The sequence below is a fragment of the Lacerta agilis genome, chromosome 9, assembly GCF_009819535.1.
Source record: "Lacerta agilis isolate rLacAgi1 chromosome 9, rLacAgi1.pri, whole genome shotgun sequence".
NCBI lineage: Eukaryota > Metazoa > Chordata > Lepidosauria > Squamata > Lacertidae > Lacerta > Lacerta agilis.
In genome coordinates this window covers 15,306,506-15,365,081 of record NC_046320.1, presented here as the reverse complement: position 1 = coordinate 15,365,081, position 58,576 = coordinate 15,306,506, and the positions used below count along the sequence as shown (strand labels likewise).

General features: G+C 43.7%; 1 protein-coding gene across 1 annotated transcript; it reads left to right on the top strand.

Moving 5' to 3' along the window:
* The first annotated feature begins 30,070 nt into the window (after positions 1-30,070).
* Positions 30,071-58,292, top strand: LGI2 (leucine rich repeat LGI family member 2). The gene is made up of 8 exons (XM_033160584.1): positions 30,071-30,252; positions 31,281-31,352; positions 34,991-35,062; positions 38,497-38,568; positions 40,381-40,452; positions 43,940-44,109; positions 48,528-48,692; positions 56,045-58,292. Exons 1-8 carry the CDS (start codon positions 30,071-30,073, stop codon positions 56,860-56,862), a joined length of 1,623 nt encoding a protein of 540 aa, XP_033016475.1. The 3' UTR covers positions 56,863-58,292.
* The last annotated feature ends 284 nt before the right edge of the window (positions 58,293-58,576 follow it).

The following is a 58,576-nucleotide window of genomic DNA, read 5'->3' as shown; positions in this document are numbered from 1 at the left end:
GTGGCCAAAGTACTGGAGCCTCAACTTCAGGATCTGTCCTTCTAGTGAGCACTCAGGGCTGATTTCTTTGAGAATGGATAGGTTTGATCTTCTTGCAGTCCATGGGACTCGCAGCTCCCATTAGCCCTGGTTTTTAGCTGGTCCTGATGGGAACTGGAGGGTTATAAAAACGATGACTGGTGTGGAGAGCTGGAACAACTTCTGGAAAACGTTGGTTCACCCACCGAAGCTGATAAATGGTTGGGTTAAATTCATGGAGGTTAGTTGTATCTATAACTAATAGTCAAATTGCCAGATGTTTTATTCTTCATGCTGTGCTTGGGAGCTTTCCGGAGACATCCGATGGCTAGCCGTAGTTGGAAATGAGTGAGTTGGATAGATCTCAATCTGCTCAAGCAAGGTGATTCTTATTGTCCCTAACCTACTGCACCGTTCCCAACCCCAGGCCACCTGAACTGTGTCAGATTGCCAGGGCTGGCTCCAGCAGTAGCAGGTGGTTGCCTGTGTTGTTGCTGTATACTGGGAGGTAGAAGTAGAAATGCGAAGTCAGAAAAGTGCAAATGCACAAGCCTTTCTGGATAGGTCCTAAATTTTATTTATTTTTATTCATTTCATAAAATTTATACACCACTTGGTTGTAAACAAAAACTCAGAGTGGTTTACAAAAGATAAAACGGTTATTGGGGAAAATTTACAACCCTACTTTGAAATATACAAAAGTTAAAATACAAACAAACAGCTCAACTTTCTAAGCATGTGGGTAGGCTTGTCTACACAGGAAACTTTTATTAGGTGCCTAAAAGGGACGCGGGTGGCGCTGTGGCCTAAACCACAGAGCCTAGGGCTTGCCGATCAGAAGGTCGGTGGTTCAAATCCCTGCGACGGGATGAGCTCCTGTTGCTCGGTCCTAGCTCCTGCCCATCTAGTGAAAACACGTCAAAGTGCAAGTAGATAAATAGGTACCACTCCGGCGGGAAGGTAAACGGCATTTCCGTGCACTGCTCTGGTTCGCCAGAAGTGGCTTAGTCATGCTGGCCACATGACCTGGAAGCTGTACACATGCTCCCTCGGCCTGTAAAGCAAGATGAACGCTGCAACCCTAGAGTCGTCCGCGACTGGACCAGTCAGGGGTCCCTTTACCTTTTTTAAAGGCTACAGTTTGGTCTCAAGAGTCAAGGAGTTCCAAAGTGGAGGTGCTGCCACACGAAACAATCAAATTCTTACAAATGCCCAAGTAGGACTAATTTAACCAGCTAGCCCTGGTGACTATATAATGTTTATTGGATGGATTTTCCCCAAATTGATTTTTTTAACTTTAATTCTATTGTTATTCATGCTTTTATAATGTCTTTTATGCTGCTTTTATGTTGTATTACAATTAAGTGTTTTAAATTTGTTGTTAGCTGCCCTGAGCCCGGGTTTCTGAACTGGGAAGGGTGGGGTATAAATAAAAATCTGTTATTTATTATAAATGCAGAACGAGTATTATGTGGCACTTGTCGGAGTGCCAGTTCTGCCAATAAAAGTGGCCAAGTAGCTATGCGTAGGTCAAGGCGATCTTGTAGGTAAACTGGTCCCAGCTTGCTAAGGGCTTTATATACTAATAGTAACATCTTGAACTTGGCCCAATAGCAAATCGGCAACCGGTGCAGATCTCTGAGCACAGATGTTATATGTTGGCAAGCCCTTACCCTTGTCAGCAATTGTGCTGCAGCATTCTGCACTAACTGCAGCTTCCGGATTAGGTGTGAGGGAAGCCCCACATAGAGTGCATTGCAGTAATCTAGTTTTGATCTACTGTGGCAAGGCTTTCCTGGCCCAGGAATGGCCATAGCTGTCAAACCAGCCTCAGTTGGTAAAAGGCATTAATGTCCCTATAATGCTATATTCACAAATGTGAGTCCTCATAGTCCCAAGGATTATTGGTCATAAGGAGGGTGTTGACTGGTGTAACTCCTCCTAGTTAGGGTGGTGTATGTGATGTGATTCCTGGGAGTTTGGGGAGGAGTAGCACCTGAAAACCTCGACTTCCATCTTTATAAAACAGGTTTCTAGTCCTTTATAGCTATGTAAAGTTTAGCATTTATAAATAATGTATAAAGTGAGTGCCTTAAGCCAGTTAAGCTCTGTTAGGAGGTCAAGCAACAAAGGCGGTTCCTGGCTGCAGTTTTGCAATCTAAAAGGTATGGCACAAAAGAAATGAGAATGGAAAGCAAGCAAATTTAAGCCCCCATTCCTAAAGTTACATTAATTGTGTATGTGGGGTGCTTTTAGTTGGGATCACAGTATGGGAGGAAAGGGTTAAGTGTGCTGCAGTTCTAATGAAAACAGTGTCCCCTTCATGCCTGATGAAGACATATTCAGTGTTCCGTCTACTTTTGTCCTTATACCGAATAGAAAACCTGGGAATGCAAGAGAATCCCTTTATTCAATGCAAAAAAATAAAAAAAAAATGTGCAAACATCTTTCTGGTTTGGGGAAGTTGCTGCAGCACAGAACACTGAGAAGGGATAAAAACCTACCGAATGCAGCAAGCAGCCTTGTGTCAAGGGAGCGAAAAAGGCTGCAAATGTAAGAAGGTTGGCACTGCACCTTAACATATGCAAGCCAAGAGATCTATACTGTGCAATCATCAGTTTTCACAGAAAGGGATAAAGCCCAGAAGCTTACCAAATGCTCCCGTCTTACATCAGCATTTGCAGTTGGTTGGATTGCTGTGTATTTCTTGAATTTCTACCCTGCTTTCCAGACGAGCAAATTCCAAAACAAAAATAATTCTAATGGGGGTAATCGGGAGAACATGTTTTTTGTTTTTTTTAAATGAACTATTTATTCAGAAGATATAAATACCTCTTAACAAAAATCTGCAGCTGATTTACAGAAAAAAGAATCATCGTACAATAAGATATGCACAAAGTTCAGAATACAATTAATACATTTCGAATGTGTCATTTAAAACAGCCACTAAACAAGGTAGCACTCTCAAGCATCTCCAATAGACCCTTTTTTTCCCCCTCCCCCTCCCCTCCCACCCTCCCCTCTGGACAGACCTTCGTTCTTCAGATCTTTATCCATGTACACAGTCTGTTCATTCGAGCTTGTATGTTTGGGTTGGCTTCACCCCTTTCTATCCAATTCCTATAAATTGCCCATTTATTTGTAATTCTTTGGCATTTATTTTCCCAACTATCCTCTGCCGCTATCTGTGCAAATATTTCAGATTGTACGTATTCAAAAACATAATCATTCCATTTTCCCATTTCCCATTTAGCCTTTTCTTTCCATCCCAGTGCAATAACTGCCATTCCGGCTAGAATCATAATCTTATACAGCTCTTGCATATTACTTTTTACTTTGTTATTTCCCAGTATTCCCGAAAATAGTAAATCCCTATTCACTTCTATATTTATTTGAAATAATCCAGAAATTACCTTTGTACATGGGAGAACATGTTTGTTTTATTTATAAAAGTTTATACTGCCTATTAAACTCTGTCTTGAAGCAGTGTACAAGTTAAAATGATAAAATAAAATCTCAGGAATATAAATGTAAAATTCTACTGATATCCCCAGGGCCACCATTAATTAATTCCTGGAAAAGTGAACAGAGATGCTTTTCTCAAACCCTAAAATCATCATCATCAACCTTTTATTGGCATCAAACATACATACATACATACATACATACATACAAAACAGTAGCGAAATAATACTTTCGCAGTGGGGCAAACTATATTAGAAGAGAAAAGAGACAAGACTCCGCTGTCCACGATCACATCTCTGGGACTCCTGATAATTCAGATGACTGCAGAATATTACGACGAGAAAAGAGCAAATGTAGGTATTGAGCTACCAATTTGGTGAGCTCCTGGTCAGTCCCCTTTAGTAGGAAATGCAAGACTTCCCGCTCTGGTCTCCTCCTAGGGATACAGAGCTGGTCCAGGAATTGCTGACAGAGATCGACGTAAAGTTTGCAGTGAAAAACCATATGAACAAGGCTTTCCACCTGATGGTCATCGCATGGACAAATCCTCTCGCCCTCCACCCTGCCTGAGAACCTTCCCCATAGGAGGTTCGATGGATTTGCGTTGAACCTGGCCAACGAAAAAGCCCTTCTTTCTGGGGGGTTCAGTAGAAAATCAAGATAATTACAATTTGTTTCGTGTGCCCACGGAAGATGAAAATAGAGAGGGGAACAAGTTTTGCCTGCTGCCTCTATGAGTTCTTGGTGCTCGATGTCCCACAACCTAGTTTTTATTGTGGCCTTGGCAGCAAACCATAAAATATCATCAGTATCGGTGTTTGGAAGGATTCTAAAGGGAAGTGACTCCATAGGAAGGGGGCTGCCTGCAAACAGGTTCTTCCCCTTCTAACCAGCGTAACCTTAAATAGCCTCTGCAACCAAGCGCAATGTTTGGGTGATGCATCTTCCCCCAACCTTGGGTCTCTGGATGTTGCTGTTCTCCCAAATCCAGCCAATATGGCCAACAATCAACTCCAACTCCCACTCCCCTTGCCCCTTGTAGCATCTTTAGATGATTAAGTACAAAAAGGTGAACAAGTTATCCAACAACAAACTGGGGAGGAGGCCTAGGCAGGCCCCAATTTATCTCAAGTGACATCTGTTGGCCAGTTGGACTGTCCCTTGGGGGATGCTTGCACCTAAGTCTGCCTACAACTGGCCGATCTGCAGGTAGGCTGCAATTCTCCCCAGCAGAGTGCCAGATCGCGGACATGGACTTAGCCAGGCCATGCCACCTGACCATTGAAGGTAAGTGGACTTCTCTTATTCTGCCTTCCAGAGATGAACGAGCTTAATAAAAGAATTCAGCATGAAATGAAAGCAAAGTGAATCAAGGGCCCATAATTATCCTGGAACTCTCCCTGCATTTTTTAATCTCGTATCAGTCTTTTGGGTCCATAAGCAAACCAGAGAATGGTACATGTTAAGGATGGTTTGTTAACTTAGGACAATCGATGCAGACCCTATGAAGGAAAAAAGGAGACGAGAATTAGGGATGCCAGCCTTTTTACCTAGGAGAGCTTCTGTGTCTTAACAAGCAGGATTTCAACAGATTCATCTGTAAGAAGTGGGAAGCTTCACCTGCTGAATTCAGCCTTTCAAGATATAGGAGGTCTATCAGATCAAAGTCTTGGCCACTTTCAGAACTCTTTTGATTAATGACAAATCTGGCCTCCCCTTCCCAAAATATTTATTTCACAGTCTCTTGTGTATGCACAGCCATTATCTTCGAACTCTCAGGAATGCATAGTTGGCTTCCTCAATGTTTGTAGGATTGACAGATAGATGAATATGAGAGCAACAAAATGACATCTGGAAAGCCAATTGATGGCCAGTTAAACTGTTCCGTTTCAGTAATTGAGAAAGAAAGTGCTCTAAGATTGTTTCCTCCCTCCTCCTCTTCGTGATATATCCCATTTGGCTCTTTACTGCAAGTCAACCTCCCCCCCCCCCCGCCCCCCGCTCCTTGTCAAGAAATACAGGTCAGCATTCCAAACAGCCGAATCCTAGGCAGTATTTAGGAGAATTTGCTTACTCTAGACAGAAATACTGCAGCAAAGAAGGCAATATATATAAAAAACGATCTTATCAGGGGAAAACAGGTGCTGTGGTCACCATATCAAGGTCACTAGCATTTTTAAAAAACTGCTCTGAAATGTTTAGCAGACATTCGCTCCTACCAAATGATTGGAGATTTGCCCACAGAATGCATTCAGGCCACAATCCTGCATACAATTGCTTTGGAAGTAAGCCCCATGTTAAGTCTCCCAGGGACAGAGCCACAGCATGTTTTATAGCCCCAAATATATTTGTTTAACTGTGGAGTATTGAGAATTGAGCCCCGAGGTGTTCCTGAATGGGAAGGCTAAACAGAAATCAAAATTCGCAACTGGTCTGGCAAGCACCACCTGCCGCCAGAATTTTTCCTGGGAAAAACTAGACTGCAAAAACTAGACTTGTCAGCTTGATCTCTTGGGTGGGATTAAAGTGGAGGTACTGAGCCTCTTGGGCTTGCCGATCGTAAAGTTGGCAACTCGAATCCCCGCGGCGGGGTGAGCTCCCGTTGCTCTGCCCCAGCTCCTGCCAACCTAGCAGTTCGAAAGCACACCAGTGCAAGTAGATAAATAGGTACCGCCACGGTGGGAAGGCACTCATCATGGTGTTTCGTTGCACCAGAAGCGATTTAGTCATACTGGCCACATGACCCAGAAAAGCTGTCTGCGGACAAACGCTGGCTCTCTTCACCTGAAAGCAGAGATGAGCACCACACCCTACAGTCAAAATCGACTGTACTTAACCGTCCAGGGGTCCTTTACCTTTTTACCTTACCTAAAGATGCAAACATTTAAAGCACTCCCCCCAAAGAATCCTGGCAACTGTAGTTTATTCCTCCCAGCTCCCTTAACAAACTAGTTCCCACAATTATTTTTTGGGAGAAGGGATATGCTTTAAATGTATGGGGTGTTTGCAGCCTCTGTCTGCAATCCTAATTCTTTTTACGTGGAAATAAACCCCATTGATCTGAGTAGACGCAGTTAGGATTACAATGATGGCAGATAAAGGAAGTGGCAATGACAGAACTGTTAAATATTACAAGTCATGGACTGCAGGTGGGACCTGGCAACTCTGGGATACCTTTTTTGGGGGGTTGGTTTTGAACTTCACTATTTCCACAGCCTGATACTGACTGCCTTACAAGAATGCAGTTTTGCTGTTAATACCTGTAAAACTACACAGGGTCATCAGTCTTAAATTACAATAGCGGTGTGTGATCTCCACATTCTAGATGTATACATGATGCCAAAAGTGATGCAAGGCCAGGAAATTTTGCTACTTAAAAATGTAGACAAAGGGAACCAAATACAAATGATACCAAGTCGGTAGATTTCTTATTTAATGTATGCTGGGGAAAACAGTTACACAATATCAAAAGAGATGGCAACTCCCGTTTCTAATTGCCAAAACTGAGTGCACAGGTGACGGTGTTCCATAGATCATATTGAGTGGCCTCTTCCCACCTTGTTACTCACATCATACACATTCTGAGAGGAATCATGGGTTGGCTGGAAGGTCTGCTACTTGGCATTGCTCATTGGCACCAGTGGACCCCACCCCAAAAAACCCTGCCAGTTTGTGTCACCCCCCCCTTGCTTCTTCCTCCTGGTAACAGCCTTCCTAACTTAACCCCTTATCTGTCTGTCTTTCTATTGATCTCTCTGCTTGCTTGCTTGCTTGCTTGCTTGCTTGCTTGCATGCTTATTAATAACAGTCATAGAAGAGTTACAGGTAGGTAGCCGTGTTGGTCTGCCATAGTCAAAACAATTCCCATTGTTCATTGATCACCCATTCCCACCACCCTTCTGAGTAATACCCCTCCCCACTCCCTCACTATATTTAAGGGCCTGGTGACTTCCGTTTCATTGTATCTGAAGAAGTGTGCATGCACATGAAAGCTCATACCAAGAACTTGTTTAGTCATAGAAGAGGAACCAGATGTTGTGATATTATTACAAGCCGAGCTGCGAACGCTGCAGCAGCGAGGTCAGCATGACTATTGTGTCTGTTTTCATCCTGTGGGAAAGTTACCAGTCCTACCAGCTTTCCACACATACGTGATGTTTTTACTGTACTGTTGTATCTTCCTTTCAGTTCTGGCTCGAGAGATGCTGGACATATTATGCACAGCTCTGAAATCATGAGCTGGCTAGCAGAAACATACTCTGCATTTTAACTGCAATAAAGTAGTTTTAGCTTTACTGGCTTGTGTGTGTTGTTCTTCAAGCTGGGGAACAATCATATATTACTAATGTGCCCCTGGACTCGAGTAGCCAGGAGGGCACGCAAGCTTCGTTCCTGCCTGGGGGTCAGTCTAACAACTTGCCCCCCCCCCCCCGGGACGTTTCATAACACCATAAAGGCATCTGTTATGTGGCTTCCTTTTGCAAAGGTTGCTGGGGCTCTGAAACCAATTAGGTCACTCAGAGCAGTCCTAGATGTGTCTCATTTCTGGTCAACAGTGTACAGATGAGAATCAACTTCAGAATATGTGATTCCGTCACCTTTAGATCCGTTTCAGCTCCCAGTATGTGCCAAAGCTCTGTTCAGAGTGTTGGCCAACACCTCTAAACCATAATCATTTTAGGAGCAGGATAGGAGCATGATTTAGGACCACCTGCTTCCACACTATCCTTTTCTTCTGGAATAGGTGTAGAGAACCACTGGGCCGCTAAATGTTGCTAAACTACAACTCCCATCAACCCCAGGCAACTTGGCTAAAGGCCAAGAATGATGGAACTTGTCGTTCTGCAGCATCTGGAGGGCCAAGATTCCCTCCACCTGCCCATGTGAGATCTGCTAGGGAGGTTGTGCTCAGTATCCCAGAACCATCTAAACTCTGGGTGGCAGGTAAGTGGGGCAGATCTTTGCTGTTGTGACCCTTAGATTCTGGAAATAGATCCCTTGAGAGGCAGGTCTAACCACTTTGCCACTAACCTTTTCAAGACTGGTGGGCCTTTAGTCTAAATCAGTGCTTTTAAAAAAATGTTTAGGGGTACTCTCATTTTCCTACTCATACTGAAATACTGCCCCTCAATGAGGCCAAACATAGATTTACAAAATCGTAGAGAATCTGCCCTGAGGATCATCTAGTCCAACCTCCTGCAATACAGGAATATGCAGCTCTCCCATACAGGGATTGAACCTGCAACCTTGGAATTATCGGCACCATGCTCTAACCAACTGAGCTGTATGCATACCCCTGCATCACCCTAGAAAAGAAAGCACTGGTCTAAATTAACTTGTTTTCTCTGCATGGTTGCGTGTCGTGTGGCTTTTCTGCCGATTGCAGTTTCATTGTGCTGATCCTTTTAATTATGGTGCGCTTGTTCCATTTTTAAATATACCGGTAATTCTATATTGCTTTATGGGGCCTGACATACGTTTTAATACAGAAGAAGCTTCTGGAACAGTGCTGTTTGGCCTGTGCTTGATTTGTGTGAATGGAAGTTCCCAGTGTGCAGACAAAGCCCCAGACACGTGAGGTTTTCTTTTTCTTTCATCTGTAATCATTCACTTGAGCTTAATAGTGGACATGGTTATACATCAAATTCTATGGAAATGAGCGAAACGACTACCTGGATGGAAGGAGGTACATTCGTCGTGATCAATCCTGAGCAAAATTTTCAGAAAAGCAATTACAGGACACGTAGATTTATAGGACAGCAACAGAGAAGATCAGCCTTGTGAAGCAAATTTGATTTCATGTTTTTATTTTAGTCGATAAACAATAAATTGCAAAACCCCAGGACTTCAGCCTGCGCACTGTTTAACAAAGTAGAAGTCGATAAGGAGTTCAGTAGATTCAGAACTAGTTATGCTGGGGATGGCTAACTTCTTCTGCTTGGGGTGCCACAGACTCCCAGGGTCAATAGGAGAAAAACGATGCCAGATGGAGATCAAATGCCTTCCCACAATCTGTTCCGACGTACCCCTTTCCGTTCCCTACCACTGATGGAGCACTGATGGCACAGCTTTCCACAGCCACAAGGCAGAGGTCTCCAGTGGCAGGTCTCCTCTTTTGAACACAGGGTTAGGCATTCTGCAGGATCCAATGGCCCCTTGGAGCTAACTTTCCCAGAGCTTATGGTTTGTGCCTTAAGCACCGGAAAGCATTTTCAACCTGGGTGAAAGCATTTCTGGCTATTGTCTCAGAGGCTGCCACACAGACGCTTCCAGGGCATGCTTTCATTTGTTTTGGGAGGGATTCTGGAAGTCCAAAAAGTGGTGCTCTTACATGAAAGATTTCAGCTAACAGCCTAAACCCAGAAAAATGTGGTTGGTGGCTTAAGGGCAGTCAGTAAGGATGAGGAAGTAGGGGTGGGAATAAATACATGTAGTCCAACCTGTTTGAAGCTTCTCAACTCTGCCTTAAGATATCTAAGTGTATTCAATTATTTAAGAAATGTGTATATACATTTAAATCTCATCCTTTGATATTTGTGCTCGATAGTCCAAATGCTTGATGGAAATAACTGGTTTGCTTCTTGCACCAGGTGTACATGGACCTTTATCTCTGCTAGGCAGAAGACCTGTGTTTTTAAAGCTGAGAATTCAGGCAAGGGGACTGGAACATCCCCAAAGGGACTAAGCCTCCAGAGAGGCAGCCAGTCCCACAAAATGCTTCAAGAAAGGGAGAAAACACCAAAAATTGGGTCAAGGCACATTGCACAAGCGGAGCTCTATTCTCTCTGGAGTTCTTGTCATCCAAGGTATCACTGCACAATTTGGAATGATTATCCTCATCTTTCAGTAGCTCTTGAACAACAGCCCACACTGTTCATGAGAGTCCCATCACGAGCGGGAGAGACTTTGTCCGGTTTACAGTGGATCCAGCACCATGGGAATGGTGTGTGTCTTATCATTTGGTGTAAGCCACCCTAGAAGTTCTACTGAAGGGAAGCATGCAACTATTAGAAATAAATAAACCACAACCAACCAAGTAATACCAAGAAGAGTTAAGCTGAAAGTGTTTGGTGATGGCGTGCACTCCAATGGGTGCTATATTTCTTTCGTTTTTGACATTTCTGGGTTGCAACTTAATTTGAGTCGCTGAACCCATAGGTGTTTTCTACTTAATATATTCATTTCATAGGAAGAATGCGTCACTGGTCTTAATTCCTTCTGACAGAAGCTAGAATAGAAACACACTTGTGGAGACAGCAAAATGAGAACTGAGCAGAGGCTGCAGCCGTTGACTTTGGAGCCGGTCTCGCCCAATTCATTGTGGTTTATTTCCAATTAAACAGGCACAGGATAGGCCAAGAGATGCTCCAGAAGATTCATCTTCTCAAGTCAGATACTTCTAAGCACTGCTGCTTTCCAACAACTCTAGTTGTGCGGATTGCATACTGACTTCAGCAACCTCTTCCTTGTAGTTTTGAGTGCCAGGAAAGCTATTATTATTCCTGAGAAGCTAGGCAGATAAGTCATAAGTAAAGAACGAAATGTGCAGTCAGATTATGAAGAGTGCTTCCTAGAAGCTGTGCTTAAAAATCCAAACAATAGATCCAGCATCCTGGTGGCGGTGGTATTATTTTATTGTTATTCCTGTTGTTTATATATAATAATCTGCATGCGTGGTGTTTCGCAGAGTCGAAAAGGGCAGGCGCAAGTCACAAAGAGCTTAATCTTCTGTTTCAACCATTTTTCATCGTCTATAATTTTGTCCAATTATAAGCCATTTGTGGCACTTTCTAGCTGACGTTTTCCAAAGACACCTTTCAATTCTATGCTTGTTTGACAGCAAGAAGTGCAGAAAAGCATTGTAGTGTACAATATGCAGAGCAAAAAGATGAAAGTATTGCTCAGGATTCCTTCTAGAACAGGGCACACAGGATTTGTGACCCACCAAGCAGAATCTACCCAGTGGCTCCCATTTACTATGTTTTGTTTGGTGGGTCGCAAATTCTTCAAATCTTCCTTGGAATAACTAAGAGTGCAATCCTGTACATTTGTACCCCAAAGTAATTCCTGTTAACGAGGAGGGTGCAAGAATCGTGAATCTTGGCTAGGCACAGTTGCACCTGCAACCTTACTGCTCACAGGTGAGTCGGGTATGCACGATGCCATCCTGGAGCTGCTGTAACAGTACAACTCCCGAAAACCCTGCCAAGTTCTTCATTTGACCAGTAAAATATGAGACAAGCAAGAATTGTGCAAAATGTTGATTTGCTAGAAAAGTAACCACAAACTAAAAAGTTTATGTTGGTGACAAAAAGCATAGCTGCATACTGTTTATAGCAGGGGTCAGCAAACTTTTTCAGCAGGGGGCCGGTCCACTGTCCCTCAGACCTTGTGGGGGGCCGGACAATATTTTGAAAAAAAAAATGAACAAATTCCTATGCCCCACAAATAACCCAGAGATGCATTTTAAATAAAAGCACACATTCTACTCATGTAAAAACACCAGGCAGGCCCCACAAATCACCCAGAGATGCATTTTAAATAAAGGACACATTCTACTCATGTAAAAACACGCTGATTCACGAACCATCCGCGGGCCGCATTTAGAAGGCGGTTGGGCCGCATCCAGGCCTTAGTTGGGGGACCCCTGGTTTATAGCAACCAAAACAGCTTGAAGAAGAAAGATGCAGTTACATATAAAAGCGGGGGGGGGGGGAACGGGGACGACCCTGCTAAAAACTAAAACGTCAGTTAGACGTTAACTCAAAAATACAGGTAAATGAAAACTGTTCTTTTAAATAACAGACTGCACAATAAAAGTATCTGAAGAAGTGTGCATGCACACGAAAGCTCATACCAAGAACAAACTCAGTTGGTCTCTAAGGTGCTACTGGAAAGAATTTTCTATTTTGTTTGCACAATAAAAGCTAACTGAAATTTAAAGAAAAATGTTTTCAGATGTTTAAACAGAGAACTAAAGGGAGCCTCTAGTGGGAAAATATTGCCCCTCCCCTAGATCAAGTAAATAAAATAAAATTAAATTAAAATACTTAACTAACTGAGGTTCTGAACATGAATCCTGGGTATGCCCATGTTTCTATCTTAGAATAGGAAGTTTTGCTCCTGGTGCTAGCGGAGATGGGAGGAGGAAGAAAACCTAATCCTGCCTTGCTAAATAGACAATACACAAGAAAGCACTTTGTGGGGGGTCAAGGAGAACATAAGGAGAGAGGGTGTGTTCACATTACTGCCTCAGAGTGCAGTGGAGTTTTTATTTATTTTGTTTTAAGTTAAGAATATAAGACCCTGCTGGAGTAGGTCAATTGCCTTTCTAATCCGGCATCCTTTTCTTACAGTGACCAACCAGAAACGTGTGAGAAACTTCCAAGCCCAAGAGCACTCTTGCCTGCTGCAGTTCCCAGTAACTGGTACAGTGTTACCTTGGTTCTCAAACTTAATCCGTTCCAGAAGTCCGTTCCAAAACCAAAGCGTTCCAAAACCAAGGCGCGGTTTCCCATAGAAAGTAATGCGAAATGGATTGATCCGTTCCAGGCTTTTAAAAACCACCCCTAAAACAGCAGTTTAACATGAATTTTACCGTCCAATGATCCATAAAACGAAAGCAATAAACAATGTACTGCAGTCACACAATCGATCGATCAGTAGCTGAACTGGGTTCCACACAGTCACAAAAACAAAAGAGCCGCAAAAACACAAAATAAATAGCAAAAACCGACAGACCTCAGCGTAACACTCAAAACGGAAGCGTAACCCTCAAAACGGAGCATGTTCGGCTTTCAAAAAAAGTTTGCAAAGAGGAACACTTGCTTCCAGGTTTGTGGTGTTTGGGTTCCAAGTTGTTTGAGTACCAAGGTGTTTGAGAACCAAAGTACCACTGTATTCAGAAGGAATCATCTTTCAACCCCATCCAAGTTGGTGGCTATCACTGTCTCCTCTGGGAGCGAGTTCCCTGGTTTAACTTTGTGCCACATGAAGTTGTTCCCCACCACCACCACCACCACCACCACCACCAGCTAGCTCTTTCCTGTTAGCTGCTCACAACACCAAGACTCCCATTAATTTATTGTTGTGTACACACACCAATTGATGCTTTTGAATTATGGTGCTGGAGGAGACTCTTGAGAGTCCCATGGACTGCAAGAAGATCAAACCTATCCATTCTTAAAGAAATCAGCCCTGAGTGCTCACTAGAAGGACAGATCCTGAAGTTGAGGCTCCAGTACTTTGGCCACCTCATGAGAAGAGAAGACTCCCTGGAAAAGACCCTGATGTTGGGAAAGATGGAGGGCACAAGGAGAAGGGGACGACAGAGGATGAGATGGTTGGACAGTGTTCTCGAAGCTACTAACATGAGTTTGGCCAAACTGTGAGAGGCAGTGAAGGATAGGTGTGCCTGGCGTGCTCTGGTCCATGGGGTCACGAAGAGTCGGACACGACTGGACGACTGAACAACAACAACACACACCAGGGGCATTGACAGGGTAGGGATGTCTTCAGCCTATGTGCAAAGGTATCCACACCTTGACTGCAGATAAATTAGAAATGAGTCAGTGTGGAGCAGATTTGAGAAACAATGCATTAAACAGCAGCGTCTTATGACAAAGTATGGAATACTTTTGCATAATGTGTGAACACTGATTAAAAACCCAGCCCTGGAAATGCAGTGAGTGCACAGCAAACGGGAGTTCATCTACTTTGAGGATTTTCATGCACTGCCTGCGTTCCTTGAATCTTTTGCCAAGCCTCCCTTTTCCCTTGTCTACGGATTATGAAGTAATCAAATACATGAACAATTCCTTGCCCTCATCCGCAAACTAGTTTTGCCCCACCTTAATAAACTTATCAAACCTTTATTAGGCATTTACATGTAAAATCACGAAAGAAAGAATCACATACAGTAACTTTAAAATATATATACACAAAGAAACAACAATTAAACTCATAGGCTGATTGTATGTGTGTATTAGTAAAATCTAGAATTTCGTCCTGTTAAAGTATTCCTTGAAGCACTGCTGCCAAAAACTCGGCTACCCCCGCAGTCACCCCTTTGTCAATGTCAGAGAGACAGAATCCAGCACTTCCACCATGCTGCGGTTTCAAACCGTCCAAAAGGGGGGACAACACGCATTCACGCAGCGTACTGTGTAGTAGACAATAAAAGAGAATATGCTCTACAGTGTCCGGGACATTCAGGGAACATCTGCAGTATCTCTTGTTTCTGGGAATATTCTGATATCTACCCCTGACAAATGCCGAGGGAAAGATATTCAGTCGGGCCAACATAAATGCCCTACGTTGGGCTGGTATTATTAGTTTGGTAACATAGTTGACCCTGCTATCTAGAATACACCTTAATAAACAGGCAGCCAACAGGGATGTTTTACCAAATGCAAGAGCCAATCAGAGGGCAAGCAGGCACTTCCACGCCTTCTACTGCCAAGTGACAGACAGGGAAGGGAAGCCTACATCGGAGCCAGAGTTGTGAGAATGAGTCTTATCAGCCAAGCCACCTAGGAGACTTGGGTGAAGTATGTGTACTGTGATGCCAAATGTGTTTAAAGAATTGCAAACGGGAAGCGTGCAGAAATGCAACAGGCTGCTTTAAAATACCTTGAGTCAGATTCACAGGTGTCATTGGGAATATGCAGCCAGGAAATTATAGCTAGGGCAAGAATAAGCAAAAACAAATAAGAATTTGCCAGGCAAAATACGTTGAGGATTTGGAGGCACATTAGGGATAAACACAGTTTATGTGACCTGGACTTGTTGGATCTCCCTGTCACCCCCCTGTGAACAAAGAGTATGTCCCCTTGGACAAACTTCACATTTTCCTGTGGCTGTGTTATGACAGGAAAGATTGGTAGCAATGGGCAAGATCTCATTTTGAAGAAGAAGAAGAAGAAGAAGAGTTTGGATTTGATATCCCGCTTTATCACTACCCTAGGGAGTCTCAAAGCGGCTAGCATTCTCCTTTCCCTTCCTCCCCCACAACAAACACTCTGTGAGGTGAGTGGGGCTGAGAGACTTCAGAGAAGTGTGACTAGCCCAAGGTCACCCAGCAGCTGCATGTGGAGGAGCGGAGACACGAACCCGGTTCCCCAGATTACGAGTCTACCACTCTTAACCACTACACCACACTGGCTCTCAAAACCACTGTCTTACGTAATTGAAGCAGAGACCCAAGGAATGCCACAGCTGAAGCTGCTTTCTGCTCTGTATGCTGAATGACGCTTTCAAAGTAAACCCATTTCCTAGCAAGTGCTTCATCATTTCACCCCTGTAACCCTGTTTGTTGTCTGAAAGAGGGCGTTTTTATTACAAAGGCATCTCAGGAGTGGAAATATGGCGGCCTCTTGTCATGTGCCGCCATTGATCTTTAATCTGCAGTGGCCATTCCTGGAGCGCTCTTCCACAATGGGGCCTCTCCGGCAGAAATGTGTGGCTACAGGGGGAAACAAGCGAGCCGAGTGCCAGCGTTGCTCTTTTTCTCCTCATGAAAAGCCTGAAATTGCTTTGTGTAAATGTGTGGAAAATGCTGATATTTTGTTTCTATAAATATCTCGCCTCCCGCGTGCCATATTTCATTTGTGCTGTTTCCTAGGAGTATTTGGCTTCTTATCATCGGGGCTCAGGGTATGGAATACAAATGAGCTCCCCCCGCTAAGAGTTTACCCGGCAACCAGCTCTTGGAACATTGAGGAAGGCTTGTGTGTGTTCGCTGAGTGAAATGAACTATTGACTGAATCAAATTTCACTGAAACACAGGAGATTAGTAAACATACAGTTCTGGTATAAACAGCCAAGATTATATTCAAGCCCCTTTTTTCTCAGCCCGCCAAGAAACATGTGAGCAGGTTTTTGCTCCTATCCAATTACTGCTCTTACCCTTTTACTTTTGCCATAAATTCCTCCTCGTGTGAAGGTTCGCGAATGAGCCCAATCTAGTACTTTACAAACCATATTCCTGCAAATTCCTCAGCAGCTTATCAGGGATTTTCCCTGATGAGAAGGTCAGTAGCAGCAAACAGACTGTCCTGGAAGACAACTTGCCTGCTGCTACCAATCTTTCTGCTCCATGCAAGAATGCTGAATCCTTGGAACCTGATATGCAGAACTGCGTCCCAAATGCCCATACCATATTTCAGGCTCGTAACTCGACAATCAATTGAGATAGTATATAACAAGCAAACATACGCCCCAGTGCTGAATAAAGAGAAATATTATCTGGTTGGAAATGGAGATATCAGGATGAAAGTTGATGTGTAGGCTTAAGTCACAATTATGCATTTGATGTTCAAACACCAGCTCAGTCTACACGCCTGTTTTCAAGAGGCCCAGGAAAGATGATATGAAACACACTGCAATGTGATATTTCCCTGCAGCACTGAGAGATCCAGGCTCACAACCACCATCACATCTTGTGGAGGGGAATTCCACAGGTTAATTATGTATTGTGCGAAAGACTTCCTTCTCTCTGCCCACTGTAGTGACAGAACTTATGGCCTTGGTTAGGCTCGTAGAAATGCTCTGCTCTCTGTGCAAAATTGGGAACCATGTGAAGTGCTCTTTCATAACTTGGATTCGTCCAATAATTATTATTTTTCTGCAGTGACAAATCTTTTGACAGACTAAGTGAAAATACTTATATGCACATTTTTAAAAAGTTTTAAGACGGATATCTTTTCTTGAACAAGGATTGCCTGTACTATGTACACAAATCTTCCAAGTATTTGCGTTGCTAAATCCATATTATTCCTTACCACTGCTTAGTGCTGCATCATAGAGCTTAAACTCCCGTCCCAAGCCAATTGATCTAAGCAAGCATTAACCTTCAAACAAGTTAGAAGAAAATACATCATTTAAATCCATTTTCATGCCAAACTGAGGCTGCAACCTAGCTCTGTGGGAATGGGTGTTCAACAGTTCTACAGGATACATTGCTCCTTTCTAAATAGCCTTCTAGTTTTAATTGTGCCTTCCGGCATTGCCTACTCGAGGTCGCTGGTCACAGTATCTGCCTCCCAATTCAATTCCTGAGTAGCTCGTGAATGCAACATAGGATCCAACTCCTAGGGACTGAGGTCCCTTCACCTCCCCTCCAATAAAATATTTGAGGGGCCTTGAACCCCCCAAAGTTGGTGGGCATTGCCATTCAAATGGTGTGTGTGCCGTGTCATGTGATCAATTTTGCAGAACGGGGCTTACTTGCCCCCCCCCCCTTTCCAAATCGGCACTCATGGCAGGCAACTACTTATAGTTAGTTCTGAACCCAGCCCTGGTTCTATGCCTTTCCACCCTCAACCATATGACTTTCTTCTCAGGGTTGGGGGAATCTTGCCCCCTTTCCCTTTGGGTGCTGTTGAGAAGATAATTGCGAGGATGTACCAAAGTGGGCATGGTGATAGGCTAAGCAGCACCGTTTGTCACTGAAAACGAAGAAGAAGAAGGAGGAGGAGGAGGAGGAGTTTGGATTTGATATCCCGCTTTATCACTACCCTAAGGAGTCTCAAAGCGGCTAATATTCTCCTTTCCCTTCCTCCCGCACAACAAACACTCTGTGAGTTGAGTGGGGCTGAGAGACTTCAAAGAAGTGTGACTAGCCCAAGGTCACCCAGCAGCTGCATGTGGAGGAGCGGAGACACGAACCCGGTTCACCAGATTACGAGTCTACCGCTCTTAACCACTACACCACACTGGCTCTCACATCCCCTACTTGTTTGTAGTCCCTAGCACCTGAACAAGGCTACTGTCTGGTCTGGAAATTTGATGAATAATAAAAGGATAATCTGGCTGTCATCTTCATGGGCTTTTGGTGTTTGTGTCAGGAGTGGTGTTTGATCTGTAACAGAGGGAGTTGCACAGTTTAAGGGTGCTCAGCTTTGGCTGAGAGCCTTCCTTGTTGTAGTTACAGGTAGGTAGCTGTGTTGGTCTGCCAGAGTCAAAACAAAATTAAAAATTAAAAAAAATCCTTCCTGTAGCACCTTAGAGACCAACTAAGTTTGTTCTTGGTATGAGCTTTCGTGTGCATGCACACTTCTTCAGATACACTGAAACAGAAGTCACCGGGCCCTTATATATAGTGAGAGGATGGGGAGGGGTATTACTCAGAAGGGTGGTGGGAATGGGTGATTGGCTGATAGGTGTGGAAAAGCTGTTGACGACTGTTAACAACTGCAATTAAGTTTGGTAATTAGTTGCAATTCAGCAACTTCTCTTTCCAGTCTATTTCCGAAATTCCTTTGGAATTTTGTCAAAGCATGGCAGCGAACTCCACCATTATTCATCATGTACTGCTCCCTATATAATTTTTCTATAGGTAGATTATTAAAATAAATTCCCCAGAGAGTTTCCCTTTTTAATAATGGGGGGAATAAGATGGGTGGAGTTAAATATAAGGCTAAACTTTGCAGCCCCATGGATCCAACAGAATTTCATTGCATCCCATGTGTGCAGGGCTGGATTTAGGTTTGATGAGGCCCTAAGCTACTGAAGGTAATGGGACCCTTTATATGTCCAGCTGTCCTTTGTCAACAACAAATTGTCGCTGTTTTTTGTGTTGAATATATGCTGTATGGTAGTTTATGGACCTAATAGGGCCATACACAACACAAAACACTGTTGCTGTATGTAGGTTTTATTTTATTTGTTTTTTATCTTATATTTTGGAAATTTATATCGAGGTTTTTTTCCCTTTAGTTTTTTTTGGGGGGGGGGCAAGACAATGGGGCCCTAAGCTATAGCTTGTTTAGCTTATACGTAAATCAGGCACTGCATGTGTGAAAATGTACTTCTATACTGTTCGTATTTTTGTTTCAATATATATATATATGAGTGACAGACATTATTTTATTGTTTTAAGCTGCCCAGGGAACATTGTTATGAGTGACATGCAAACACTTTAAGCAAGCAAACAAACAAATCCTTCGAATGGCCATCCTGAGGGAACTGAACTCAGGAGAATGGCAGAGCAGCTCCTGTGTCATCTTTCAAGGCTACTTCAGCTAGAAAAAACAGCTGACTTTAGGGAGAAATGCTCTTTTAGCTTTAGTAGCAGAAATGGTATACAACACAGATCATTAAAAATAATAGGATTGCTCCCTGTTGGGACGCAGCATGTGTCTGTTTGTATGGGTGGGTAAAGATCAAGGGAACACAGTTAAGATTAAAACAGTCTTGTTCTCTCCCAGATCTAAATAAAGAATACAATTGCACAAGTAAATGTACTAGCCCCTCACAGCGCCTGCATCCTATGAGCCACAAGGTGCTGTCATAGGGAAGAAAGTACTGAACACCTTGTTGATGTTGAAGTATCTTTGCATGCCTTTCTGGTCTAGATGAAAGCTGTGGGCAAATACTCTTGTCAGAATTCACCACCCTATTTGTGGGGAGAGAAAATGGGGGATAATTTGACCAAATTTCTCCCAACTGTTTCTCAGGGGTGGGGAGACCAGGGCTGACCCCAGACATTTTGGCACCTGAGGAGAACCAGAAAACGACGCCCTGCTCCCCGCCAAGGAAGAAGGGGTGAGTGAAGATCTACATCAGGAACAAGGGGGGGAATAAAGATCTACATCTGGATCCGCTGCCCTGTGGATCCTGCCACCTGAGGTGATTGCCTCACCTTGCCTCATGCATGGGCCAGCCCTGGCAGTGACTACAGCACAGCACCTTCCTTATTCACAAGTGGTATTGTGCTGTTGTGGTTTTTGTTGTCACTACAAGCGACAACAGTGGCAGCCTGACCACCATTTTGCCTTTCCCATGATGGCTTGATCCGAGCATCGTTCCAACACATTGTGTTTGTTTGTTTGTTTGTGTGTGTGTGTGTGTGTGTGTGTGTTGGTGGGGTCAGGTGTTTAAATGGCAGCTGTCAACCCCACCCCAAATGCTGGAAAATAATCAGAGATACTTATGCAAAATGGCCTTTGCTCCAATGTGGGCTCAGAAAAAAAGAACCCAGAAAGATCCTCAGAAAAGTTTCTTCTAAGAAATTTCAGCTCTGCTCTACTTTAGATGCCAGCCAGTATACTTGGTCTCCATCAAAACAATAAATAGGTGGAATTTAAAAAATGTTATACATTTGGCATGGGAAACAATAATATGTGGTGAACAGGTGTGTGCAGTAATGAGCATTGCTGATGCCTCTGCCCTTTGCAGTTGATGGAGATGCTGTTGTAACAATGTGTTTTGGCAACATACACTCCCATTAATCCATGTTTTGGAACAGAATACTTAACCCAAAATATACTTTCCGTTCATAGTCTGAAGAAGTGCAAAGGAGGACACAGCTATTGCTTCGTAGTTGTGCAGTAGAGGAGTCCCATATAGGGTGGGGCAATGTGTTTCTCTATATTTTAAACCATATGTAAATAAAGAAATAGATAACATTTTGCAATGACTTATTTATTTTTTTACAAATTCAATTTTATCCTTGCATTTAAAGAAATAAAAATCCATTACATTTATTCTTCATGAGATTTTTCAACTCTGTGAAGGACTGATCTGTAATTTGTTTTAAACAGTTTTTTAATATTATTGAATATTGAACTGTAAATTGCTGTAACCCACCCTGGGACACTCTGTTAGTTCCCATTCATTTCCTTTTCCTTGAGAAAGGATTACAGTGTTGAGGATTACAATGTGGAGACACTCTGCTTCTGTTGAAATGCGCCATATCTGAGAAGGGAAGTGCACACCACCGAGAAACAAAACCCCAAAACAGCATTTTAAAAAGAGAAGACATGGTTACAGCACCCCTGGAAACATCACCAAAGTCTACGCATCAAAGACTTAGCCAATGATGTTGCCCACATGCAACCACACACACACACAGAGGAAACTAATCCATGAAGGACAAGTCAGAGGGATGTCCCTCATGCCATCATGCACCCGACACTGAATAAATGCATATAACCCTACAGCTACCCTGCAACCAAGAAGACTCTCAGGTGCTGTGCACTAAAGCAGCCAGAGGCCAGCAAACTCCCAGAGCTGCTGATTCAGTCCCTGCTAGAACAGAAATTTTGCCTCCCTGCCAGCATCGATGGAACAAATACATACGACTAGGCAGTAACAGCAGGGACGCGGGTGACGCTGTGGTCTAAACCACTGAGCCTAGGGCTCGCCGATCAGAATGTCGGCAGTTCGAATCCCCACGACGGTGAGCTCCCATTGCTCGGCCCCTGCTCCTGCCAACCTAGCAGTTCCAAAGCACGTCAAAGTGCAAGTAGATAAATAGGTCTTCTTCTTCTTCTTCTTCTTCTTCTTCTTCTTCTTCTTCTTCTTCTTCTTCTTCTTCTTCTATCACTCGTAGCTGAGTAAGATTGTCTTCCATAAACACAGTTTTAACAATGACTGTGTAAGTGACTGTGGAGGCCAATTCTGGATCCACACGTCCTTCCACAGTGGGGATGGGTTGGGTTTTTGGAAGAGGCCTGTGTGTGAATTTGTTTTATATGTGTAGATCAGTGCCTGCTGACCAACGCACAGTCTTCGCAGTAGGGCTCTGGTCCGATGGCATGAAGTAGTCACGACAAACCGATAGATTCCTATCTGCTACAGCCTTCATCCGCCTTCACAGCCATTGTACCGGGTAACATACCGCTTGTTATCATCCACCTGTTCTGCCGTTGAGGACTTCTTCGATCATTCTTTGTCTAGCTCCTTCCCTTTGACCTTACCGCCTTGGGTGACCCTGCTGGGAGTACGAGATTCCCAACGGCTTCGCTCACAAGGGTCATAGGAACATGCAAGCCCACTTACCGTGATAAGGTGATGATATATGACATTTCCGTGTGCTGCTCGGGTTTCACCAGAAGCAGCTTAGTCATGCTAGCCACATGACCCGGAAAAAACTGTCTGCGGACAAACGTCGGCTCCCTTGGCCAGTAAAGCGAGATGAGCGCCGCAACCCCAGAGTCGTTCACGACTGGACTTAATTGTCAGGGGTCCTTTACCTATAGGCAGTAACAACAAACATTCTCGTTCAAATCCATGCAGGTGATCTCCCTCCATTACTGGTAGCCATTGATTATTGTTTGAGCAATATCGTTCCTTTAAGATACAGTACAGTATTCACAAACACACATGGGAGAGTGCTGACAGATCTGCTTTGTAACATGCCCCGTTCCCTTGCTCACGTGTGTGTGTGTGTGTGTGATCATGCGAGAGAAGTGGCAGAGAAGTGTTAGCAATGTACTTCAACATCTGCAGTGAGATATCGCTATGCAGCAGCATGCTCATCATAGAACCTCCAGGTGTTTCAGAATCTTTCCCCTTCAGCAACTAGAGGTGGAAATATAATCCAAATCAAGGATTTCTGCCTCTCTTCACCCTACCTGTCTTAACTCTGAAAATATGGGCTGCTTCAGAAAATACGGGCTACATATAGGCTATTTTCCCACATCTCTCAAAGAGATTCACGTACCATTCAACTGAAAAGAAGCGGTTTTGAATTACACCTCCCCTCACCCCTTGTTCTTCCCAACGCTCAGCACTCGCAGGTGTAGCTGGAGGCCAGAAAAAGCTCATACTTATTCGCAGGTGAATAAAGAACGAGACATACAATATTCTTTACGTGCCTCTCAGTGTGCAGGCAAGCTGATGGCATCACATTCAGAACGGAGTCGTATTACTTTGCTCCCCTGCGCGCGAGAAAAGTTGTTTGAAAAAAGTAGTTTGTTTACTGCGGGAGGAAAGGCAGAAAGCAGTTACGTACATTTAAAAAAACCCACAACCCACCACCATGGATGTGTAAAATGTTCAAGAAGAAAGGAAAGCCAAACAACACATGGCTTCTGAAAACTGCACTGTCATGCTCCAGTTGTTGGCTCTCTTTTTTGAATTGTACTGCATTATTAAGTATTTATTATTCATATAGCACCACCACCACAAAATGCATTTATGCTGCACCTGCCTGGAGAGTTTTAGGCCCTCGTCCTTAAGCATAGATCTGAATAGCACCACATTAGAATGACAAAATCAAAGAGCACTAGAGCGCTTGAGATGAGCACTTGAGTTTGTTGTTGTTGTTGTTCAGTCGTTCAGTCGTGTCCGACTCTTCGTGACCCCATGGACCAGAGCACGCCAGGCACGCCTATCCTTCACTGCCTCTTGCAGTTTGGCCAAACTCATGTTAGTAGCTTCGAGAACACTGTCCAACCGTCTCATCCTCTGTCGTCCCCTTCTCCTTGTGCCCTCCATCTTTCCCAACACCAGGGTCTTTTCTAGGGAGTCTTCTCTTCTCATGAGGTGGCCAAAGTACTGGACATTTTTGTGCTCCCACCCACAAGAGCAAGTTTAAAAGCCCATAATGATCCTGCCACCTTGGATGTGAACTGCCCTCCCAAGGGAATCTTGCCTGGTGCACACACCCTAATATTTTCAGCACCAAGTGAGTGTTTCGGAATAAGATCAATGTCTAAAATAATAGCACAGAACTCTGCGTAATCCAAGAAATGTATGACTCAGTTCATTGTACTCAAGTTATTGTTTGATTCTGTTCTGTCCTGTTCTGAAAACTGAGTAATAACATACTTACAAAAATGGCATTTGGAGTAAAACTGTACAATTTTTTTAAAGTCTAAAAAGACAAGTGGGGAGTAATTTAAAAACTGACGAAAGAGCATCATAATATAAGCAATAAAAAAATGTTAACCACTGACTCCTACATATATAGTATTTGCTAGACAGACATTAACATTGCCTGTTAGACAGACATCCTCCTTGCATGTCAGAAGGAAGGAAGGAAGGAAGGAAGGAAGGAAGGAAGGAAGGAAGGAAGGAAGGAAGGAAGGAAGGGCCTAAGCATGATGTGAGAGATTTGTATTTGGGATCTCCTACGACTTTTGTGTAACCAAGGGGCTGCTTTGAAGATCAGTGTAGTTCTGGTGCTTAGTGAGAGGGTGTTTAAACCCTTTCCCCAACCTAAATAGCTCCCGGAAGCTGCTTTTTGCTCCGCAGCAATGCATTTGCAGCAGGCGGCCGTGAGACTGATTCAGCACAGACTTACTTTATCTGAAAGAAGTGTGCATGCACACGAAAGCTCATACCAAGAACAAACTTAGTTGGTCTCTAAGGTGCTACTGGAAGGAATTTTTTTTATTTTTTATTTATTTTGTCTTTACTTTATCCCAGAAGTGACAGGCACCATACGTCAGAATCTGTTGTGAGCTATCGTAGCTCAAACCAGCCCCTCCAGATGTTTCAAACCCTTTCACATTTAACAGCTCCTTGGGAGAGATCGAAATTAAACCACTAGCCAAATGGAAGACTCAGACCATTTCAGACAGCTGACCCCATATTTGAGAAACAGAAATAACCCTACCATTCTGTGGTTCTTGGTGGGAGTATTGAGGAGAGGGAAATGGGTAGAAATGACAAGTGGCAGGAACAAAGAAGATTGTTGAGTTGATCTCCAGAACATTCATAGTAGAAAGTTCTCTGAAAATGTCAAGCTAGAGCCAAATAAGAGGATAATAATAATAATAATAATAATAATAATAATAATAATAATAATAATAATAATTTTTATTTATACCACGCCCTCCCCAGCCAGGACCGGGATCAGGGCAGCTAACACCAAAGTATGATACATTAAAAACATAAACAATCGATTAAAATACAGCTTAAAATCAAATTTGGAGCAGAATAAAATCAGATGGCAACCCATGGATTATAACTATAACTATAAAGTGATGATAGAAATGCATGAACGCATCACTACATATTTTGCCTTTTGCTGTCAGCAGCCACAGGACTCCTTGATTTCGATCAGGACTTTAGCATGGAGAAGGAGGGCCTTCCCCCCTGCAGGACTTTTCTTCCAGTGAACACTATCCTGGTAGAAATACACACCCATGTAGGTGTGTTCTCCTACTGGCTTAATCAGCAGCTTTGGGATCAATTTCCACTGGGAAAACAGCATGGAAGGAAAGGTTAAGCCTCTGCAGAATGTTTCCTCAGCAGGATTCAAAGAGGTGAGGCAGCTGTGGTTGCTATATGCCATGGTTAAGTTCCAGTTTGAATGGTTTCGTGTGATTTTTAACTGTAATTATTTTAACTGTATATAATTGTGTGTGCTATTGTGGTAACCTGCCCTGGGACCCTAGGGTGAAGGGCAGGTAAGAAATACTGTAAATGAATAAATAAATAAATGGCAGAATGAAAATAAAAAAGATGGGGATGGGCTCAATGCTTCTGTCATGTCTAGTTTGGCCTTTGCTTTTGTTAACAGAACCGAAAGGACAAAATAGATGACAGGACTGACAATGAAACGGAAAATATGATAGTGCCATCCTATAAAAGCATGGTGCAGCCATATTGAAAGCATTTTGGTTGCACCCTCAAAAAATGTATATACATATATTCTTTTATTCGACCGTCAGTCAGAAAAAAATACATTTGTACAGAATTAAAAAACCTCTGAAGGAACTTAGAAGAAGAAAAAGGAAAACATAACCCTCAATGGAATGGAGCTAAACAGATAGCCCCATATCGATACAATCAATTAAAATCTTACGGCGCTTAGAAGCTAAAAAAAGAAATTTAGGCTGTATTTCTAGTGACATTGTTCAGTAAGGATAAAACCTGTCTTTCTCTGGGTAGAAAGCTAGACTGACGTAAACGTGGAGCTATAAGGTTTTGCCTGAGTTCCTACATAGAGAGGACAAGCCAGAAGAATATGTTCGGTAGACTCAACCACGCAAAAAATGTATATAAAACTTCCAAAGGTCCAAAAATTGCAGCAAATGATGATAGTAAAGGATCCCAAACAGGACAACCGATAAAGAATATGGAGGAAGAGTTAGACCATTTGTGGCTTCTTTGTCTGAAAAAGAAGACAGTAAATCAGGCACATGATGCAAGAGGTCTGCAAAATGATGAACAGTGTGGGAAGTTTAAATAGAGAGGAACCATCCCCATTCACAATATTAGAACTTGACGCCATCTAGCGAAATTGATTGACAGTAAAGTTCCCAGCAGATGACAGTTAAGTACTTTTTTGTGCGATACAGGATTAACTTATGAATTAATTGCCACAAGGTGTCATTACGACTGCCGATAAAAGGGCTCTTATATAAACCAGGTAAATGCACTAATCATTATAGTTTAAAATGACAGCTCCACATTTAGAGTGACCTGCATCCTGTCCTTTGGCTGGGCACTTTTGGAAACAATGCACGTAACCTGAAAGAACTTGATATAGTCCAGAGAGGTAATTTCTACATTTCCTATAAATTTTCAGTAACTGTGAAGAAATCAACAGAAGTATTTTAAAGCACCATTAAGGTATTATGGCTGCTTAGTTCCTAGTTGCGGGATGAACTTCCTTGTGACAGTTTAAAGATGAACAATGCATCCTGAGCCACAGCCTAGTACTGAGATTCTTGGCATAGGGAAACCTTGGTACCATGTGCACATAGCAGCCATTACAGCACCATTCGCTGTGGTGCAGAGGTGCATGCCAGGCATGGGGCATCTCCAACCTGCAGGCTAGTTTTGGCTCGCCAGGAGGTCCATCCTAGCCTGCAAGCCCATTCCCCCACCCCAACCCAAGTGTTGATGGCAGTGTGCCTTTGAAGACCAGTTGCTGGAAATCATGAATGGGGAGAATGCTTTTGCACTCAAGGTCAACATGCAAGCTTCATTCTCATAGGCATCTAGTTGGTCACTGAGAGAACAGGATGCTGGACTAGATCTGGTCTGATCCAGCAGGGCTCTTTGTATGTTCAGACCGTGTGAGTCAGTTGCTCATCAAATATACAGGTGAAACTCGAAAAATTAGAATATCGTGGAAAGGTTCATTTCTTTCAGTAATTCAACTTAAAAGGTCAAACTAATATATGAGATTAGACTCATGACATGGAAAGCGAGATATGTCAAGCCTTTATTTGTTATAATTGTGATGATTATGGCGTACAGCTGATGAGAACCCCCAAATTAACAATTTCAACTTTGGGGTTTTCATCAGCTGTACGCCATAATCATCACAATTATAACAAACAAAGGCTTGACATATCTCGCTTTGCATGTCATGACTCTATCCCATATATTAAACTCCAGTAGCTGATGAAAACAATTGCTTACATAAATGGACTTTTCCACGATATTCTAATTTTTCGAGTTTCAACTGTATAACTACCTTGATGTGTGGAGTGGACTGCACTGGGGAAATTGTGATTGTAACCCTAGACTCACTCACCTAGGAGTAAATCCTATTGAACTCAATGCGATTAACTGTAGAGCAAGAGATGTCTGGGATTGCTAGAAACCAAACCAATGCAATCAAATGTAAAAGAAAGGAGATTCCGACTAATCACCAGGAAGAACTTTCTGACCGTTAGAGCTGTTTGACAGAGAAATGGACTCCCTTGGAAGGTGGTGGACTCTCATTCATTGGAGATTTTTAAGCAGAGGCTAGATGGCCGTTTGTCATGTACGATCCAATTGAGATTCCTGCAGTGCAGGGGGTTGGACTAAATGACCCTCGTTGCCCCTTCCAACACTGCAGTGCTATGATCGTTACAAGTTGCCCCGAATTATGCTCAGTGCATACAGACATCACATCCTTGCACAAGAAGAAGAAGAGGAGAAGAAGAGTTTGGATTTGATATCCCGCTTTTCACTATCTGAAGGAGTCTCAAAGCGGCTAACAATCTCCTTTCCCTTCCTCCCCCCCAACAAACACTCTGTGAGGTGAGTGGGGCTGAGAGACTTCAAAGAAGTGTGACTAGCCCAAGGTCACCCAGCAGCTGCATGTGGAGGAGCGGAGACACGAACCCGGTTCCCCAGATTACGAGTCCACCGCTCTTAACCACTACACCACACTGGCTCTCAAGACTTTGGTAATAGGGCGCCCTGAGCAAGGACAACATTTAGTGCCCCTCCCTTAATAATTCTTATTGGCACAATAATATTTGGCTATTATCATTTGGTACTTTGAGTCGGTACCTGTATAAATATAGGTATCATCATCATCATCATCATCATCATCATCATCACCCCACCGCTCAGGCAGCCCTCACTGCGCTATGGGAAGCTGCCCAGAATCCCCCTCCCATGCCCCCTGCTATGGGAATTCGCCCCATAACCCCACCAATGAGAAGAACCTTCTTTTTTTTTAGAACTATTGATTGGGCGGGGTGAGGTTGTAGGGCGGGGGGTGGTGGTGTCGTTGTGGGGACGCGGATATGGGAAACCCCGATGGAGTGGATCATGGGCTCCTTTGATTGCGCAGGGTTGGTGGGTGGGTAGCCGGCGATTTCTTAAAACTCTCCCTTCTCCTTTGGATGAATTATTCATGAGACCCAAAAAGAAAGAAAGAAAGAAAAGAGTTTTAGGCCCTCGTCCTTAAGCATAGATCTGAATAGCACCACATTAGAATGACAAAATCAAAGAGCACTGGAGCACTTCAGATGAGCACTTGAGTTTGTTGTTGTTGTTCAGTCATTCAGTCGTGTCCAACTCTTCGTGACCCCATGGACCAGAGCACGCCAGGCACTCCTGTCTTCCACTGCCTCTCGCAGTTTGGCCAAATTCATGTTAGTAGCTTCGAGAACACTGTCCAACCATCTCATCCTCTGTCGTCCCCTTCTCCTTGTGCCCTCCATCTTTCCCAACATCAGGGTCTTTTTTAGGGAGTCTTCTCTTGTCATGAAGTGGCCAAAGTACTGGACATTTTTGTGCTCCCCCCACCACCACCCACAAGAGCAAGTTTAAAAGCCCATAATGATCCTGCCACCTTGGATGTGAACTGCCCTCCCAAGGGAATCTTGCCTGGTGCACGCACCCTAATATTTTCAGCACCAAGTGAGTGTTTCGGAATAAGATCAATGTCTAAAATAATAGCACAGAACTCTGCGTAATCCAAGAACTGTATGACTCAGTTCATTGTACTCAAGTTATTGTTTGATTCTGTTCTGTCCTGTTCTGAAAATTGAGTAATAACATACTTACAAAAATGGCATTTGGAGTAAAACTGTACAATTTTTTAAAAGTCTAAAAAGACAAGTGGGGAGTAATTTAAAAACTGACGAATGAGCATCATAGTATAAGCAATAAAAAAAATGTTAACCACTGACTCCTACATATATAGTATTTGCTAGACAGACATTAACATTGCCTGTTAGACAGACATCCTCCTTGCATGAAGGAAGGAAGGAAGGAAGGAAGGAAGGAAGGAAGGAAGGGCCTAAGCATGATGTGAGAGATTTGTATTTGGGATCTCCTACGACTTTTGTGTAACCAAGGGGCTGCAGAAGAAGGGAGGGAGGGAGAAAAAGAGAAAGAAGAGGAGCTCGGGGTGGAGGATGGGGGGGGGGAGGCCGAGGCGCTGATGTCAGTCCGGAGGAAGGAGCCTTCTTAGTGCACAGCAGGAGCCTCGGCGCTGCTTCCAGTGCTGCAGAGAGGGAGAGAGAGGGGGCAGCTTCAGGGTGCAGCATGCTGCCTGGCTCCCGTTCCAGCCTCTCCAGTAGCAGCGGCGGCGGCGGCGGCGGCTGCATTGCTCGGGACGCGAGCGCAGCAGGGCCAAAGGGGGTTACCGCGCGGCGGAGGCCGAGGGCGCACGATGGCTCGCTGTCGGGGCAGCGGCTCTCTGTGGCTCCTGGCGCTGGCGGCGGCGTGCCTGCTGCATCGCGCCCAGGTGAGGAAGCCGGTGCGGTGTCCCGCCATCTGCAGCTGCACCAAAGAGTCCATCATTTGCGTCGGAGCGGCGGCGGTGCCGCGGAGCCCCGGAGACATCAGCTCCTTGTAAGTCGAGCTAAGAAGGGTGATGATGATGGGGGGGGGGGGGAGAGAGAGAGAGAGAGAGAGAGGAAGGAATCAGCCCTTCCCTACTCGGGCGGCGTGTTGTGCGCACGCTTTACTTGAGATTCCTGCATTGCAGGGGGTTGGGCTGGATGCCCTCGGGGGTCCCCCTCCGACACTCCGCGATTGTAGGATTCTGACGTTCAGAGGGTGTAAGAAAAAAAGCAAAGCACCAAACTTGCCCCCCTCCGGCTGCTCCATGCAAACAACGTGCATGGGAAGGGAGGTGCCCGCCTGGCGTTTCCGGAGATGCCTCTGTGGTCGCGCATTGCTGGTCAGCCGGGAGATGTTGTTTTAGGGCCAGCAGAAGATGCTGCAGCAGGCAGTTCCAGAGATGGCAAAGGTTGGAGAGGGGCGGGTGATGCGGGAGAAAAGGCCCAGCCTATAAAACTCAAAAGAATTGGGGAGATGCAGCAAGTAAGTGGCCATGTTCTCACTAGAGGGGAAGAAATGATTTTCAGCTGGTCTTAACTATCTTGGAACAAATAGGATTCAGGGTCCTGGAAGTTGAGAGCGAGTTCACTGCCTTTGGTAGCCTAACGTAGGACTTTTCAGCTTGCCTCGCTTTAAAATCTGCTAGGCTTCAAAACCCTTCAGTCAGTCTTCAATTCTGTTTCACTCACTGATTGCTTCTGTTCAGTCATATGTAATCTGTATCTACAGCTATAAGGCACACATATATTACAATGCATATATGTAATAGGTAGGAAAATAAATCCATAATATAAGGGGACAGAGAAAGCAGATCCCGGTTCACTTTTCAGACAGAAAAGTGCACACAGTATTTTGGATTAATTGATAAATATGGTGAAAGGAGACCATAGAAAACTTCCGGAGGAGCAGGTTAAGAACTGTAAGGAAGGTCATGGAAAAGCCATTAAGAAAGAGAGTCATAATGATGATGGTAATAATAACAAGAAAAAGTGTTGTAATTAGTTCCTATGGATTTTCCCTTGTATTTTCCCCCTCAGGAGCCTGGTAAATGGAACATTTTCTGAAATAAAAGAGAGAATGTTTTCACATTTGCCTTCCCTGCAGTTGCTGTAAGTATTAAATTTTTATTTTTTTTATATAAAAAGAGATGATCAAAGCTCTTGCCTGCGAAGAGGCATCCTGGGACTTTGAAATAACCGTTTCCAAATCACAGACTGAGACCCACGATTGGGGAACGTTAATTTCTAAAAACCAAGTAAAGAGCTAAGGAGTCATTGCTTTGAAAGGAAAGGAAAGGTTAGTGTAGAATCCAAAATAAATTGACATGCGATTGTAAAGCTTATTCTCAAATCCAGTTTGATTTTTTTAATTGTATAGAGGTGCATATTACAAACACTTCTCTTGTTGGACATTCGTTTGAAGGATTGTGCTAAAATATTGGAAGGAAATTCTGCTCCAACAGCAATGCTACATTGTTGAGAAGCACCAAAAGAAATTGGATTCTTAAACACCACCACCACAAGCAACCCCTTTTTAGTATACCAACCTAACAGCATCCTTCTTATATCTCTGCCATAACAGTATAATTCCCTATTTGGTTCCTTCCATATCCAAGTTGGCATGACTATTCTCAGTTCCCACCATGCTTTTGAATCGCAATTCACATTGTTGTCTCAAATTCCTTGGGCCTTCCTTTCATCTGAGAAAGCTCAGGTGCCTCCCAGGCTCTCATTCATGGGTGGAAAGGAGACAGGAGCCTGTCTGATGGCTTAGCAGTTGCCAAAATCTAAACCCACACTGTAATTTTATCTTGGTTTGGGAATTATTGGTGAAGTGGACTAAACAGCAGCCGTGCTGTCTGTCCTGCCCACCCACTCTTAACAACCAATGCAGATGACCTGGTGAACCAGGCACAAAACTTGCATGGCCCACAGACTGGAAAACAGGTCATGTATATGCTTCCGATTCACTAACTGGCTCTCTTGGGAGCAATGCAGTGAACTGCCAAGCCATGCAATCAATGCACTGTGTTACACAACAGTTAAGAAAGGGATAGACTGAGATTATTGTTGTGAACTGTGAAGACCAGCATCTTAACCTTTCCTGTACAATACTAACCAATGCCCTTCAGGTCATAAGTAATTGTGATTGACTTTCGTCTGACTTTACTGAAACTTTTGCAATCGTTATCCATTTTATGATTTGCGGTTGCCGTAATATTTGCGCTCCTGTTTTGTGACAACCGTATTTCTTTGTGTGTTTAACCAATAAACTGTAGAGCTTTGCAAAAGAATCAGCACAGCGCAAGGCTGCAGGCACCAGCGCATGCTTGTGGTGCCATCAATTTGTGCTGACATCAGTCGGCTTCTAGCAGGCGCCTGCTGTAATCTGCTGAAAACTTCTTATGAATTATAGTCCTTCTCCCCATATATAGTGCCCAGTTCCGCCCAAGCTGGAACTAGGAAATCCGGTCAAAATTTCAACTTTGGAAAGAATTCAATGGTCACGGTAGAAATTAATGGTAATTGTGGGAGGGTGACAACAATTTACCCTTAGAGGTTGGTTCCACAAGCACCTCTGTCCTAGCTTGTCCCTCTGTGGACTTTTGGTCTACAATTGCAATATGCCAGGAAGAGAGCTGGAATATATACCCATGTGCGGATAAGGATGGCACCACCCATTTTTGCCTCCCTTTCCCTGAAGGGTGGAGAGAAGCCCCTAGAAATGTGTTCATGGTCTGAAAGGTGGGGGAGTCCCTGCAGATTTGAAGTGTACGACAGAGTTTTAGTGCAATTCTGCCCTTTTATGCATTTCTGCCGCACTGGGCTCACTATGATGAGCTACTCTTTTCTAGTAGTCGTAGATTCTGTTCCTCTTACTCTGCCATCCAGTGTGGCAAGACCAAAGTCTTTTTAACCCAATAGCACAGGAATAGGCAAACTCCGGCCCTCCAGATGTTTGGGACTACAACTCCCATCATCCCTAGCTAACAGGACCAGTGGTCTGGGATGATGGGAATTGTAGTCTCAAACATCTGGAGGGCCAGACTTTGCCTATGCCTGCAATAGCGTCATGTCTTGCCACTCTGCTCTTCCAAGGTGGTCCTGGCTTGTTCTATCGAGGGCTGAGAGCATTTTGCATACAAATCATTATATCAACATTCGTATTAATATTTTCTATGTTTATTAAACGATGACTATATTTTCGCATTGATTTTTTTTTGGTAATGTTTTACTCAGCTCTCTCTCTCTCTCTTTTAAAACTATAAAACGTTAAACGACACTATAGGAATCCAAGTCAGCAGAAATGCTAAATGAATGTTTGTCAGTGACGTAGAACTGTGACTAATCTATCAATCAAACCCGTTCGATGCATTCCATCGTGGCTTCCCAACACTCTGCCACACCCCAGTGTGGTAAAGAAACAGAACCCAGGGTACAGCTGTGCAGACAAGAAGGGGGAGGCAGAATACCCAGTGAGGTGGCCATAATCCATCATTCAGCTGAGTTGACCTCTCCCTCCTCCAGCTGCCACCGCAAGGCTACCTAAGGACCATCTTGCCCTGAAAGGGGGGTGGGGAGACAGAACACCCTGTTGAGTTGCCCAAATTTTATCTCCTGGTGTCCCAGCTAAAGCGGTCTCTCCCCCAAATCGCCAGCCCGTGGCTACACAAAAAACACCTTGCCCTAGGAGAGGAGAGATCTAACTATATCCTAAATGAATAAAATAAAATCCTATATTTAAAATAAATGGCTACCATTCATTCCTATGGGGGGGGAATTAAATCACTGCACTTGAGGACAACATTCTGGTGGGCAACCAACATCCCCTTTCCCTCTAATATTGAGGTGGCCTAGCTATCACATACAAGGGACATCCTGGAACGGAGCAAGGTTCCACTTTCTCCACTTCCTGTCGTTCACAAAGTTGAAAGATTCAGGACAGGAAAAAAGGAAGTATTCCTTCATGCCGCACACAGGTAAGATATGGAACTTGCTCCCACAGAAGGCAGTGGTTTTAGAAGGGAATTGGGACAAATTCATGGAGGATAAAGCTACTGGTGGCTACTAGCCAGAATGGCTATGCTCTGCCTCCACTGTGAGGGGCAGTATGCTTCTGAATACTAGCTGCTGGACACCACAGGAGGGGAGACTTTTCTGGTGCTCCTTCCTACTCGTGGGCTTCCCACAGGTAGCTGGCTGGTCGCTGTGTGCTGGACTAGATGGCCTGATCCAGCAGGTTCTTATGTCCTACTGCTTACAGAGTCATTGTTGTTGTTGTTTAGTCGTGTCCGACTCTTCGTGGCCCCATGGACCAGGCACTCCTGTCTTCCACTGCCTCCCACAGTTTGGTCAGACTCATGTTGGTAGCTTTGAGAACACTGTCCAACCATCTCGTCCTCTGTCATCCCCTTCTCCTTGTGCCCTCCATCTTTCCCGACATCAGGGTCTTTTCCAGGGAGTCTTCTCTTCTCATGAGGTGGCCAAAGTATTGGAGCCTCATCTTCAGGATCTGTCCTTCCAGTCATATTTGATAACAAAGCAACGCGTGCTTAGTTGCACCAAAGGAGGGTGAGAGAAAGAGTATTAAGCGCTCATTGAGGACTTGTTAATGGCTCTTTATGCATTCTGAAGAAACTGACTAAGGGAAATTCAGTTTTGTCTAGCATTTCTTCACAGTGCTTTAAATTGTATGGTGGCCTTTTAAAAACACCCCCCCCCTTTAATGTTTGCATTCCGTTTTTTAGACTGCTGAATTCTAACTCATTTACTATCATACGGGATGATGCCTTTGGTGGTCTGTTCCATCTCGAGTACTTGTAAGTTTCTTCTTTTGTTTAACGTAGTAAACTAAGATTTCTGAAATGGATGAAGCTACTCTGATGATTTGCTAGTACGCTGTCCTTGAAGGAAATGTTCTTTTCTCTGGATGACATTACATGTTGTGACTCATGCGGGGCAAGTGGATGCGTGTGAACATTCTCATATTTCTGCTTTCCACTGCAAGATATAATGTGCATACTAGGAACTAATACAATTCCCCAACTGGAGATGCTTGGGCTTCAGAAACAGGGAGCTCTCGTGTGTTTCTCTGCAGGAAATGTACATGAATTCCCATTTAGCACATTGCAACTTACAGTGGAAAGCTGACTTGCAATATTGCTTGCCTTTCCCTTTCTTCAGCACTTAACGTCTTAATTATTTCCAGAGGGCTAGCTAAGCTTGTCTGTTTCAGCAAAACCAACAGTCTTGCAGCACCTTCAAGTTTGCTAGTTATAGATTACTTTGGAAATGTATTTTGTGTTACGTTTCATGGGGACGCGGGTGGCGCTGTGGGTTAAACCACAGAGCCTAGGGCTTGCTGATTGGAAGGTCGGCGGTTCAAATCCCCACGACGGGGTGAGCTCCCGTTGCTCAGTCCCAGCTCCTGCCCACCCAGCAGTTCGAAAGCACGTCAAAGTGCAAGTAGATAAATAGATACCACTCTGGTGGGAAGGTAAAAGGCGTTTCCATGTGCTGCTCTGGTTCTCCAGAAGCGGCTTTGTCATGCTGGCCACATGACCCGGAAGCTGTACGCCGGCTCCCTTGGCCAGTAAGGCGAGATGAGCGCCGCAACCCCAGAGTCGGACACGACTGGACCTAATGGTCAGGGGTCCCTTTACCTTTTTACCTTCATGAGTTACGAGTCAGGACTCCACACACTTCAAAGGGGCTTTGAATTGTCTTTTCACAAACAACAGGCCCCCTCCCACCGATGCCACACTGGAAACTGCTTTTAAAACTGAAGGGTCTTTCAAAAGCAGATTGTGGTACGGCATGGGGTGGGGCAGTGTCTGCTGTTTAAAAAAATCCCACTGAGCATGCTCAAGCCCTTTGGTGTGCTTGAAGTAGCTCTTTGGATCCCAGCCAACGTGATAACGATTAAGAGCTGGTGATAAATTTGGCACCTCATTCCAACTGAGACGTATTGTGTGTGGACTCAATAGGAGAGCATTTAAAGCTCACGAAATGCGCCGAATTACTGCGAGTTAAATGAGTTTCACAGAAAAATGGGGAATTTGACCCAAGCAAATATATGTTTTCTAAGCGCAGTCGTGTGCTCTGTTGCATCCCCGATCGATGCATTTCCCCCTCTGTGCCGTAGAATTAATGTCAAAAGTAGCAAATAAGGATGACAGGAATAGCTACAGTGCTTAATATTACCACTCCATGGTACTGTTGCTGCTTACATTTTAAAAAATGGAAACACATTCTCAGCTGTGGTCACCAGCCAATGCCGTCCTTCACCACACTTACTTCTGTAGCCTCTTAGAACCAGGTGCCTTCTGATTAAACGAAAAAGATGACCTTAGGACCTTCTCACTGACCTCCTTTTCATTCTGTATCCTAACCACAAAATCAAAATGCTCACATGCATTAATGTCATGCTGCTTCAGGAGGCCAATCCATATTACATACGGTTTTGATTAAGTTAATGTCACAATGAGAGGGCAGGGTTAACAGATTGGGTGCAAAAGGCAAATGTATTCCCTCTTGCCCAAACTTGCATTATACTGTTCCTCCATAACAAAGATCCAACCCAATTCGTATTTCAGATGTGCCAAACCCCTGGTTTTATGTCTTAGCTTGCTGCTGGGTGGTTGTTGTTTTTTTAAATAAGAATTCGGTTTTAGTAACGTAGCCTACTTTTGCTGTGCTTTACACATTTTATGAACTTCTTTGTAAGGTGCTTTGAGTTTACTTAATTAAAAAAGTAAGGTATAAATGTTGAAATCAGTAAGTCCTTTTCAGTCCTACTGATTTCAGTAGGAGAGATAACCACATGGTTGAATATCTCCCATTGGAACCAGTGGAGCTTAAAAGTTCTGGATCATGAATTTCCTTTTATATTGGTTCTAGAATTTTGCAGCGTTGACTCAGGAGAGTGAGGTTACAAATGTGTGAAGAAATTATAACAGCACAAGCCTATGCATGCTTACTCAGAAGTATGTCCCATTATATTCACTGAGACTTACTCTCTAGGTGTCCACAGGAGTACAGCTGGGAAGGCAATGTATTCATTATGCTGCGAGCTCCTGGTTACTTCATTTCTTTTGCACCTAGTGCCTCTTAAAAAAAATTATGTTTACAGTTTTCTTCCAAGGGCAGGAAACATTCCAAAAACAGAAGTGTGGCCAAATGCTTGTGCTTGCCAGTCGTGAAACATCACCAGTCCAACATAGCATGTTAGGAACCTAGGCCAAGTAGAAACAAAATAAAAAATTCTTTCCAGTAGCACCTTAGAGACCAACAAAGTTTGTTCTTGGTATGAGCTTTCGTGTGCATGCACACTTCTTCAGATACACTGAAACGGAAGTCACCAGACCCTTAAATATAGTGAGGGAGTGGGGAGGGGTATTACTCAGAAGGGTGGTGGGAATGGGTGATCAGCTGATAGGTGTGGAAAACCTGTTGACGACTCTTAAAGGCTGCAATTAGTCTTGCAGGGAAAGGCAAGGGGTGAGATGGCTAAAGATAGCTTTGTCATGTATAATGAGATAAGAATCCAATGTCTTTGTTCAGACCAGACCCTTAAATATAGACCAGACCCTTAAATATAGACCTCAGTACATTTAAGGGTCTGGTGACTTCCGTTTCAGTGTATCTGAAGAAGTGTGCATGCACACGAAAGCTCATACCAAGAACAAACTCAGTTTGTCTTTAAGGTGCTACTGGAAAGAATTTTTTATTTTGTTTCGACTATGGCAGACCAACACGGCTACCCACCTGTAACTAGGCCAAGTAGCAAAGAGTTAGCCACTGTCTAGTTGGGACTGTTTAAGCAGTATATATGTCCAACGCACAGGGGCAGTTGTTAAATGACAAGCAATAAAAGCATATTGCAGCCTGACCCAAAGTCTAGCAAGAGCTCTGCTGCTCACACAAAGCTCCTGAGGGTGACTCTCATGTGTGCACTGAAATGAGCAGTTTGGTTGACGGAGGCTTTTGTTAATCAGACCACAGCAGACACTTAAGCCAAGAAAAGGGGAATAATTGGTGCTATTTTTATAGAAAAACAGGTGCCGGAACTCATGGCAATGGCACCCACATGAGAGGTGCCGGAATAGAGTCCCAGCAAGTTCTGTCTGGGGTAAAAAAAAGCCCTGGGAATAATGCTGTTCACCTTTTATTCAATATTTGCTTTTGTTCTTCTACCAGATGAATTGAAACATTCTCTTTAACACGTGTCTTTCAATCACATCTTTCTGCATAGATTTATTGAAGGAAACAAGGTAGAAGCCATTTCAAGAAATGCATTTCGTGGCCTTCGAGATTTGACACACCTGTAAGTCTTTTAATGCTACTTTGAATTATTTATATCTTGCCCCAAACTAGATTTTCCAGTACCTGCACTGGAGGTACAGCTATGGTATATTTCTCACTTCACTGCATAAGCTGCAGAGGGCTACGCAAAAATGTGAAACAAGAAACGTTCTAGCCCTCATTGTTGGATAAAGTCATTTTTTTGTTCAGACTAAAGAATCAAATGAAGCTAGAATAATAGGTGGTGGGAGGCAATGTATTCTGTGTTCTTTATGTGCCCTACAAGACACTTAGATTGCAATCATCTCATGGTTTACATATGAAGAGAAACACATTGTGTGGGGTCGCTTTCATGGTTAATGATTATTAGTGTCATAAGACAATGTCTGAATATTTCACAGCTAGTTCAAAATATAAACTATTTTGTAATGTGGGGAGTAAACTTGTCAGATTTTGCAAGAGTCCCACACAAGCCTGACATTTAGCACCAGGCATGATTAGGCATCAGCTGGGGGCTCTGCACTGGTCAAGAGGGTTGGGGTGGGCGTCGGGTCAGGGGTCTCTGACTCACCAACCCAGAGCACCAGATATTGCAAATCAAAAATGATAATTTTACATAGCCTTATCTGCATGTTCCAACATATGCACAAGGCAACATGTGTGTCTAATTAATTGCCCACGGACTGTCTCGCTAGAGTGGTGCATGCTCTAGTTATCTCTCGCTTGGATTACTGCAATGCGCTCTACGTGGGGCTACCTTTGAAGGTGACCTGGAAACTAGAACTAATCCAGAACGTGGCAGCTAGACTGGTGACTGGGGGCGGCCGCCGAGACCACATAACACCGGTCTTGAAAGATCTACATTGGCTCCCAGTACGTTTCCGAGCAAAATTCAAAGCGTTGGTGCTGACCTTTAAAGCCCTAAACGGCCTCGGTCCAGTATACTTGAAGGAGCGTCTCCACCCCCATCATTCCACCCGGACACTGAGGTCCAGTGCCGAGGGCCTTCTGGCTGTTCCCTCACTGCAAGAAGCCAAGTTACAGGGAACCAGGCAGAGGGTCTTCTTGGTAGTGGCACGCGCCCTGTGGAACACCCTCCCACCAGATGTCAAAGAGAAAACCAACTACAAGACTTTTAGGAGACATCTGAAAGCAGCCCTGTTTAGGGAAGCTTTTGATGTTTAATAGATTATTGTATTTTAACATTCTGTTGGAAGCCACCCAGAGTGGCTGGGGAAACCCAGCCAGATGGGCGGGGTATTATTATTATTATTATTATTAATAATAATAATAATTAATTCTGGATCCAATGAGAAGCAGTGGGGAGAAGTAGGAAGAGCCATAATGGCTGCTCAGGGGCTTAATGTGTCAGTCAATGAGCATTTCCTGTTGAAATCGGGAAGAACTTGCTCCTAAAGTTGATTGTGTATGGGAGGCTGGCCTAGAAGGAGTGAATTCAAATTCACGGTGGGCTCATTACTGTACTTAAAATATGTAATTCTATATGCAACCTTCGTAGGTGTACTTTCTTCATCCTAAGCCACAAAAACGGAACGAAATCTGTTTGATGGCTCCTTGAGATTAGTTTTTGCAAAGCTTGCTATTACAAACTTATAAACAAGAGCAGCGACTTTCTGTTCTCATGAATTAAGTCAAGAGTGTTTAGGATTTCCATTAACTTTCAAGGGTTTTACATAATTCATTCATAATCCTATTAGTCATTGTCAACACTGGGAATTGGGCAGCATCCAACGGTTAACATTAGCTAAGTGCTGCTCTATTTAGTGATTATCATCTCTTCAACTATTTTAACACCTAACTTTACTTTTTCCAGTTCTTTGGCCAATAACCAGATTAAAGCTTTGCCAAGGGATGTCTTCAGTGATTTAGATTCTCTGATTGAACTGTAAGTAAAGCCAACCAAATCATTTGTGTTGTTGTTATTGCAAGCCTGTCCTTGTGTGGGTTTCTAAACTCTGAGTTTGGAATTTGGAATATTGTTTTGAGATTTTTGTAGTTTGAACTGATTCTGAAAACAAATACATCAACTGGCACTTACTTTCTGGTAGCCTGATTCCAGATTGCCAAGTGAAATATTTTTCAATTGTTGTTGTTGCTCAGTCGTTGGTAGCCTGATTCCAGATTGCCAAGTGAAATATTTTTCAATTGTTGTTGTTGTTCAGTCGTTGTGTCCAACTCTTCGTGACCCCATGGACCAGAGCACGCCAGGCACGCCTATCCTTCACTGCCTCGCAGTTTGGCCAAACTCATGTTAGTAGCTTCGAGAACACTCTCCAACCATCTCATCCTCTGTCGTCCCCTTCTCCTTGTGCCCTCCATCTTTCCCAACATCAGGCTCTTTTCTAGGGACTCTTCTCTTCTCATGAGGTGGCCAAAGTACTGGAGACTCAACTTCAGGATCTGTCCTTCTAGTGAGCACTCCGGGCTGAATTCTTTAAGAATGGATAGGTTTGATCTTGTTGCAGTCCATGGGACTCTCAAGAGTCTCCTCCAGCACCATAATTCAAAAGCATCAATTCTTCGGCGATCAGCCTTTTTATGGTCCAGCTCTCACTTCCGTACATTACTACTGGGAAAACCATAACTTTAACTATACAGATCTTTGTCGGCAGGGTGATGTCTTTGCTTTTTAAGATGCTGTCTAGGTTTGTCATTGCTTTTCTCCCAAGAAGCAGGCATGTTCTAATTTCATGACTGCTGTCACCATCTGCAGTGATCATGGAACCCAAGAAAGTGAAATCTCTCACTACTTCCATTTCTTCCCCTTCTATTTGCCAGGAGGTGATGGCCATGATCTTAGTTTTTTTTTTGATGTTGAGCTTCAGACCATATTTTGCGCTCTCCTCTTTCACCCTCATTAAAAGGTTCTTTAATTCCTCCTCACTTTCTGCCATCAAGGTTGTATCATCAGCCATCAAGGTTGTATCATTTACCTTTTTGCTAATGATCTCATGATAGCAGTAGTCATGGGTGCTTTATCTAACATTTGGATGCATGTGACCATCTACTTTTAAATTATATATTGCTAAGTAAATATATATATTCTCAAGTAACATGTTCATCACTTGAGTTGCCATCTCTTAATTATTCAACACTTGATGACTGAAAGCTGAATATATGAAATGACCCCACGAAAAGAATATGCCCTTATCCGACACAGATAAATGTGTGCAAACTAGGGGCATTTGTACATTTTACTGACTCAAAAGCCCAGTAAACTTTTTTCAGATCTCACTATAAAGGTAAAGGGAACCCTGACCATTAGGTCCAGTCGTGGACGACTCTGGGGTTGCGGCGCGCATCTCGCTTTATTGGCCGAGGGAGCTGGCATACAGCTTCCGGGTCATGTGGCCAGCATGACTAAGCCGCTTCTGGCGAACCAGAGCAGCATACGGAAATGCTGTTTACCTTCCTGCCAGAGCGGTACCTATTTATCTACTTGCACTGGTGTGCTTTCGAACTGCTAGGTGGGCAGGAGCTGGGACCGAGCAATGGGAGCTCACCCCGTCGCAGGGATTCGAACCGCCAACCTTCTGATTGGCAAGCCCTAGGCTCTGTGGTTTAGACCACAGCGCCACCCGCTGTGTCTCACTATAGACACCTTAGAATTCCAGCATTTCCAGTGTACCTCTGGGCCAAATTTGATGTTAAATTGAATTACTTGGTTACTTTCCTCCGTATTTCTTTTAAACCAAAAGTAGTATTGACAAGCTGTCACTCAGGACTGAAAAAGGGCATGTAGAGATAGGCTGCTTAACTCTTGCGTTCGTGATATCTTTCAACTTAAAATTGCCCATCTTGCAAGGGGAAAGGTATGGGGATCCTTCATCTTTTCACCCAAGCATGGGAAAGTAGCTGGGCATGTATGTGGAATTTTAAGTGGACAAAATGCAGGAATGGAAAGGGTTTAGCAGTCCCCTTCCCCTCCACCCTCCAGCTTATCTCCAGTTCTCCATTCCAGTCTCGGGGGGGGGGGGAATAAGGGTGGGAAAAGAGACCCGCAGAAGTCTAGTATAGTTGAGCGACTTGGTTTCGAAAAAGTATAAGTGAATCAGGGATGCAATTCTCACAGCCACACGCTGTTTCCAGTGTCACACCAGTCACAATGCCCTAGTTTAAGCGCTTATTCAACAGTGCATTTTTTGTGAAAGTGCATATATACCAAAAGTCGCATTCAGCAGTAACCTCTACTTGGGAAGAGGCTCTGTCCCAAAATTTTAAATGTACTCAAATGTTTCTTTGCATGGTCTGGTGTTTTTTTTTAATGTCGCTCGAAATGCTCCTGATATTTCATGGTTTGTGCAAGAACAGCTGGCATGATGGGGCAGGGAAGTGCGATGGTGGAGGCTGGGGCTATGCAGGTGCCCCACCCTGATAAGAAGCAGTGATGCTGGTGTCAGGAGAGCAACACTGTCCCGCTACACCAGCCGCCCCTGGGTTTCTGCCACCTAATGTTACCAAAGATCCTAACACAGGAGGAAATAAATGAATGACTCTCCCATACAGGAACTCTATATTGCATTTACTGTTTAGATAGATACGGTAGATAGATAGATAGATAGATAGATAGATAGAGTGCCTTTTCCACAGGGCAACGTGCATGCTGTCAATCATCCCACCCACATTTTACATTTACCACAACTCTGTGAGGTAGCTGACGCTGAGAGAGAAAGTGGCTTGTCCAAGGTTACCCATATAAGAGTTCATTGGAGGAAGTGGGCAATAAAAATATGGTAACCTTCAGCTACCAATATAATAATCCTTGGAAAGTATTATATTTTTGTTGTTGTTGTTGTTCAGTCGTGTCCGACTCTTCGTGACCCCATGGACCAGAGCACGCCAGGCACGCCTATCTTTCACTGCCTCCCAGAGTTTGGCCAAACTCATGCTGGTTGCTTCGAGAACACTGTCAAACCATCTCGTCCTCTGTCGTCCCCTTCTCCTTGTGCCCTCCATCTTTCCCAACATCAGGGTCTTTTCCAGGGAGTCTTCTCTTCTCATGAGGTGGCCAAAGTACTGGAGCCTCAGCTTCAGGATCTGTCCTTGTATTATATTAGATCCCATAAATAACGGGAAACGATTGTTCCAACGAATTAATAAGTGTGTTCTTTAGGTTATGCACAATATACTTCGTGACAGCTTGTATTCACAGATATAATTACAGCATAGAGTTATCTCAACAAATTTGCAGCATGTTGCAATCTAATATGTATTTCACCTGTACAACCTCCATTCATTTCAACATCACCACCTCACCACATGTAGAAAGCAGGGTTTGTGGGCTGTCAACTTTTTGACCAGAATCAGTTCTGAACTGTTCTAATGTTCTTTGAACAAATCTGTTAATTTTATTTTTTTATGTGTCCTTTTAGAGACTTAAGGGGAAACAAGTTTGAATGTGACTGCAAAGCCAAGTGGTTGTTTTTGTGGTTAAAGATGACCAATTCCACTGTTTCTGATGTCCTGTGTGTTGGTCCAGCAGAATTTCAGGACAAGAAGTTAAACGATGCCTCAAGTTTTGATGATGAATGCACCACTACAGGTATATTTTATAGCAAATGAATAATGAGAAGTCTGAGCTATGCAAGTCCATGAACCAAGAACGCTGATAAGGTTTTTTCCCAGACTGTTGTTCTCTTAGCATTGTCACAAATGTCCTATTTATAATTGTCCCATTTTACATGGAAAGTGATGACAGATGAGTTTAAAAGCTAATCATTGTTTGTCAAAAATCCACTCCTTTGTCTATAAAATTAATAATAATAATAATAATAATAATAATAATAATAATAATAATAATAATTTATACCCTGCCCATCTGGCTGGATTTCCCCAGTCACTCTGGGCAGCTTCCAACAGAATGTTAAAAACAATACAGCATCAAACATTAAAAACTTCCCTAAACAGGGCCGCCTTCAGTTGTCTTTTAAAAGTAAAATAGTTGCTTATTGCCTTGACATCTGCTGGGAGGGCGTTCCACAGGGAAGGCGCCACTACTGAGAAGGCCCTCTGCCTGGTTCTGTAACCTCTCTTCTCGTAGCAAGGGAACTGCCAGAAGACCCTTGGCGCTGGATCTCAGTGTCCAGGCTGGACGGTGGGGGTGGAGACGCTTCAGGTATACAGGACCGAGGCTGTTTAGGGCTTTAAAGGTCAGCACCAACACTTTGAATTGTGCTCGGAAACGTACTGGGAGCCAATGAAGATCTTTCAGGACCGGTGTTATATGGTCTCGGCGGCCGCTCCCAGTCACCAGTCTAGCTGCCGCATTCGGGATTAATTGCAGTTTCCAAGTCAACTTCAAAGGAAGCCCATGTAGAGCGCATTGCAGTATGTTCTCCTTCTTCCTAATTCTTAATCTTCTCCTACATTCATGCTTCTTGACACCTTCTGAAACACTTACTAGTAAGCCTTACTTCTGATTAAACATACGTAGTATTGCACTGTTAGAATGGATTTGTCTTCCTGGATCTGCTCAGACAAAGGAAGGTAAGACAACAAGACTAATGGTAGAATTAAAGGTTATGGACAACATGGCTCTGTTGGCAAAAACCGTGATCTAGTGTCTCATTCCCAGTAGCGTGTAGTGACACTATTACCCTGTGTTATCACTTCACCACAACTGTATATTTTCCCTCTTGCTAGTGGCAGTTAATGTAGAGAAGTGGAGTGTGGAAACTGTGTGGAAACAGTTTCATGCTGTGCAATGCCTCTCGCTCAGTGTTGCAGGGCACAGGGGAGAACTAAATATAGACAGTGGTGTTTTCAACACCAACCCCGTGTCCTTCTGTCACATCTAGTTCAACTTTAAGTTCTCCATTTTGCTAGTATGAACCTGGATTCAAAGAATGGACAGCTTTTTCTCCCTGCATGTGAAGTCAAAGCTTCAAGTGCCATTTAATACTGAATAATAATAATAATAATAATAATAATAATTTATTTGTACCCCGCCCATCTGGCTGGTTTTCCCCAGCCACTCTGGGCAGCTTCCAACAAAAGATTAAAAATACAGTGGAACCCCAAGTTACGCACGCGATGCGTTCTGGGTCGCTGTGCGTAATGTACGAAAAACCCCCGAAAGCCATAAAGCTCAGAGAACAAGCGGTGTTATCGCTATGAACAGAACCCTAAATGGCAATTTTTAGGCAATATTTTAAATGCCCCGATTCTAATCTATATATTTTAAATGCTGCTGTATACGTGTATATACGTGTATGGTATTTGCTGTGCAAATTTTAATGTATCACTTTTGTATTGTTGATTTAGTGAGTTGGTCTGTGACCGTAAAAATAAATTCATTCATTCATTCATTCATTCAACCCCGAAAACCCGGAAGTAGCGCAATTTGAGCGCTTCTGCGCATGCGCGAAGTGCACAGAAGCGTTCCGCGCATCCGGGGGTTGCGCGCACTCCGGAAACGCTTCCGGGTTGCGGCCGTTCTTAACCCGAACGTACACAACACGGAACGTGCACCACCCGGGGTATGACTGTACATCATAACACCAGTCATTAAAAACTTCCCTAAACAGGTCTGCCTTCAGATGTCTTCTAAATGTCAGGTAGTTGTTTATCTCTTTGACTCTTTGATTGTGTGCAGTAGGCGCACAAACCCACAAGAACTCCTGAATGTGAGGATCCTCCTCTCTTTCACATGCATGCGTGTCTCTTTTAATACTCTGATATCAGCAATAGTAGAAGAGCAGCATTTGTTCCCATAGAATAGTAGGAGAAGGAAATTATTGGCAAGTCATTCGCATACCTTGGACATCAGAAAACTCTCCCTGCCCCCCATTTGTTCAGGTTTCATAATGGCAAAGGGCTTTGTGCTCTCCAGCATTACAAGAGGAAGCTGTCAGAGCTGAGAAATCTTGTTTAGGGGGCAATATAAAAGTAAATTATTCTTACTATAAACTCCCAAGACAAAATGCGAAATGCAAGTAAGGAGGCGGGAAGATTTAAGTGCTCAGTGGGAAATCTTAGAGCGCCAGGAAATGTACCAAAAGTAAAGACCGAAATAAACTGACATCAAAATGAGAAAGTATTGAAATTTCCCTGGAGTGTATGAAGAAAAAGTGTAGATGCATAGGCAAAGCCTGCTGCTATTGGTATGTCTCTACTTTTTGTAGAGGGCCATGCTTAGGCCGTGTAATTATTATCTGTGGTGTATCAACAATAGTAAACTAACTGTTCCGTGTTTAGTAGATTTATAGCTTCTGTCATTTACCTCTCCAGAAGTGTACAGTGATTATTTTGAGTTCACATGACGGTTAGATTTCACTTCTTAGATTAGATTTCACATGACGGTGTGAAGATTCATTGCTAACAGGGGTCTTCTCCATTGACCGGTCAACATGCCTAGTCTTCCAAAAGTGCTGTTGAGGTGTATGTACAGGTAGACAATGTCAACCAGAAAGTATATTGGTATGTCAATCTAAATAGGGGATTAGGCACATTGCCTGGCCGTTGTGCAAAACTGACACAAATGCTGTGCTTATTTGCTGAACCACGTTTGAAACATTTCTGATACTTTCACATTCTCTATCATTTGCTGACCGTTCTTTTGACTCACCAGACAATGTGTAAAATTCCGTTGATGCTGTCTGTTGGTGCACATTCTCCTAGTGCCTTCATGTGAATGCGCACAATCATCTATGTTTATATGCATTCACCAGTCAATTCATTGATGCTGCATACCTAGTTTGAGGCCGTAGTTAAGAGCATATTCTGTGAGTTGCGATTCTCTGGTTCAAGACCTGCCTCAACCATGTGGGATGTCTTTAAGTTAAGGTTACCAGACGTCCCTGTTTGCCGGGGACAGTCCCCGGATTTACAAATCAGTCCCCATACAAAATCAATTAAAGTTGAAAAGTGTCCCCAGATTCACTGAAAAAAAATATCTGGTAACCTTACTTTAAGCAAGTAACTATCTCTCACCACCACTACTGCTCATGGGCATAATATATTGGCCTACTATGCTGTAAGGGTTATGGAAAAAGTGGTGAAAGTAGTATATAAATACTAAAAATTATTACTGCTTATATTTACTCCATGAATTGTAACCTGCAAACATCACACAGCAAACTTTAGGCTGGTATCCTGTAGTCTTTGGTAGGTTGAAACTTGCATAGTATCTGATCAAAGGCTTTTTGAACGCGGCGGTCAGAGGGGCATCATCCAGCCACACAGTTGTTACTTCAACTGATCAACCGCTACATATGAGAGTGTTGGATAAAATCAGCAAAATATGTTCTAGTTTTCAAAACAACTGCAGCAGAAGGAAAACGCCGAGAAAGCAAAGCAATTCTATTAGTGAAGGAACAATCTCACGGCCCACCTCTAGAAAGGGAATACATTTTTAATAGAGTATTCCAGCAGTGTGAAGTGAAATTCTTTTGAATCCATACTGTGAAACCAATTTCTGGGATGCCCTCCTTTGCTACTGACTTCTGTCATGTCAGAACAAACTGGATACATCATTTAAGCCTTTCCTTTTTAATGTCCCCCCCAAAAAGGGTAGAATCATCTGCCTATATTAATTAATTCAAAATTTCATAGCTTTAAGACTTACAAGATACTGTAGGTATCAGAAACCAGAAGAGGCACAGAGGATGTAGTCACAGAAAGGCACAGTGTAAGTGTGGAAACGTGTGTCTTTTAGCACACAATATATCATTGGAGTTAAGACCCAAATTATGTAGGACAATATCAGACCCATGTCTTTAACTGTGCAGATCTGCTTCTGATCAGGTGAAGGTGACTTCAAGTGCAAAAAGGAGCACATTGGGGTTTAAATTCATACTGCATTCTGATGTTTTCCCCCTTGAAGACTGTTCCCCAAAGTAATTTTTCCAAGCCAGAGTTTTCCAGAGAGAAATCAGCGTAACTTGTCTGTTTTCTTTATGCTTTCTTCCAAGTTCAATTGTAACATTTTTGTTGTTTTTAATTACAAACATTTATTTTCAGATTTTGTGGTTCATCAGATTTTACCCTACCAGTCAGTTTCAGTGGACACATACCACTCAAACAATGATGTGTATGTCGCCATTGCCCAGCCCAGCATGGAAAATTGCATGGTGCTAGAATGGGATCACATTGAGAAGAACTTCAGGAGTTATGACAACATTACTGGTAAAAATGAACACATAATTCTTATTTGTTATATTACTTAATTGATTATTAGTGTGTTTTGAATAGGTCTTTTTTTAAAAAAAATCCAAGTATCAGGGGAAAAAATGCATGTTGAAAAGAATATCTCTTGATCTCTGCTGAATTTAGGTTGGATCCATTGAAAAATAAAAAATAGTCTAGTTCACTAACAAAATGATTATCATTATGATGGATAAAATATGAGTTCATATATTGCAGAATCCTCAGAGGGTTACAAGATGCCACACTCTAGTTTGACCAAGAAATGGAATGCAAAGCAGATTCTTCAATATGGAGTAGACTCAGTAGAGTAACACTATGGGCCAAAGTAGATGACATGTTAGAGATCAAATCTCTTTTAACTCTTAAAAAAACAAAAAGCAACCCTCAACATCAGAGGTGGGGGATTAAATTCAAACCATGGAACTTAGAAAGGGGGTATTAACCTTCTTGTCATACTTTTTCTCAATATAGGGGGGTATGCAATTAAAGTTGATTGGCATTTTTATGTAACAACCCAGCTTGACCAAAATACTGGATATTTTTTTTAAACTATAAAGGAAGTGAGACAAAGATACACTGGACAGTGTGGAATAATGCTTGCTTTGACACAATGTCATCTGACCTCCCCATAAGCAAATTAGAATGAATGCTCATCAGATAGCCGATGTCATCTAATCTCCCTGCAATTAGAGGTGATGCCATCGCAGTCTTAGAGAGACAGCCCCAATATTGTTATTTGGCCCTGCCCAGATCAACCAAGTATTCTTTGCCTCCTCTTGCCTTGAGTCCTCCTCCTGAAGGTTTGAGCTGGGTGTATTTTGGTCTCCAGCCAAATCTTCATGTTCCCTCATACAAACACTTTGCTTGCACCTGTGAGGAGATGAGGCAAGAGCAGCAACAAAATTGTGGCTTAGAATTGTAGAGTTGGAAGGGACCTTGAGGATCATCTAGTCTACCCACCTGCAACGCAGGATTATGCAGCTGTCCTATACGGGGACTGAACCTGCACCCTTGGCATTACCACCACCACGCTCTAACCAACTGAGCTATCCAGGCTGATGCGCTTGAGAAAAACGAATCACAAACCTTTGTAATGAAAGATACTCCATTGCATTTATTCATTTACTTTGTAATGAAAGATACTCCATTGCATTTATTCATTTACCCCAAGATCTCCTGCAATGCTTTTGCAAAGTTTTTTGCAGATAAAGTCGCTCAGATTCAGAAGGAGGTAGACTCCACCGTGGGAGCAGGGCCGGGGCGGGAGAGTGCTAGAGCCCTGTCTAGTCATGTTTCATGGGATCAATTCCAATCTGTTACCTCCGAGGATGTGGACAGGCTGCTTGGACGAGTGAAACCGACCACCTGTCTCCTAGATCCTTGCCCATCCTGGCTTATAAAAGCTAGCCGGGAAGGGCTGGGCGATGGGCTCTGCGCGGTGGTGAATGCTTCCCTCTGCGAGGGAATCTTTCCAGACCCGCTGAAAGAGGCGGTCATTAAACCGCTTCTTAAAAAAACATCTCTAGACCCGGCCAATATGGCCAACTATCGCCCAGTCTCAAATTTACCATTCTTGGGCAAGGTGATTGAGCGGGTGGTTGCTGAACAACTCCAAGCACGCCTGGAAGATGCGGACCATTTGGATCCCTTCCAATCAGGATTCAGGCCTCATCATGGGACTGAAACTGCCTTGGTCGCGCTGGTTGATGATCTCCGGCGGGCTAGGGACAAAGGTGAGAGCTGTTTCCTGGTTCTGCTGGATCTCTCAGCGGCCTTTGACACCATCGACCATAACATCCTTCTGGACCGGCTAGAGGGGTTGGGAGCTGGGGGCACTGTTATACAGTGGTTCCGCTCTTTCCTCCTGGGCCGTGTTCAGAAAGTGGTGGTGGGGGATGAGTGTTCAGACCCCTGGGCTCTCACTTGTGGGGTGCCTCAGGGTTCTGTCCTCTCCCCCATGCTTTTTAATATCTACATGAAGCCGCTGGGAGAGATCATCAGGGGGTTTGGGTTGGGTGTTCATCAATATGCAGATGACACCCAGCTCTACCTCTCTTTTAAATCAGAACCAGTGAAGGCGGTGAAGGTCCTGTGTGAGTGCCTGGAGGCTGTTGGAGGATGGATGGCGGCTAACAGATTGAGGTTGAATCCTGACAAGACAGAAGTACTGTTTTTGGGGGACAGGAGGCGGGCGGGTGTGGGGGACTCCCTGGTCCTGAATGGGGTAACTGTGCCCCTGAAGGACCAGGTGCGCAGCCTGGGAGTCATTTTGGACTCACAGCTGTCCATGGAAGCGCAGGTTAATTCTGTGTCCAGGGCGGCTGTCTACCAGCTCCATCTGGTACGCAGGCTGAGACCCTACCTGCCCGCAGACTGTCTTGTCAGAGTGGTGCATGCTCTGGTTATCTCCCGCTTGGACTACTGCAATGCGCTCTACGTGGGGCTACCTTTGAAGGTGACCCGGAAACTGCAATTAATCCAGAATGCGGCAGCTAGACTGGTGACTGGGAGTGGCCGCCGGGACCACATAACACCGGTCCTGAGAGATCTGCATTGGCTCCCAGTACGTTTCCGAGCACAATTCAAAGTGTTGGTGTTGACCTTTAAAGCCCTAAACGGCCTCGGTCCTGTATACCTGAAGGAGCGTCTCCACCCCCATCATTCAGCCCGGACACTGAGATCCAGCGCCGAGGGCCTTCTGGCGGTTCCCTCACTGCGAGAAGCAAAACTACAGGGAACCAGGCAGAGGGCCTTCTCGGTAGTGGCGCCCGCCCTGTGGAACGCCCTCCCGTCAGAAGTCAAGGGAATAAACAACTACCTGACATTCAGAAAACACCTAAAGACAGCCCTGTTTAGGGAAGTTTTTAATTTGTGACTCTGTATTGTATTTTGATATTTGTTGGAGGCCGCCCAGAGTGGCTGGGGAGACCCGGCCAGATGGGCGGGGTATAAATAATAAATTATTATTATTATTATTATTACTTCTCTCACTTCATAGGATTCTATCAATTTGGCAAGTAGGAATCCACAGTGACCAACTCAAAATGTTAAGTCCATCACTTCCTGCCCCTTTCTTCCTCCCATTTCCACCTTAAGACATGATGATTATGTTTTCTTCAAATCTTCTCCTTCCTTTCCCATTCTATTCTTCCTCTTTACACATGACAGGTCAAAACAAGCACTGCTCCGTGTTACTAGTTGCTAGATAATAAATGACAGTATGATGCTTATTGAACTGCATTAGGTCTGATTATCATAAACAGGCCCATTAGCATGCAAGAAACTGTTCCAATTCACTGTCATTCCCCATGCTCCTGGGGATACCTCTGCCAAAAAATCTAGACTCTGAACTAAAGTAGGGAGGTCTGAACTGATCTATCTTTTTATGTCTTAACTAGAATTTAGGGCAGAGATGGGGAAAAATTTAACTCATGAGCAACCTTCTGGGAGCCTTACGCCAGTAGAGAGTAGGACCAGAGGTGAAAGTAGATGGAGCAATGGGTGTGTATAGTACAGTAGGCAATGCAAATGTCATGGGTTTACTTAAACACACACACACACTCTTCATCCTCTATCCAAGGAAGCAGTAAGTATTGCGTGTCGAGACCCCATGGCCGCCCCCTCGAGGATGAAATAAAACACCAGGACACAGGATATAATGTTAATGTTAATGGGCAAAATTTGGCCACAACTTTATTGGTTACAGAATGTGAGCGGTATTGGCTTAGGCATTGAGTGGACCTGACTATATCTGACTCCTGCCCGCAGATCAGGAAGTCAAGTAAGGGTAAACAACTGGTAGGGGGAGCTCTGTCGATTCAGACCAACTCAAGCTCCCCCTGGGTTCCCAAGGGGTCGTGGCATGGCCCTAGCCCCGCCCCGGGCTTCGGACGAAATCCACACCCCGGATTCCTTTAACGGAATACCCTTAAGCTTGGAGGGGCAGGCGGAAGCGAGCCGAAAGGAAGCCCTCCGGCTTGCGCCTCTCTTTTAAAGGTTGTTCCTGGCCACACACCCCAGCCGGCTGATTGGCTGGCTGCTTGCTGACGTGGCCGGGGTTCCTCCGGGCGGCGAGGGACAAAGTCCCCCGTCCACCCGGAAGTGAGAGGGCGGCCATGCGGTCCACTGCAACTCTTCCCCACAGGTAAGTGGAGCGGATTTACTGCTGTTTAAGGACAGATTTCAGCCAAGCCAAATACTCAGGGATGGCTATAGTAAGGGGTGTAGCTTAGGGCTATGTGGAGAGATTTGAAGGCTGCATTCAGTTCCCCATTCCTGCTTTAGGGGACTGTTGGGACACATCCCCTAGAAGGGTGGACCCCTTATTGCCCTGAAAGGTCAGGTTCTTCACAGGATGGGAGAGTGAAGAAGCACCTGGATCTCTTCAGGATCATTTTAAGTGAGCTGGCCAAGCCAAGGTATCTGACCAAAAGTGTGAGACAACACTGCAAGCCAGAGAGACAGGCTGATTTTTGTTCCTGTAGGCAGGTAAGGAAAATGTAGCATGAGAAGCAGGTAGTGGGAACTAGAATCTTATAATAGCTGCGCAGTTAGGAATACACTGAGGCAAAGCAGGCACTGTGAGCTGTGCTCCGTATTTGCTGTGTTCTGCAGACCAAGTCAGCTAACAGAAAGTGGAGGTTTGGCTGGGGACAGCAAATGGCAATAACCAGTTGCACTGGGCATGACCAGTAAAGCTGATTTGGCACAAGAAGGAGGCCTGTAGTTTTAGACACAGTCCGTTTATTTACATACTGCATATGACAAACTCAGAATACATTATGCTCAAAGCAATTCACAAAGTAGACAGTTTAAGATAAGTGTTTAATAACTAAACAGAACACACTGCAATATACCACATACACTTTAGCAATTACAATTTATTTATAACATATCAAAACATACCAACATGTCAGTTAACAGTATCCGGTACCATTAATACTAGCATTACACCCAAATTAAGGCACCTAGCAATAAGAAAGCTTGCCCACACCAAACATAACAGCTAAAAAGGAGAATAATAATACAAACGAAGTCAAACTACTCTTAGTCCCTAACCAAGCATGCTACATCACTATGCACAAATGCAACCAAGATGTCTCAACTAAAAGGAACACTTTTTCCAGATGAGACTTTTCCCCTCACTTGAATTTGAAAGAAAAGCCACAATAACCCCAAGGCACTTCAGACAACCCATCCTGTAATAGAAGGAGACCCTTTTCTCACCAGGTTCCTGTTTCCTGAACCAAAAAGGGCACACTCACCCTCATGGAAAAACTATGGTTCTAGACAGCACAGCACCAGAAGAGGCAAGATGGAGAAAACTTCTCCCCTGCCAAAGGTTCTCACCGAGATGTATTAAGTGCCAAAGGTAGCACAGTGAGATGCTCTAGCTCACCCCCACAGTGGTTTTGCTCCCAGAAGATCTGTGGTCTGAGCCTGACAAAGAGTTTTTAAGAGGTTGACACTGCAATCCTATGAATGTCTACTCAGAAGTAAAACCTGTTGAGTTCATGGGACTTATTCACAGGTAAGTGTACAGGATTGCAGCCAAGGAATTGTTCAGCACTGCCTGTTTGGTGATTCTCAGCTCATATTTTCGCTGACCTTTCACTTGAAACTACTGCACTTGAAAAACAAATACAAAACATCATGTTTGTTGTTTGTTCAAGTTAGTCAATTTATGGTGTTTAGGGGAAACTTTTTAAAAGTGTTGTAGAAAGATGATGTTCCCCTTAGCAAGGAACAGGAAGTAGGTTGCTGTATGGATAGGGCATATTTAAGGTCAAATCAAGTCTATTTCAGCATGGCTGATTCTTTCAAAGAGTGGAAAGGGCTTTCTTGTTGATCAGCAGCAGACACCCAAGGTTGTTAAAGCTGAAATGCTACTATGCTGATTTTTAACTCTGTAAAAGAACCAGGTTTTTTGCTCAGTGGCTCTGCACCAGTCATGCATGCTCTTATGCTCTCCAAGAGGCGTTTCCAAGACTGCTTTGGTGGATGCCTCCAGTCACAACGTTTGCGTGGACAGGCGGAGTCCCCCAAACCCCAGGAAACCCCTGAGTGGAATAATGACACAAGACAACGTGCTATGGGATTAAAATTGGCCACAACTTAATTAAGATTCAGATGTAGGGAGACCTTGGCTCAGGCATTGGGCGTTTATCCTTCCCAGCCTCCAGCTGGGGATCTGGGAAACCGCAGGGTTATCCAGAATGTCTGGGGATTGGGCTAGCTCTGGAGAACATATGTTCAAGCAGATAGCCTGCCCCCCCCAGGCACAACGTTTACTAGAAGGACCAGCAAGTTATTTAAATGAGCTAACAACAGGAGGAGTCCATAGATATGACTGGCAGAGTTGACTCCAGTATTCCTTGTTTGGGACTTCATCGATTGGGTATGCTCAGGCTATGGCTCCCTGTACAGCAGATGGGGAACTTGTGGTCCTTCAGTTTTCAGGCTACAATTCCAAGATCCTTGAACGTTGGCCATGTTGGCTGGGAATGATAGAGGGCCACAGGTTCACCATCCTTCCTCTACAGGCACAGAACTTACTCCCCCCCTATAAGTACTAGGAATATGACCTCTTGCCTTTACCTGGTCAACAGAGGAATAATTTGTCCTTCCTGCGTTTCAGGCTCTGGCTACCAGCTCAAGCTAGAGAGTTTTCTAAGAACCTTAGCTTGATTGCCTAGATCAGGAATGGGGAGTCTGTAGCCCTCCAGATGATGACAAACTCCAATTCCCATCAGCATTATTACTGATGGTCAGAGATTATGGGAGTTCTACTCCAGCAACATTGTAAAGATCTTTTTGCCCAGGCTTTCACTGACCCTTAAGATTGTTTTTGTTTTAATTCCCAGAACTGCTATTTTTAGATGCTTTTATGCTACTGTTACACTACTGATTGTATGTTATATTCTTGTTTTAATGATGTACACCAAGTAGATATTAGTTTTAAAATATTAAGTGGTTTATAAATGCTTTTAAATAAATGAATAAATAAAACAAATGGAGGGCCTGCTCTAGATTTCGATATAGCTGTCCAGAGCATCAGATTGACCCAAACATTTCTCCAGTATTGAAGTTTTTAGCCCTACCAACAACATACTCCATTGGGTCCTCTTTAATGTTGACAGTGGTGCATTTCAGATCTTGAGAGGCAAGGTTAATATGGTATTTTCAGTGGAAAGAAACATGGTCTCTTCATAACTATCTTGACTGCCTGGATTATGTTGGTTTCATTCAAAAACAATGATGAATTGGTCAATATGTTGTTTGAAAGATTTAATTGTACTCTGCTGACATTGCTCCTTTGTTTGAGCCAACAGGTCAGTCCATAGTGGGATGCAAAGCGATCTTGATTGATGATCAGGTTTTTGTGGTGGTGGCTCAGCTTTTCGGTGGCTCACACATTTATAAGTATGAGGAAGGCTGGACAAAGTTTGTCAAATTCCAAGACATAGAAGTTTCCCGTATTTCAAAGCCGAATGACATAGAACTCTTTCAGATAGAGAGTGAAACCTTTTTTGTCATCGCAGATAGCTCAAAAGCTGGTCTGACGACAATTTATAAATGGAACAACAAGGGGTTTTACTCTTACCAATCCTTGCATGAATGGTTCCGGGACACAGATGCTGAGTTCGTTGATATAGATGGAAAATCTCATCTAATCCTGTCAAGCCGCTCACAGATTCCCATTATCCTTCAATGGAACAAAAATTCCAGAAAGTTTCTCCCACACAGTGAGATACCCAATATGGAAGATGTGTTGGCTGTGAAAAGCTTTCGAATACAGGACAACCTCTACCTCTCACTTACAAGATTTATAGGCGACTCCAGAGTAATGAAGTGGAATAGCAAACAGTTTGTGGAAATCCAAGCTCTGCCGTCTCGGGGAGCCATGATCCTTCAGCCGTTCTCCTTTAAGAATAATCACTACCTAGCCCTGGGAAGTGACTACACCTTCTCCCAAATATTCCAGTGGGATAATGAGAAGCAGCTCTTTAAAATATTCAAGGAAATCTATGTGCAGGCACCTCGTTCATTCACAGCTGTGTCAACCGATAGAAGAGATTTTTTCTTTGCTTCCAGTTTTAAAGGCCACACGCAAATATTTGAACACATAATTGTTGACTTGAGTTTATGAAGGAGCTGTGGGAGGGAGGTGGGAGGGGGTATCTCATGTACAGTGACATTTTCACATAAAAACAAATAAAAAGGACAGATTACTCATTTCCTGAAGGTAGGATGTGCCTGTGGCATTAGTCAGGAGTTTTCTGAACTTTATAGAAGTTTGCATATTTAATCAGGGATCGCATTAACTTGGTTAAATGCATGCCATGCCCATTTTACCATTGGTAAAGACACTTTAAAGCCTATAATTACTCAGAAAAAAAGTGTGCAATGCATTAGAATTAATTCTAACACATCTACAACATTGATGTAAAATCGAGAATGGAGATGGGAAACCAAAAGAGGCAGGATAGCCGCGTGTAGAAAGAAAAGAAGAGGAAATAACTCCAGTGTGCCAATCCTCCTGTGAGCTGATCTTGGCAGAACCCATATTTACGGACTAACTCCACATGCTTGTTTGGGATTTGTAAAAGTTGGCATCGAGATGAAAATGCTGTTACATCGTCTTTGCTTCATGCTAGTCAAGGAAGGCTGCAAGAAAAGGAGCTCTGCTGGTTGGCCTCTGAAGCAACTGTGATAGGAGGAGCCTCTAGACAGCACCGTCTTTTCAATGCTCAGTCTGATTTAGGGGAGGAGGAAAGAGTGGACATGTGATCTGTTCCCTAAATCTCTCCCAGGCGGCTAGTTCACAGCAGCTCCACATTCAGTACTTCATCTGAACTAACCCAACCCATCTCTGCTACTATTTATGGCCTGCCCACTTGTTTTGGAAGGCGTATAGCTGCTGCCAACCCAAATCTCTCAGATAATGTTTAGTAAAAGAAGCAAGTGGTGTGATGCCACCACATCCAGAATTTCCTACTCCCCGTTCTTTTTAACGTTGGCTGTTCCCACACATGGACCTGGATCTAGCCAAAGGTAAACTTTTCAAAGTACAGTTGATTTCACTGGGACAGAACTACACATGTGCTTCATTCCCCCATTGAAAGACTTGCTAATATTTGGCAGGATCAGATCATGCCCTGTTAATTCTGCCTAATTCCTTTCATTTGCTTCCTGATTACTTTGGACAAGGCCCCCAAGATGTGACCACGAGAACTGGTGTTTTGGTAATTTTCATGCTATTGGCCAATTTGTGCTTTCGGTTTGTTTGCCCATGTTGTTTAATGCATGCTTTAAAGAATCTCCCGTGCAAAGCTCACACAATCTGAATGGCCTTTTCATTAAAATGTGGACCGCCTGATCAGGTGACAGTGCCACAGAGGTGAAGACTGCGTGCAAGAACCAGCTCAGCTTTCAGCTGTTAAACATTCTGGGATTTATTGTAAAAAGGGTTTGTATGCATTTAGTTCCCCATATTAAAACAGTGAAATGCACAGCTATACTGACATTCAGTGGTTTCAGGATGATGGGGTGGCAGTGGCAGAATCCTACCATTCTTTTTGCTTACAATTTTATTGATGTTCCCCCCCGATAAAAAAAATGTTTATCACAAGGACATTTATACTAATAATCACAATGACAGCGACAACTTTAACCCAGTCCCACTGCTAAAAGACTTACAAATATAAGAACGTTCATTATCATACACTACCAAACTGAACGTCTTAATTCTATAACATAGAAGGTGATGGGGCTTTTGGTTTTAACTGGAGAAGCCTCAAAGCCAGTATAGCACTTGGAGTGGTGTCCAGCAACACTTCTGCTGCGTATCTTGCTTCTCCAGT

Bases quoted from the DNA above. Each gene is read 5' to 3' on its own strand.
- LGI2 (XM_033160584.1), top strand. From the start codon at position 30,071: ATGGCTCGCTGTCGGGGCAGCGGCTCTCTGTGGCTCCTGGCGCTGGCG. The intron at 30,253-31,280 runs GTAAGTCGAGCT...TTTCCCCCTCAG, and splicing joins CCCGGAGACATCAGCTCCTT to GAGCCTGGTAAATGGAACAT. The intron at 44,110-48,527 runs GTATATTTTATA...ATTTATTTTCAG, and splicing joins TGATGAATGCACCACTACAG to ATTTTGTGGTTCATCAGATT.